General features: G+C 40.8%; 1 protein-coding gene across 5 annotated transcripts; it reads left to right on the forward strand.

Moving 5' to 3' along the window:
• The first annotated feature begins 9,320 nt into the window (after window positions 1-9,320).
• LRRC3B (leucine rich repeat containing 3B) lies at window positions 9,321-54,712 on the forward strand. 5 transcript variants are annotated; one of them, XM_085051138.1, is made up of 2 exons: window positions 9,321-9,754; window positions 53,451-54,712. In XM_085051138.1, the coding sequence occupies exon 2, from the start codon at window positions 53,616-53,618 to the stop codon at window positions 54,393-54,395; it is 780 nt and encodes a 259-aa protein (XP_084907264.1). In that variant the 5' UTR covers window positions 9,321-9,754; window positions 53,451-53,615; the 3' UTR covers window positions 54,396-54,712. The 5 variants fall into 5 exon arrangements, with proteins under 5 accessions (XP_084907264.1, XP_084907268.1, XP_084907265.1 ...); XM_085051142.1 differs by having other exon boundaries at window positions 9,329-9,463; XM_085051139.1 differs by lacking the exon at window positions 9,321-9,754 and adding an exon at window positions 10,076-10,293.
• The last annotated feature ends 17,377 nt before the right edge of the window (window positions 54,713-72,089 follow it).

Genomic DNA, 72,089 nt, shown 5'->3' on the forward strand with positions numbered 1-72,089 from the left:
GAGCTTTTGAAAATTGTCCTTCTTTGAGTAATTTTAATATGTTTCTAAAATATTTAAAGTGATATAGGCTCAGTGTCAGAATAATATGTATGGCTATTTTTAAATGTGTAGTGTAAAACCCCAGCTGCTCAGCTTGGTCTGTATTCATATTTTATTAATCAGTCAGTTTTAATGTCCTCACTTCTCTTCTCTCTCTCTCTCATTATCTTCCTCTAAGTCCCTGCCCAGCTACTTCCCAGAGACCATTTTAAAATTAATTCTAGTGATTTTAGGCACTTTTAATATGCCTATCATCATAAGACTGTTCTCTTAGTGAACCAAGTTGTTAGCTGACAGCAGTATTATTCAGGGACCTTGTCTTACTGTTTCCCCCAAGCTAACAAGTCATGCCAAATCCTTGGCCTAATCCTGTTTACTTATTTACAATTTAAATAAATTTAAATGAATATGACACAGGATAATTGACTCCCTTAAAATGTAATAGGAAAATAAAGAGGGTCTAAGCTCCAGCTGTTTTTCAGAGAAGAAAACTCAGACAAATGCTGTGACCAGACTCATTCCTGGCAACTAGAAAAATCCTGAACACATGGGTCATTTTCTCTGGCCTGTTGGGCATCTGGGGCAATTTCTCCCCTCTGATCAATGATCAGTATGGTTAACAGCTTCAGATAGTCCACTGAGCCTGAAAGAGTTCTTGGCAGACTACTGATTTTAAGTGGGATCTAATGTTTATTTGGGTTAAACCATCTGAATGGCAACCTTTCGTGCCTTTCAACACAATTAATGAGAAGGTTATGAGAAGTCTAGTCAGGATTTGTGCACTTCACTAGTTAAACAAGAGCAGAAACGTCTTATTGACATCCAGAAGAAATGAGGCAATTATGCTTCAAAGATTTCTGCGTACTTGAACTTCTTTTCTTTTGTTTTACCATTGTTCTTGTGGATCACTGTGTATCTATCAAGAGTCAGTAACTTCAGCTTTGGCACTTTGCCGAAGATCAGTGCCTTGCAACAAAAAATCTCTTGGGGGACTTCTTTGCACAAAGTCATGCTTGTCCCACTTCCTAAAATCCAGGAGGACAGTGTTCATGCATGTCATTTTCTCTGGACCTCTAGCTGTTTTAAGAGAGCTCTTTTTCTCCATCCCAGTTGCACCAGAAAAAATTAATTCAGTGGAGGGACTCACACTGGACTGCCTTCTATGAAATTCTCCAAAAACGAGACTGTTGAAAAGTGATAATAAGAATCACAAACTGTGTTAAATCTCTACCACCTTCTTTTCAGAGTTTGATTTATTAGGGTGGAGAAATGCACATCTTCTTAGGGTTTCAATCTTGGTTCACCCTGATGTTCAGCACCAAGGAACAGTAATAACAAGGGATGGCTGATATCTGAGAAGGAAATCTTCACACACGTGACATATATATGTTACAACAGATCATGTAATTTCCTCTGTAATAGCTGTTATTACACTATAATATATTTGTCTATATCAGAACATAACTGTTATTACACCATAACATAATTTTCTCATGAGACAATTTCAAGGAAGATAAAAGCACTTTTTTTCAACAAACTGGCTGCAGAAGAACAATAGTGATCTTACAGTAATAACTGCTTTTATGGAGCATTTTTCATCTTGTGATCAAGATTTACCTTGAAAGTAAATTGCATATACCTTCCCATTTTATCTAGGTGCCTAAGCATGAGATGCCTAAGCATTTAACCTATATATTTTGTTCTCCCAGTGTTTCTGTAGGTATTGTTACAAGTGTCATTCAACACAAGACTTAGGCTCACAGTTTACTTTAAAACCTTTAAAAGGCTCAGTTGAAGTCAATATCAGTATTCTTTGTACATTATATTGAGCAGATGTGTAAATAGCTGCAGGATCAGTAGCTTAGTTGGCAGCATCTTTGAAGCACCTCATACTTCTATCAATGTAAAAATACCACTAAATTGTATGGCAAAATATACATGTTCAGTAAATATGCACAATATCCCAGTGAACTTGGCTAACAGTTTTGTGCACAACAATAATAGATAGACATAACTAAAAAAATTCAACCTAAAACCAATCAAGCCAATTATACTGAAGACAGCAAATATACTCAAGACAGCAAATCCTGGGTACCATGTGAATTCCTCCAGAGCAATCAAGTTTTAAAAATTCTCATGATATTTTACATAGAATAAGAAATATCTTCAATATCCTCAGAACAGTGTCTCATATTCCACATTTCAGACAGTTGAAATGAATAGCTGTTATATTATTGTTAGTTGCTGCTGGACTACTTTTTAAAAATCTTTTTTTTTTTCCATTTAAGGATGATAATAAATCCACCAAAGTTTCTCATTTTCTGCCCAGACACCCTGCAATCTTCTTCTGGGATAGTGCTAGCTGTTTCTTATATGTCCCATCATAAACAGCAATTCTTTATGGAAACTTCTTTTCCCTCTTGCTATTAAAAATGACAGCAAACATTACGCAATAGAGGATTTGCTTGGAAAACATCATTTGCAGTCTGTACATACACTCAATGACACAAGCCCATTTCTTAAATAAAACTGTAGTTTAAGAGAAACCTATGATAAATCTAAACGGAGAAGAATATCTTGATGAGCTGAAGCTATAATGTGTCCTTTTCTCCTACCCTTCAGCAGCAAAAAACATCCACCTTCTGTGATGATAAGCATTATATGAAGCTATACCAACCACGATTTTGTAGGCTTCCAGGTGCAAGCATCCTGGGGGCCTATAATACCATTTTTGTTTATAAGTAATTTGCAGTGTCACACTATTCATCACACTTATTAGCGATAAATACAACACTTATTTCACAAGTATATTATTCAGAGGCAGTAAGTCATGGAGATGTGTTTCTACCTTGTTTCACCAGTCTGAGTTGGTTTTCTTTCATTCCTTTCCGTGACTCTTTGGGTAAGAGTTTAAAAACAAGTTTTTCCCTAATTATGTTAGTCTACACAGAGAAACAGCTAATTTATGTTTATTCAGTAATTATTTCCCGGGATGCAGCCACTCACACCTCCCAGCCACACCAAAACACCACGGTGTGTTTATAAATGTTTTGCCAGAGAAGGTGTTAAATATCCAAGCTCTCATGCAGGGATGCCGAGCACACCCACCTGTCATGAAGCTGGAACACCTCATAGCTTAGGGCTGGAAGTCTTCAGATACCTGCTTTCAGTAGGGCTTTTCCACAACCAAGCTGCCACTCTGTCCTGCAGTTGTGTCCTGTCAGCCTAGGAATGATGGGATTAGTGATGGCAGAAGCTCTGGGGCCAGGTCTCTTCTACTCCAGACAAGTACCTCTGAGAAATTCTTCTGATGCTTGCAAGGCAAAGACCTGCAAGCATTTGGCAATATTTTGTTCTGGTATATTTTTAAATTTTGGTGGGAATTGCTTGGTTTTTGAATTCTCAGTGAGTTTTTCTCTCTCTGACCAATGGCACTGGAGACTATTCGGTGCTTGAGGCTCATGGTGTAACCATGTGCATTCCCAAGAGCGCTGGAAGTTAGAGGCTGTTGTTATGTACAAATTTTAAATTTCCTTACAATTTAAGGCCAAGAGAGATAATCAGACTGTCTAACCTGTCCTGCATATAGGTGCCTATTAAATGTTGTACATGTACATCAATGCTGAGACAACTACTTTCATTAGCCCATAGTATTTTAGTCCTTGAGAAACTAAACTGTTATGTGTCTAAAACAGGACCTAAGCTTCCTATGATACTTGAGAACTGATTAGGCATGACATGGCCCAGACAGCCACAGAAAAAAATCCATGCAAAATATCCACCATCCTTGCCAATCTGAGCTATTAAAATCTCTGCTGCTCCTGGACTGGGCTTAATTCAAACCCAAGCATCAGATGTCTAAAATAATTTTCTGTATTGGTTTAATCTCTTCCTGGCTACAGCAAGATAAATAATACATGGTTCAAGGGAAGGCAAAAAGTTCTTCTGCAGAATATATGAGACCAAATATCTCTCAGAGGAGTGGAGAAGAGATTCTTCCTCTGCTGTAGGCAGCCAACTGGAGCTCTCAAGTATGGGATTTGATTATACTTATTACCTTAATGCCAGTCTGCAAATGTCTGAGTGGGCAGGGTGCAATTCAAGCCATCTTATTCCAGCCATAATGGAAGAAGTTGCACAGATGCATTGTTCTAATGGATGTAGGGCTACAGGGATCACCAGGGGATGTAGCCCCATGTGACCCTCCTTCCCCCACTGAGCCTGCTCTGTCCATTAGAAGTTCTCCCAGAAGCTGAAGAAAAGCTATATTTAAGAAAGACAGCATTTTTTAGGACCAGATCAAGCAATAGTGAGTGCACCACCTCCCTTCATAAGCTGTTACAGAATTTAATTACCTTTACTGCTAGGAAATTGCATCTGATTTCAAGGTTGATTACATCTAACCTCAAAATTCCAGTCACTGGATTTAGTCGTGCTTTTGTCAGCAAGAGTGAAAAAGCTCACCATTGTTATCTATTCCCTGTATACTCTCACTGTTTTCTTGAGTAAGTGGAATATGTCCAGCTCTTTAGGCCTCCCATCTCAATACTTGTACTTCGCATGCAAAATATTTGGATTTTCTCCAATATTTTCTCATCTTCTTTAAAGTGCAGGTACGAGAACTGTTCTTGATATCTTGGAAACATGCAAGGATTGTGCTGAATCCTTTCCTCACCAATGTACTGAGACCTCATGTAAGGGGTGATTAGGATAATCACTTTTTATCATTCCCTGAGTCTCTGCTCTCTGAGACAATGTCCATTCCTACAGGCTTTTGGACTGAAGGAAAATGAAATTTAGTGTGCAGCTTGCTGGACAGTGATCATTTAGCCAAATCAAATTACTGCAGAAGTAATACATCTTCTTTATTTACTGTGCTGAAATACATTGTGCCATATGCAAGCCTTTAAACCAAAGATTCTATCTCATGGCCCGAAGTGCTGAAAACAATAGAAAACCGTATCAGGTGAAGACTGATTCTGATTCTGTTGGGAGAGCTCCCCACATTGAATGAGATCTCCCCATTAAAAGCTACATTTTGAAATTTGTCAGTGACACATTTCTTAATCCTCGCAATAGGTGACCTGTTAATTCCATGTAATACAAGATTTGAAATCAAAATATCATGTGGTATTAAGTTAACTGCCTCGCAGAAATCCAAGTACCTCCTATCAATAACAGCTGCTTTTCTCATGCAGACCTGTAATCTCGTATATAAATCTTTGAAATAACCAAAAATTCCACAACAGTGTATCTGACAAGACTTCCACTAACCTGTTTTGACAAGGATTAAGTAGATTTATTCTTTTTTTAATATTGAAGTATCCCAGAAACATGTTATTTTGTGAGATGACAAAATTAGTTTCAACTAATAGATGGCACGCAGTAGAAAAATATACTTCCCTACTTACATTGCTCTCTAAATCAGAGCTAGGTGGAGTATGAGCTGAACTAGTTGAGTTTATTTACAACCACTGTTTCTCTCTCAGAATTAATGAATTACTGACAGTCTGAGGATCTTCTGTTATTTAAAACAGAAACTCTCTCCTAAAAGTCACTTCATTTCTTCTCTGTGCAGGAAAGGGACTAAGTAAAAGACCAGCAAGAGATTTCAAATGACAGAACCTGCCAAATACAGGAACACAGAAACTACTGGTGCTTCTTGAAGAGAGGGTTTAATGTCCTGTCCTCAAAGCCTTGTGAGAATAGCAGTGCTTAGAAATCAAGATGGTCTGCACATTGCCAGCACAGAGCTTAAGAAAGATTAAGAGACGCAAAGGATTTGTACTGGCCCTCTGTAAAGAGGACTTTTATTCATTACTAATCTTCTCAGGGCAAAACCTCATCTCCTATACATGCAGTAGCAATACCTATGGGCTGAGAGGAGCATGAAGACTGCCGGTACCATCAAGCCTAGAGAGAGAGCAGAAACAGGCATCCAATTTAGGAATGCAGCTACAGTGTGAACACTGTTGTTTATGCTACTTTTAGTATTCCCAGGTTGGAAATTTCATGCTTCTTGCTGTTCTTGTGGCCCAACACAGACTACTGCTCTGGGTCCTGCCTGTGTCCTCCCTTGGAGGATGGAGTGATCCCAGGGAGAATGCACTGCTGACATGCCTTTGCACTGTTCTCTACCAGAAAATCACACTCTGGACATGAACAGAATATTCCCTCTAAACTCGTAAGCACGTGCTACTAGAGTTAAGAACATTGTGAGATTTAGCTCTTTAATGTACCTACATCTAGAATATTAATTTCATACTACTGTTGGCTATGAAAAGAATTGATCCTGTAATGAAAGGAATATTAGTCAATGGATAAAGAGAAGGTCACTCAATTTATCTCAGCACACACAGGAAGGTACTCTTTGCTGATTTTTGTAAAAAGCTATTAATGTCTGGAAGATCAAGGGAATAGATGGTACCAGATGATTCTTTAATTTAGCCATTGAAATATTTTGTTAATATTTATAAATTTTTAAGGATCTAATCCTGTGAAGTCTTGTTTATATGAATAATCCTTACTCACAAACAGTCTTCCTGAATTATGTAGGGGTTTTTGCATTAGAAAAAAGTAATTTGTGTAAAGGTCAGCTCTACTGGGCCCTTAAATATTTACAAACACTTATCAAAATTATTTTATGAGGGAAACTGAAGAACCATCTGGTATCCCCAGTTTTTTTATGCCCCCTCATTTTCCTGACTATGTGTAGAAGTCAGCAAATATTAGCATTTTCTTTCTTATGTGAGGACACCCAAATTACCTTTTCCTTACCCTTAAAACTTTTACTCCTTCCTAGCAGAGGACTAATCCTTTCACTTCTACTCATGTAAAATGGACAGGAGATGCCAGTAAGCCAGTCAGCAAATCTGCTAGTGGGTTTGTTCAAGGACCAAAGTTTCTTTCACCTAGAATAATAATAATATAGTCTTTCTACTGCACACAACCACCATGAGTATCAGCAGTATTTCAGTTCTTAAAAATCTGTGACATTTGTAACAGCAAGTAGCTGTGCATCCCTTTACAGTAATTTTCCCCAGAAAAAGTACTTTATTCTCCTTTCTAGAGCTATACTAAACCCCTGCTCTTCAACTGAAGTTGTAGATGCTTAGCTGCTCTCAGCAGTGAGTCTTTGAATACAAATCTGCAAACCAGCTACACACGTGCAGCTAGTCAAAAAACTTTTTATAAGGTTCAATTTCCACGAAAAAAACCAAGTATTTCTATCTTTTTGTGAACTTCCATTTTCCTTGTCAATTACACTTAAATCATTAGGATAAATAACATCATGGCTAATGCAGTAAATTAAGTTATGCATGATTTACTAAGATCAGTCTTATATTGTTGTGACAGTTAACTATGCAAATAGCTCATTCCACAAAGTACCACTAGAGGTTCAATTTCAAAGAGAAATCATTGTGTTTTCATCTATTTTTTTAGTGTTGAGCCAAATAAAAAGCAAATCTCTCAATTCATTTTTTTTTAATTGAGAAGAATTTAACAACATCAAGTCACTTCAAGGAGGTTTGCAATGCTTGTCATGTGGTGTATTGCAGGGGTGAGCAACCAAGTTCATCCAGTCTGAGTGCTATACCCAGTTGTCATATACCTTTATACTGAATAGTAAAAATATGAACAGAAGCTGTATTTGTATTGTAAAGGACCACTGCACATTAGATTTTGGGTCTGGGTTATCAACGATTAATATTTTTCTACTTCCTTTAAATGAATTGGAGTAGGTTTCAGCTAAAGGAATAAAACTCATAAAGCCTGAAAATTGTTTCCCATTGCAAATAATACAGGGCTGGCAGTGCAGTCTTGGCTTCTTCAGTCAGTTTCATCCGCTTTGTGACACGATCAAACACACTGCAAAAAGAAATGCATGCTCATGTACTATGTTTTTACTTTTTAACTGATTATGTCTTTAAAGCTGGGTTGAGTCAGTCAGTGTGAGAAATGTGTAAGGAACTCATGAAAATTATTTTTATCAAGTTTCTTTTTATATTTGTTATTTTCTCTTATAAGAATGTAAAATGATAGACATACATATAAGTGTTCATGAGCCAATTTGCAAATATTCTTAGGAGGCAAAAGAGCAGGTTTTGATGTAGTACAATGGCCTGGTCCTGTATTATCTTGATAACATGATTCAGGTAGCTTACTTAGGGAGGTAAATATTTACTTGGGTAGAAACTCACAGGACTGAGGTTTCATGATGAAAAATGACATTTGGCAATGTATTAATTGCATGCTTTTCCTTTGTCCCCTCTTCCCTCAAAGGACCACCTGTCTCTGGCCATAGCACTGGTCCTGCTGACCTAGAAGTTTCTTTTTCACAATGGCCTCTTATGTAGATAAAAAGGTTTTGTATAGTTAGAGACAAAAAAAAAAAAAACCAAAAAACCAAAAAAAACCCCACCAACAAAAAAAAAAAACAACAAAACCAAAACCCAACCAACCAACCAAAACCAAAAAAAACCCGCCCACAGGAAATCAACGCCAATTCATTTTCTGTTCCATGCCGCATCTTAGGCAGCTTTTCACCTTAGAACAAACCAGCTAAGATGGATCTTTCTAAAACCTGTCTACCCAGGTGCTCTCAGCTGGAGACAGGCAACAAAATTCTTTGTTGCATGAAGTGAATAGAAAGTTTACTTTGCAGAGCCAGAGTAAAAAAGGGCACAACAGAGAATGAAGGTTTGAGTGAGAGAGGAAACCAACTGGTGATGTTTCTTAAAAGTCTGGGTTATGACAGTCAATGCAACTGCTGCAACACAGCACATTTCAGAGAAGCACCTCTTCGAGAATAAAGTCACCCTCGCAAGAACCGTGATAAACCCGAAGCAGGATCTGAGTAACTGGATCATCACAAAAGGTTGGTGAGGTTGAGCACAGCGCAGGTTCAGCCATCGTAGCTAGTATTAAACATTGGCAATGACAGCTGTTCACTACGATGGGCAAAACAATTAACCTCATTCGTATTTTGCTGGGGAACCTGGTGGGCACTGGGGGAAGCAGAAGCACCCTCCGAAGGCACCCACGGTGCTCTCGACAGGCAGGGCTCCCTCTCCGTCGGCCCCGGCGCGGGCAGCCCCGACCCTGCCCCTAAAGCCGAAGGGTGAGAACCACAGCCAGCCCCGGGCGGGAGACGGGCAGCACCTCCCCGCTGCGCGGTGGGAGCGAGAGGGAGGTCTCCTCCTTCTCTCCCTCCCCGCCCCGCTCTCTCCTCCCTCCCAGCCCGCCTGCCTCCGTGCCTGCAGCCGCAGCGCAGGGCAGAAGGAGCGGCGGCGCGGCAGGCACAGCCTCCCGGCGGGCGCCCGGCGGAGGCAGCAGGGCGGGCGGGCGTTGGCTGCGCTCGGGCCCCGCCGCCCCGGCCGCAGGCTCCGCCCGTCGCTCCCATGGCGCGGCGGCTCCGCGCCAGGTGAGCAGCGCTGCCTGTTGCGCCGAGCGGAGCGGAGCGGAGCAGCCGGGGCCACACGCCGAGAAGTTTTGCGGGAAGGCGCCGCGATCTGAGTTGCGGCTCCCCGCAGGTGCTGGGCGGGGGGCGGCAGCGCCGGGAGGAAACTCGACGGGAGGGAGCGGGGGGAAGGCGATCAGCGCTGCTGCCTCCGAGGGGCTACCGCCGTGCCGTGCCACCTCGCCCGGCACCGACCGGCGAGGGCCAGCGGAGATACTCCCTCCCCCAGCCCGTGCTGGCGAACCTCCGGTGTCCGTGAGTGCTGGGGGTGACGGGGTCGGGCTTCTGCCGAGGCAGCGGGAGATGGGGAGGGAATCCAGAGGCGGAGGCTGCGGGAAGGGGGCTGACAGCCCCTCGCTTGGAAGCAGGCGAGGGATTTGAGAGCCGCGGCCCCCGATCCCGTACCGGAGCGACATCCGAAAAGTGGGGGTAGGAAATAAAGCGCCCCTGCCATCCGTGTGTGTTCCCGGGGTGCCCGGCCGCTGTCCCTCCCCGGCCGTGTGCTGCCGGAGGTCGGTCGCGCTGCCCAGCGTGCGGGCGGCGGCCGGAGCGCCGAGCGGGGCTGCCGGGGAAAGGGGGCGGCGCAGGCGGGGACGCGTGGGAAGACAGCGTGTGTGTTGCCGTAGGATTTTTCCACTTTGAGACCTACCAGGACCAGTTGCTACGGTTCGGGCGGCCGTGGCTGCGATGCGGGTGGAGGGAGGAAGAGGGCATCTCCCTCCGAACGCGAGCAACAAATGGCAGCGGCGGGCGGCAGGCGGGCTGCAGGGCAGCGGCGGTGTTGCTGCGCCCAGGTGAGCGGCGCCGCCCCCGCTGCCCGCGGAGGCACCGGGCGGGACCGGAGCGGGTGGTGCTGGAGCTGCCCCGGAGCGGTAGCGGGGTGCGGGATGCCCCCGGCCCGGGGCAGGAATGGGGGATCGGGGATCCCGCGGCCGCGGGGGGCTCCGTGCGACCCAGCACCCCGGGCGGGACACGGCCGCGACCTCGGAGCCCGCACGGAAACGCCGTGATCTCTTGCAGAAAGCGGATACTGTGTGTCTGTGGGAGCCGCGGGCTCTTCTCTCGCCTTTCTGGCAAGCTACATGTCTAGAATTTCCCTCGCCAAAAATTTGGAAAATGCCTCTGATGTGCCGGCGAGAATTCTTTCCTTCTTGGCTTCTGCCTTTAAAAATTAGGAGATTTTAGAGTATCGGTTAGAAAACGTGAAAGTGATTCAGGCTGCAGGTTATCGCCCAGCCTTTCTGATTGTCCCTAGACAGCAGAAACGGTGTGATTATAGGAAGAAAACAGCCAAATAACTTGAAAAGCATAAATAGATCAACTACTTAATGAGTTAGAATGAAAACCAGGCAAACAACATTTAGTGCTCTCTTCAGAGAAGTAATCTTAGAGGTATTTACACAGATATGAAAATGACATACTAAACTAATGCTTTTGAGATTATTGCAATTACTTAAAATATAGTAGCCATGAGAAAATGTTATGGATTTGGCAAGGAAATGAAAATGACCATTTTTCCAGCTGAAAACTCTGACTGGGATATCCTTTTCTGAATATCAAAAAAGACCTGTCGAAAATTTCTTCTTGTAACCTGTCTAATAATTTGTATGTTTAAACTGAAAGATGTGCGTCACGCCCTACTGAACTCGGTAGCTTGAAGGCTTTGACATAGAGCACCACAGTGTTCAAATGGCTTACCTATTGATATTATTCTTAGTAATTTGATTGAAAAGGATAGGTGTCTAGTTTGGTTTAGAGGGAAAGAAAATAATCTGTAGAATGAACTAAATTTGCAAAACCTTTACTATGTTCAGAGTCTAATTTTCTAGTTTAGTTTCTAAATAGTAAAATTGCCCAGAATTAATCATAACTGTGATTGCAGCAGCCCTTGCTTGTGCAAGTTGCCTGGTTTTCTGTGTGATTACTTCTGCAGGTAATACTCTGGTGACTCAAGATAGCAGGTTCAGGCCCATGGTCAGAGAGTTTCAGTATGCAAGACTGCCTAAGGTTGTGCCCATTGGTGCTAATGAGATGGACTTCGGTAAGAGAAGAATGTGAGGTTAAGTCCAGATCTCTTGCATTTATTCAGCTATTGCTGGCTGGGTCACTGAACCCTGGTCTTGTCTTCCCCTGAGGTCTGCTGTAAAATTTGCACTGACTTGAGTCCAGCCAAAATAAGCTTCTCCTGTGTGATTGTAGTCTTCAATTGCCTTAGGGTGAGTTGAAGCTGCTGAGTGTCTTGGAGCTCAGGGCCTGAGTGAATGAGGCTTGCACCTGCAACTATCAAGAATCAATGTGTTTTGCCTCAAATGTGGGATTAAGTGAAAAAGAAGTATCATTTAATAGGCATATAAGTCTGTGCTCTGGATCCAGTCCTGAGCTAATAAAGTCCATGAAAGCTTTGCCATATATAAATGGAATAGCAAGACTTAAGGGTACAGGTGTGATTTGTCTTTTCCATGTGCTTCATGGGTCCATATTTCAAATCTTTTGGGAGATAGGAAATTATTCCTGCTCGCACTGAATCAGCATTGGAGTAACTAGAGTAAGAGAGCAAGTGCATGATATGTCAGCTAAAGAAATATCCTCCTGGCAGGAGAACTGGAATTTATAAAATTCAACTGTATTCAGAAGTGCTAACTCAAGAGTCTAAAGCCAGAGAAAATGTATTGCTTCATTTCAAAAGCACCTTTAGATGTTCAGTTAAATAATAAGGTACTTCTGAGTCTTGCTTTTAGGGATATTTCCTGTCACTTCACTAGGAATATTTATGAGAGGGATACATGGCTCACTCACAGGAAGATTTTAAACTTTTTAATGAAGTGGATGATTTTAACAAGAAGGAATATGGGAAGAAATACTTGTTATTGTCACTTCAGTTAATCAGAAGATGAACTAAGGAAGGTACTTCCTCTCAGAGTAGAATACGGCATTTGTGATGACTTACAGGATTTGCATGTAACTACTGTCCTTGTTGTCATCTGCATGCAGTGCTCATTAGAGAATGCAAATTAAATTAGTGTTCTGTGGCTAGCAAAATAATAGCCCTAATTTTGCTTCATTCAGTAAAGTTCATTCAGAAACGCAGAGAAAACTCTTGTGAAGCAGTTTAGAAACTTAAAATAATGTTAAACAGGACCTTATTTCAAAATTACGGTGTTTTGAACCAGGAATAAGTTCTTTGAATTCACAGAACACATAGCATTTACTTTGGCCTGTTTGGCCAAGCATTTTAAAATTAGTATTTTATTTACTGAAAGTAACCTCCAGAAAGTGCAATTTTGGTAGAGCACTTCAGTACTGGTATGAATCAAATGTCAGTATGTCTACAGAAAGTATAGGCAAAAAGGATGTAGGGATTTCTCAGCACCTTCAATAAGTATTTTTAAAGGGATAACAACCTGTGAATACATGCATGAGCAGGGTATATCTTCTGCTCTTAAATCCAGTGTGCTGTGGGTGAAGTAGCACCAAATTTAGAGTAGTTATGGGGAGTTTAATCTCTGGTTTTAGTTTCACTCCAGCTCTATTCATAAGTAGTTTCTGTGCTTCCGTCATTCTGGCGCAGTTTGTTTGTCTGGATGTATAGCGGGCTTGTGGGTGCATCCCAGAGGGAAAAAGAGTGTGATGTGGTATTGGTTTTACTCACTGCTTCCTCAGAGCTCATGGTTCAGATAAACAATTGCTGTAGAGCCCACTGTGGAGGAGGATCTCATTATTTCACAGTGCCTCAAGATGCATGATCCTGCTTCATGGAGACTTCTGTGGGTATCTGGTGTTCATGTCTGTACTCGCCATTGATGCCAATGGACTGATCAGACGTATCCCAAAAGACTGGTCAGTGCCTCTATCCAGCATAGTTTAAACTTGGAAATGTAAACGCAATGCTTACTGAGCAACAAAGTACCTTTTATTCATCTCTCCCTGGATATTTAAATGCTCCGCTGAGGACCTTCAGCAAGCAGACCTTTTTTAAAAACTGACTTAGTTCTGACTGGTTTCCACAATGGACATGGAGAAATCCTTTCACCATAAGGATTATCCCTGCTCCTTAGCTCTCTTTTCCATCACCAAGGAAAAGGCAATGGTTGCTGAATTAAAATGGCGTTGCTTTCTCTGGAGGGTATGAACTTCTGTAGGGATGAAAAAAAGAGAGGTAGACACATGGGAACAGATGAAGAAGTCCAGATGCCCTTGAAATTGGGGAGAAGTAGATGACAACAGGGAGAAAGCAGTGGCTGATCTGAGTAGTTTGACTCTCGAAGTTGAGGTGATCAGGGCAGTACCATAGCCCTCTGGCTCTGCTCCGTGCAGTGCCATGGATTTGTCATGGGCTTGCCATAGACCTTCAGAAGAGATGTATTGGTTGATTTCAGTGGGACTAGAAACCTTGTTGTAGAATCAAATTTAGCTTTTTGTATCTCAGCTCCATTGACAGAAAGGAGATGAAAAATGCCTCTTGAGGAAATGGGACTGGTAAAAGGCCTTTTCAGAGATACATTGAGCTGGGTAATCAGACATTTTACTTAAACAGAGATGAAAATTAGCACTACAGATCTTGATGTACTTGATTAAGGCTTACCTCTGCTTTGCAGGGTCAATTCAACTAGCTAGTGTGTGTGTTTTAAATGAATTTGGCATTTCCTTAATAGCAGTTTCATAAAGCTGCTAACTTATCCTTTGAGAAGAAGAAAAAAATTAATCTCTGCTTGCCAAATAGTACTATAAAGCTATGCTAATAAGAAAAAATGAAAGGTGACAGAAGTGAGTGACAACACATAAATGGGATGCTAGTCTGGCTTGGAAGCAGGAAAGCAAATGGAGACTATTTAATTATTTAAGGAACAATAAATGAAAGTCCAGTTCTCAAGTGACAGTAAAAGGAGAGACAAACAGAATTTTAAAAAGTTAGGAAAGGGACACAATGCATAAAGAGAGTAGAAGGTGGACAGGAAGGGACCAGAGGGTCAGGGAATGGACTTAAAATTTCTGTGGAATTTCCAGTTGGAAAATATTACCTGTATATTGTGGTGCTGACAGAACAGCCAGTATTTTACTCAGATTGTGGAGGTTTGACACACAGAGCTCTCCTGGGGGGTCACTTCGTGTTCCCACTTCATCCTCTGGATGCGCAACCTCATTTAATAGGGCATGTGCTTTTAAAGGTAGCATGTCTTAGGTGTTGGGCTGTCTTAAGAGGTTTACTGTGTGGATGTTGTTGGTTTTAATGAATGTTGTTGGTTTTAATGGTGCTATCGTTTATTTCTGTCAAAGTTGCTTCCTTCACCACATCATAGCATTGATTTTAAAGGGAGTATTTTTTTTGCAGTTACCAAAACTGGGTTACACACTTTTGCAGCTGTATTCACTAAAGGTACTTTGTATGTCTAGACATAAGTATTCAGCATTTCATTTGAAATGTTTAATATGCTTGCACTAGGAGTTAGTGGGATATATGAAAAGCATGTGGGGGCCATTCCCCTCATGTGGATTACAAATATGTATTGTTCTGCATGAAGCAGAATTTGCTTCATGCAAAGTATTCTTGTAATACTTACAAAGTATACATTTTTATGTGCATGTGAATAATTTGTAGCAGAAGGTGTTCCTTTGGACAATTCAAATGAGTCTATGGTGTTTGCCATTGTAAAGGTACTATAATTAGAAGAAGGAAAAGCAGTGGGTGAAAAGTGTTGAGTTCCTGCTAGTACTCCCTCACCTTTAAGAGCAGAGACAAATACTTCTTTCCCTTTAAAGAGTAACTGCAGCAAAATTTTGTATGAAATTGCTTGCTAGGTCATATATGGTTAAGCAAGCAATGGTGATTATATATCTTAGGGATGAAACTTCATCTTATCACCATTAAAACCAAAATAAATTTAAGTAATGGGTTTTTTTAATTCTTGACTTTTTAACCCATCTGTATTCTGTGTTTGGTAATGTAAAGAGGTACAATCTCTTCAGACTTCCATTTCAATTATTTTTATTCTTCACACAGCAATATTTGTATATTGTTTTCGATACACTCCTTAAAAAAAAAGGCAAAAAAAGCAACAAAAACCCCAGAAAAGCTTTTCTTACACTTCTAAAAACACTTCTGTAATTCCTTTTTTCACTCTGAAGATTTATTTGGAAATGCTGATACTCTGTTTTACTTAGCTCCATCTAGGCAAAAAATGGTATTTGCCAGGAACAAAAATCATAGAATCATCAGTATGTGCAAATATAGGAGTTGCAGAAGAGGTAAAGTCCCCAGTGGAGGAGACTGTTCACAAGGCTGGAAATGGGTAAATCCAGGGGTCATCTATATAGTAAATCTTGCTAGAGCTGGGCTTGATTTTGTTGGGTTTTTTTCCTAGATGTACTTTAAATGGTCTTTAAAATTTATCTTGATTCTTATGTTTTATTAAGTGTAATTATTATTATTAGTGTCAAAACAGTGACCCTCAGTTCTTTTCTCCTGAAATGGAATTAACAGGGTAATTCTGCCATTGCAACCTTCAAATAGCGTGATAGTGTTTCTAAACGTCCTTTTTGCCCTTGTTTTCAGCTTTGTTGACACCAAGTCATTGAGATGAGAATTGGTGACTTTTGAACAGTCTATTTTTACAAAGATTGTAGTAGAGTATTAGTGTTAATGAATATGTGTCAGTCCCAGTCTACACAAGCACTAAAAGGGAAGGCATGTATCGTAGGAGATCTGCTTCTAAGTACTCATTTTCGGGTGTTGTTGTTCCCTGGGTGTGCCTGGTCCTGTTCTGTAGGTGGGAGGACCAATCATCCCTCTGCTGCTGCAAGGACATCTCCTCTTTTTTAAAGCTGAGAGATTCCAAACTGGAACCTTTTTCAAAGGAATGGTTGACACCATGTTATAAAATGAGATACGAGTGGGAAATTTTTGTTTTCTAGGATCTTCTAACTTAGAGTGAGAAAACTCCTCAAAGTTCAGATCACAGTATTTCTCAGTCCTTTAACTGTCACTTCGCACACACTGCGTATAACCAAAGCACACAATTCAAATAGAATAAGAACATCTCAGCTTTGACTGAAAAGCAGCACATGGATGACAGCATGCAGTCCAGGTAATCCTTTCTTTCCCTGTGAGATGTATTGAGGTTGCATAGCTGACATGTCCTGTCCCTATACACCAGATTTGCGATCCCATTCTTGGTTATAAGCAAGACTGTTGTTATTGAAAGGTTAATAATTCATGTTCAGAAAATGTATTGGTAATTTTCTATTTCCAGAATCTTCAGAGGTTTTGCCCTTTGACAGAAAACATTGTATATATATTCTTCTCATCATTTTAATCAATTCCTTCATATGCTTATATGTCTCTGTTGCATTGTGGGTATTAGGAATAAATTCTTGACTGATAGGCTTATCAAGCATTTGAACAGGTGTTTGAGTCACCATCCTTGTGGGTTTTTAGAAGATGCATAGATAAGGCACTTAGGGACATGGTTTAGTGGTGGACTTGGCAGTGCTGAGTTAACAGTTGGACTCAAAGATCTTTTCCAACATAAATGATTCTGTGATTCTATAAATACTTATTTTGCTAGAGTGGGACTTGACAGGATTTAGATGTGCAAGAAACTTAAATCTTTGGCTCAGGAAACAATCCTGATGGATACAAATGGTATTTCAATAACAGTCGATCCAAAAATGTTTCTTGCAAAGCGACAGGACTGTTCTTCTTGCCAGTCATGGCAGGTGCTCCATCTGTACAAATACCACCTAATTTGAACGATTCAAGCTTAACTTTTTTTTTCCCACTATCTGCCACATTGTCAACAAATTTTCCTCTCTTCTTTAAACAAGTGTGAGGCAGTGGTGTGGAACAAAATGGACAGAGGCAAACCAATTACTTAATTATAGTAGATTTTTTGACACATTGAAAAACAACAGTCAACTGTGCAGTGTCAGTAGCATTGCAACTTCCCTTGGTTGTGAGCAAAAAAGAAAAAAATCTGCTGGAATCTGTTAAAAATTGAAATGCATGCTGTTGTGTTGTCTAATGCCATCTCAGCCCTTCCCATTGTCATGCTGTGTGAACAACTATGAACCTATCAGCTGTGTGCTGTTCTTTCAGCCTGGTTTGTGCAGCAATAAGTGATGTACCCTCTTGTATTCAGGCTTTGTTGTCTGAGAACAGCCCCTTCTCACAAGCTTACCATAGGGATATTTGCTATTACACCTTTGTCACTGATTTCAGCTCACAAATGTGTATTTATTTTTTCCATGTAAAAGGCTGTCATGCTGGGGATCATTCTTGAAATGAAATCTGACCACAGGTCAGATCCAATAAAATATATTTTACATTACTTTCAGGATTAGTTTATATAAAAGTACCATTCCAATTTGGATTTTCCATGTGACAGTATGACCACAAACATACTTCTACAGACCCTGTCCTTTCTCCAAAGAACTTCCCTGAGAGAAACAATCTCTGTGCAGTGTCAACTCCATGCACTGTCATCTTAAATGCATGACTTGGCAAACAATGCTTTGATGATAAGTAAATGGATTTTAAAATCTTGTGGACATTGAGTTAACTGGGAAATCATTAGAAAAGCATAAGGTGAGTGAGGACCCTGCAGGTTGCACAGGTCCTTTATTTTCCGGCTGCTGTGGAGTTGCAGAGAAGGTGTTCTGTGGGCTCCCAAAAGGAGTCTTGTTGTCTGGAGTTAGTGTGTCTTGGTTCTTGTTTCATAGAAGCAATTTTTAATCTGTCAGCTAAGACTGCTAGTTTTAAATTCTGATTCTTGAAGCTGTGGATTGCAGCTTTGAATACTGAGTAAATGTCTGGGCATCTGCAAAGGGAGACTAAAATATTATCAGGCTTGGAGAGCAGTTCTTTGTTAATGTAAAGCATTGGTGAGCTAGGGGCTGATTCTGTAACCTCATGTGTTTGTCCATTCACTTGGCTGCTCCAAGTTGCCTCCTCTATTTCCTATGCATCCACAGTTTCCCCAAATAATTTTTTTAAATTGTATTGTTGCCTTTCTTCTAAAAATATTTAAGGCAAGGGGTTAGACTTTTTAATTTATAAATACTGGTATTGTAGTAGAATTGACATTTTTGTAAATGTAAATGTGATGTGTGCATGAGGAGCTAATGTGGCTCTGAAAGCATTTGGTCTCAGACTTTCTGACATTGTTTCTGCATTTTGGACCAGTCAGTTGCAGGTAAAGGGCACTGACAGGGTAACATTTTAGTGACTTTAAATACCACAGCTGATAGAGAAAGATTGAATTCTTAAGGATCAGCTATCAGGGAAGTGCACTTCAGTGTTGCCATCTAGGGAAAAAAAAAAAAAAAAAGCATGTTTGTTTTTAATTACAGATACTGAGCTTGTTGTGGTCAGTTGATGCAGAGGTGGGCTGACTGCAGAGGTGGGAGGTTTGTGGTAGTGAAAATTGGAGCTTGGTGAGAGGTGGACTTCTTGCTCTCACTGATACTACTTGGGTTCACTGTCTTCACTCATACACATGACTGTTCTTGGAGTTACCTAGCAGCATTTTGGATGGAAGAGTTGCTCCTGGAAACAGTTTCAATCTGAGAAATTAGCTATAATCTTTGACCCTTTTCTGGTATAACTTAGACTAGATGGTTTTATTTGACAACTTAATAGTTGTACTGAAGCTGCCTCTAAAAATATTTTGCACTTGATCTTTATTCGTCTTGAATATATTACTTTTTCAAATGAATTTTTATAGTTCTTACAAAATAAAGGATGAACCTTGTAAAAGGAAATTAAAAGTGGGTGATCTGTGTCTTCACTTCCAAAACAAATGCAGTATAAATAATTACATTCTTTTCAACATTTTCATACCAGAATGGGGAAAAAAAAGAAAGTGCATCTGTGTAAACCTTCTGAAACCTGTTTCCTGTGCCTCAGCTTGTACTTCAGGTTAGAGAAAAGCACTGTATTCCTCAGATGCGATAAGGAGAATATTGCTATTCACTGATTGTGGCAACAAGCAAAGAAAACACTGGGCTGAATGTCAGGTGCCCCACAGGGTGACAGCAGCAGTGGGGCTGGGGTCTCAGTGCCAGTCTTGCAGAAGGATGTGAGTGTTCACAGGCTCCTGTGAACCTCCTCACCACAAGGACAGGGGGTACGTATGGCCACCTCTGACCACAGCTTTGGGGTGCATCTCTTTTCCTTAGGGGCTCTGTGGGACATTGCAAAGTTCACCGTGCATCCTTATGCTGTGCTGTAATTCCCCATAATGGCGAAAGCCTTTAATTTTTCATTAGGGATTTGACCCTTGGTTCATTTGAAGGGTGAACTTGATTTCCTTGCCCCTACAGAAAAAAACCCAAACAAACAAACTAAGCAAAAGCACCAGCCACTGTCAGTACTAATTCATCAGATGTGACGGGGTTGGTGTTCTTCAGCTTGGGTTGCGTGTCAGGATTTAGGGAAGATGGAATGAGAGGGAAGTGCTGTCTCTAAAGAGCTGGCAAGGATAAAATACCTGTGTAAGAAGGCTCATCTGAAGAGATGAAGGGCAGAAAGATCAGAACCTGCAGAAACATTTCCTTTTGGGTTTGTACTTCTGGCGAGAGGTAAAAGATAAAACACACCATTAATACTACAGCATGTCTTTGCTAAGCCTACAACTGCTTTCTTGGCAATCCCAGTGGAGGCATTTTGCTGGGCCCTGGGAAAATGAGCATTTTGAACATGCACAGGTTGTGAGGATTCGTCAAGGCTGAGGCATGATCACTGGTGCAAAGGGCAAGTCACAGAGCTCCTAATGCATCCAGGGAGGCATCTCAGACTGGAGCTCAGTCTCTGGGCTCACAGCTGTCAGCAATGGTGGGCATCCCTTAAAAGTCTCTTCAAGAGCTGGGCTTTTCTACAAAAGCAGTTTCTTTATAGGATGGGTGGCTGGTCCAGGGTGAAAAAGGAAAGACAGCAAATTTTTAGTAGCTGCTACCATCAAATTTAGTTACACTTACTGCACTCTAAAATACCAGTTTGACTGTTGACATAAATATTGTCAGTGCAAGTTGAGGGAGTTTTAAATTGCTGTTGTTTTCAAAAGGCCTTCAAGGTTGCCATTGAGGACTGCAGGAGGACTTTTCCAAAACCTTACTGGGCAAAAGTGATGAATTCTTTTTCCTTAGTGAGTGGCATGGTATAGGAGAGGATGGGCAGATAAGATTTCAGTGTTTTCAGCATTGGTTGAAGGGAGTCCCCATGTGACATTTTGCAGTATGGGTTTGTGTTTTCTAACTTGCCAGGCATTTCTCCTTTGTTTTGTTTCCCCAGTACTTTTAAAACCTTGTTGTGATTTTCGTCTGAACCAAAGTAATGCTTAAAGAGCAAAGTCCATTAGAGATGTTGGTACGACAAAGAAAGAAATTCTTAGGAAAGGTTTAGGAGATCTGAAATGGGAAGTGAATAGGTTTTTTCCTTTCTCGGGGAAAATGGTAATTCTAAATAAGAAGGTAAAGTGTTCTCAGGTGACAGAAGAGTCTTCAAAAGGCTTAAACAAGAACATCTCTGCATTTCCCAATCAAGGGGGGAAATATGTTACAATAAAACATAGAACTGTAAGAAGTTAATAAAAAGTAAATGTGTAATTTTACTTCAAAGTATTTTGATGCTAATCAGAATCTTTATAGTCCCTAAACTTTCTAGTTTGGTTTTTTTTTTTTCCTGCTGTCTTCCCTTTTCATTGCTGCTGCTCTCAGAAAAAGCTGCTTTCCCCTCTCTTTGAGATGTCAGCTACACAGGACTCTTCCCATGCACCAACTTGACACACTTTATGTAGGCTAAGGGTTGAATGAAGCAGGGAAGCAAAAGTCTTTCAGTGCAGGTGCCTGGAGCTGGCCTTCCTCTGCCCTTGCTGGAGCTGATGGATGGGTTTGCTGGGGAAGAAGCTGGGTTTTTAGGAGGAGGAGAAGAAACCACGGGAATGTGCCTAGATTCTGACCTGAGACTGGGGTTGTACACAGGTTGTGTTTAGATTGATATTTGGTTTGGAAAAATCAGTACTGTGGATTTATATCTATTTTTTTGCTTGAGAATCACTCATATTTAAAGACTTCAGGTAAAATCTGAGCTTGGTGGAGTTGCTTTGATTTATGTGGGTGTTAGGCATAGTAGATTTATGTCCATAATGTGCATGCTGTCTCAGCTTTTTACAGACTTATGCAAAATCATAATGAAAACACCTTGAGAATGGATATTATTTGTACTGATTTGAACACAGCATATTTCTAGATGGGAAGTGAGTTATTGTTCCTAACTTGCAATATAAAAATACTTGAAATTACTGTTTCTGGGACTTTAGTATTATCTATTGAATTCCTATCTACCCTTGTCATCTGACAGGCTACTAAAACAAGATTCTGCTCGAAATGATAGAAGTGACAGTCATACAATGCATTTCATTCCTGCTGAGCCCTGCTATATAGTTAGTCTAGGGAGATTTGGATCTTGCTTCAGTCATTCAAGGGCAGTCCTTTGGAAGCAATTTGCAGAATATGTAATTGTGCCCATAAATCCCTTGCTCCCCTCTGCAAATAGGGTAGAATTTCTGTAGCAACCCTACTGGGTTGAGGAAGCAGCATTTTTCTCTGGTTTTCTGGCTGGTTCCCTCCTTTTTCAAACCCCAGCAGTTCTGGTGAATTCCCTCTGCCACTGGCCATGCTTTCCTTCCTCTGCAGTGTTGTTGCATAGAATTGCTTCTGTGTTCTGTCAGTGTTTGACCCCTTTCAGCTGGTGGTGAATCGAAGAAATCATGTGTATGGACACCCAAACTCTGCCCTTAGCTCCACTTGTGAAAACCTGTGGCGTTATACGGTTGGCTTGGAAAGGCTTAAGAAATCCCATGAGATCCACTCCGCTGAAAGTCGCTCTGCACATGTTAGACAGGGCTGTTGGTTTTGTTCTAGTACATTTTACTTTAAAGCTCTACCTGAGCTGCAGTTGATGATACTGTTTCTTAACATTGAAAAAGGGACAGATTTGGAGTATGAGATGTGTGGTGCTGTCAGTGGACTTTGTCACTGAAACTGTCGTAGCTGGGTGCCACGGCAGCGTCTGTGCTGTGAGAAGGATGTGCTCAGTGGGCTTCTGCTTCCTGGCAGCGTTTGAGCCACTGGTCACCATGCACCCATCCTCCTCAGCGGCCCTGGTTCTTTCCCAAAGGAGACCAGGCTATGTGCTAGCAGTGATGCCTAGCACCCTGGGGCATTTTGGTGATGCTGGTCTTGCGGCACAGTGAGTCGCAGGCAGCAGAGGATGTTTCTTCTGGGCCAAGAAAACTGTGTTTAGGTCTGACATGTTCCTAGCATCATCCAGTGTGGAGGAAGCAGAGGGCTGAGGAGCCCCTTTGGTCTTCAGGCTCTGGAGAAGCTCTGGGGACTGGCCTGTGGTGGTGTAGCTGGGTGTCCTGTGACTGTGGAACAGAGTGTGCATGGAGATGTGTTGGTGTATGGATGGACCCATATCTGCTTCATGTTTAGTGCAGAACCACAGGAAAGAATAACGTTCAGCCTGTAGGCAGATGCTGTACTGACACAGTATCTTTGACTCATGCTGATCTTTGCCAGTGTGGAGGATACTTCATGCAGCTGGTCCACAAATAACGAAAGAGCTTGAATAGTTGTATAATTCTTTTTAAAAGTGTTGCAGTGATAGACCTGAGCAGATTAAAGTTGCAGTCAAAAAAGCCCTGCAGTCATTTTAGAATTAAAGTCATTTACTTTAATTCTTGGTTTCTGTGTCTTGTGATCCTATGGAGACAAGAAGACAAATTATGAGATGTGAGGAAGGTAAGCAGAAGATACGATGAGAGGTATTACACACACCTCCAGGAGTGTTGTTAGGTATTTTTATCTACTTCTGATTTTTGGAAAATTTTCAAAAAGAAGAATTCTATGTATTTTTTTTCCTGACTGAATGGAAATATTGCCATTGGTTAATATAGAAAGCAAGTCAGAAATACCAGAATTACATGTAAATTATTTATGTGTCCAGTTTGTTGTTGTGAAGGGAGAAACAGGGATCTTAAATGCTGTTAACTACTGGGGTTTTTATTTCAGTGACTATGGTTGTAGCTGCAGGCCATGTAGCCTCCAGAGGTGATCTAGTGCCATGCAGTTCAGGGGCCCTTCTGGAAGGGAGGAGGGAATGTGCAAAATTCTCATTGCTGAGTAGTCAGGTTGCATCTAGATGTTTTGTCATGTTAGCAGAGAAAAGTGATGTTTTTCCATCAAGTCATGAAGATTAAAAGCTTTATTTATATTTCTTCTGGTATGTCCAGAGCAGAAAAAAGAATAGAATAAAAAGTTACAATTCTGTAGTACAGCATCTTCACATTTTTATTCTGTGCTTCCTATATTCAAGGGATTTCCTAGCAAGAATAGAAACATCTGCAATAGCAGCTCCTATTTATGTTAATCTTTTCCAATCAGCATGCAGCCTGAAATAATTACAATAAATGCACTGTCTGCTCCAAACACTCACAACTTCCATTTATTTCAGGCTTCTTTGCTTCACAAGTCTGAGAACATAATCCTTCATTCTGCTCTGCTTCATCTCCTTTGCATGAATGTATCCAACAATATCTTTTGTGAGCTTCATTAACAATGGTCATGCCATAATAAATTACATAAATTGAGAAGTTTTTAATTAAATAAGTTAACAAAACAGCCCCACAAAGCATAATAAATTTAATTTGATAACATTTTCCTGTAATAATTTGCACACGAGGTGTGTAATGAAGTTGGCCAGAGTAAAATCTGTAATCTGAAGGTTTTTAGACTTCATAGCTGCAGAAATACTTTCCTTTCTTTTTAAAAAAGGTATTTTTAAAAGATCATGTGCTAAACATACCTTGTCATGCAAAAGATTATGCAGACTTGGCAGAAAAACAGTAGTTACTGACAAAGACATGACTAAGATTATGTTTGAACAGAAGAAGACACATCTTCCAGTCTATTTGTCCCAGAACCTAGTCAGGGTCATTTTCTCCAACTTGGCAGTGGTGCTTTGGCCTTGCTTGTTTTCGGGTTTGTTTTGGTACTGGGCAGAAGTGACAGGAATTTTTGGTCAAATTGGCCAATGTATGTGGTATAAAGAGCACATTCAGAGCTGAGTCTCCTTGCTGGTGCTGTGTGCATTTAGCTGGGCTGCTTGCCCAGGTATGTGGGAAGGAAAAGTAAGATCACCCTTGGCTCGTGTGTGGAATGCTGTGGAGTGACTTCTCAGGTGCCTCTGCAGCTAACAGCATCTGTCTTTCCTTTCTCTTTCCTGGACTTGCATCCAGAAATATTAAGACTGTTGTCCCCTGCCTCCTACTCTCTTACACAACCCAGCCAGTCTGATTTCACTTGGGCAATTCTCCCATTGAAGGAATTTGGTTAAAAAATAAGAACTTTGCTTTTCCTTTATATACAGGATATGCAGCTTCATGACAGGAAATGATGCTCTGATTTTTGATGGTGAGACCACAGAGGGATTAAACAAAAAACAGTGGTAGAGGACACAGAAAGGAAATCTTTAAAATTATGAATATTGGTTTGTGTTTTTCCCAAACTCTCTTCAGTCACAGAGAGCAGTGCAAAGAGAGTATGCTGGTACATCACGTTCACTGCTTTGGTTTGGTGATGCATAAAGTCAGAGTAATGTTTTGTAATTATCTTTCACAAGTGCAAATGAGTGTGCATTGAAGGCTATGAAGAATAGTTACTTGCATTTATTATCTCTGTGAACCATCCTTTCATTTTGATATTTTAATTTAGGGCTGATTTAGAGAGATGACTTTGATGTCAGCATCGTCAGTTTACAGCTTGGGGTGAATCTCTGGTTTTTGGAGCCCACTCACATCATTTACCATCAAACTCTGTAACCAGGGAGTGGGACTTCTGGACATCCTGTGAAAAAACATAGCACTATGTCATTTGATTTGTGTGTGCATATAATTATTCTGCTATCTGCTAGAGATATGTCATGTTTAACCAGGTGAGGTCTGTTGTGAAGATGGAACAGCAGCTTACCTGAGCTGGAGCATAACTCCTATAACTCACCAGAAAAGTCACAAAGTTGTGAGCAGGTGGATCTCTTACAGTTTTCTGACTCACAGGCTACAGTTAATTGTCCACGAGAAGATATTATAAAGCATTTCAGTGTGTCTATATATCCTATCTCTGTTCCTGCCTTTTTACAATCGAGAGTGATGCAGCTGTAATTCTAGAGAAGGTAGGAAGGCATAAAGTTTATGTAGCAGAAGCACATCTATTTTACAGAAAATGTCCCACTTAAATTTTAGGGTTCTACCTGAACAGTTGCCAGACAGCACTCCTAGGCTTGTAGAGTATTGCACAGAAATCATGACTGTACACCTTTGCAGAATTCAAGATGATTTGTAGTATGCATGGTAGTCTGGGGGTGAGGATGGATATGCAGGTCTGGAGAGCAAACCAAGGTGAAAGGAAAGAGTTAATAGGAACAAAAGGTAGTGGGGGGAATTAGTGAGGGAATTATAGGAAGTAAAATACAAAGTGTTGGCTGAGAAAACAGCTCACTGGCAGTCACTCGCTAGGGTGAGAACATTGTATGGTCAAGAAGAGATTCAAGCAGGCCTTCCACAGAGGTTTATGAATCTTCATGTCAAGGACCTTGGGATGAGCAGGAATACACTTTGCCTCCTAAAGTGTTACAAGTTGTATAGCTGAGGCAGAGGAATTTTCTAATAGTATCTGGAAAAGAAGATATTAGAAATTAGGGTCTTGATGACAGGAGTTTGTCAAATTAATGCCTGATGTATTTTCGGAATTATACAATGTGTCATAAGCTAATTTTGTTCCAGGGGAAAAGTGACATCTTCTCCCTTGTGAGTGAGGTTTCCAAAGGGCTGTAAGGCAAGGGGAATGGAAAGCAAAAAGTGAAGTTGTCAGGTGGAGAAGAAAAGCATTGCCTGTGCTATTTAAACAGTATAAATTGGTGTTGCTGTATCCTGCTTCTCAATCCCTTCTGATAGCTCTGTGTGTTTCAGCTGCTAGACATGTTATCCACTTTCAGTCTGTTTCAGGACAGTAGATTTTACCTTGACCTGTGAAGCCAGTCATATCCTTTTGCATAGCAGTGACTTCCCAGGAAGCAGAAACATAAATCTGTACTGTTGCCATTAAATACATACTGTGCCTCAAAGCAGATCTGTTTTTTAACTCACAAGAATGTGTGCAAGAATATTTTGCTGGGCTGCTGAAAATATTTGAGCTGCAGTTTTACGTGGCGTATTCTTGTTTCTTCTGCTTTCAGGATCTGGATAGTTTAGAAAGGAAATGTAGAGTAAATATCTGCAATCCGATATGGTCTTCCCAGAAAAATACTGTTTCTGGCATTCATGTTGGGAAAGAGGAGCCATCCTTTCCAAGACATTCGGTATAGGTATGAAAATGCTCAAAGAGCTGACAGTAATTATTATTCATTGGTGCTGCTTTGCTTCTAGTGCAGTGAACATATTTTTGAAGTAGAATTAAATCCAAGTCTCTCCAGGGGCTGTTGGTATTTCGCTAATGCTAAATTAAAGCATGCCATGTGCTGCGCACTAGAGGTGGTCAGTGGTGGCTTGACAGAACTTAATTGTGTGTGTGGCAGGGGTGCTCTGAGTCACTGCGTGGTAGGTGTGATGCAGCCACAGTCTGGTGGGAAGACAGTCTTTCACAGCCCCTTGTGTTTTCATGAGCAGGAAGGAGACATTCCCAAGCTGCTTTCCATCCTGCCCACAGGTGAGGTGGTCCAGCTCCTGGAGTGGTTATGCTGCATAGCCAATTTTCGTTCCTTCTGCTCGTCACTTATCCCTTTGCTTTTTCAGCTCCCAAGCTGTAAATACTTAAAATGAGAAATAAGCTAATTAGAAGTCATGGAACAGAGATGGAAGCTGAGCTACCTTAAAAAATCAGTGCGTGAAGAAGCAGGTCCAGATTGGAGAAGAAGGGATGTAGTCTGTATAATCTTCAAAATTATCTTCCTATTAAGCTGTTGAATCGTGGGTTTGGCAGTATCGATATAAAAATTTAGTAGTATTCCGTCTTTGGGCCATGCTGGCATATGCTGGGAGGTCTTAAATGGCACTGCCCTGTTTTGAGCATTCATCCTCTTAACACATTTTTGGTATTATTTTTCTTGATGAGGTCCTCCTCATCTTTCTCAGCCAGAAACTTGGAGCGTTTTCACCCTGCCCAGAAGATGCAGGCAGTGCACACAGTATGTTGCAGCATGGCTGGGCTAAAGTGTTAGCAGGAAGAGAACAACCACAATTAAACCTGTGAATGTTGCACCTGAGCCAGCAGAGTCACTGTGTGGAGAAGTTTCCTGAAGAGCTGAGCTGAAGGCCCTATTGCCAGGCTCTCCTGCTTCCCTCTGTCTTTTCCTTCCCTCACTGAGGGCTAAACTAGCTTGGGCAATCATGTACTGGATGTGGATCAGGGCTCCCAGGGGATGGTAGATACACTCTCTGTAGCATGCAGTGACTAAAGGGGAACTTAATGGCATGCAGTGCTCAGTGAGGTGCAGGTGAAGGATTGGGGCAAAATCCCCCTGATGCGCACTGCACCCATAATGATCCTCAGTGCTGCCTTGGAGCAAGGAAGGAGAAGGAGCTGTGGTTGCAACTGAGTGTGGGTGCTGTAGCTGGTTAAGTGGAGACAGAGCAGAAGAGTTCAGGAGGAAAGCAAAACATCTGAAGATTCGTAGGGCTAGCATGATATTTGGGAATTGCTTTGTGGAATGGTGGCATTTTGTTAATTTATTTAGTAATCTGTGATGACAGTAAGCTGAATATTGAACAGCTTAAATCTAAGCAACTGTCATTTCATGCTTTGGTGAAGAGGGAGTGGGTGAGTGAGATAGTAGGGATAAATTGTCAATAGGAGTGAAACCAATATGTGCCACTTTCTCTGAACCTGCCCACCTCTTTTTTTGTATAATATTGAGCAGCTGGGGCTGTGTGCTATCTCAGCTTATCATCACTAATCAGGCTATAAGTCTCTGGGGACATGCTTTGCTCTCAGTTGCTGTGGTGGAAATTTAAACTTCTTACCTAGATTACTTGCATTTAGACCAGCAAAACCACACAAACAGATTTTGAGCCATTTTGTCAAGTGTGGTTCATGGGACATACTCTCATTTTTTGAGAGCATTGTCTTTTTTTTAGTCAAAGAAGGAACCACTTGTACACAAAATGAGAGACCATTTGCAGTATTGCTTTTTTTTCTTCTTCAAGGAAAACTGTACTGCTTTTAGGAGAGTTAATAGAGTTCGCTGGAAATTAATTAAAATTATTTGCTTTGTTTAAAAATGATGTTTTCCTAGTCCATAGTCTTTATGCCTGCCTGTAAGAGCATAGGACACAAGACTTGACCAACTTAGTTACAGAAGTGTATGCTGCGGTAATTGAAGTTCTTCAGCTGTTTCAAACATTTTTCAGGGAGATTTTTCTCCCCTTCCTTGAATTCCATGGAGTTTTTCTCTTAAGTATCCCACTGGAGACCCTATATATGCTTTTTAATGCTGGATTGGGTAGGTCTGTTTATGAGTTGCCGTTCTAGGCTGCTCTCTCCAGAGATGTAATTTAGAACCTGGTGTTTCATGCATTGCTATGCTTACCTTAGTCCGAACCTACCATTCTGTCTTGTTGTTTAACTTTCAGACTGATGACTCATTCCTTTGCTTCATGGGATTGCTGCATGTGATCTTACCCCACTCTGAGATAAGCTTTGGGAGTGAGCTAACAAGAAATGTTTACAGCATTCAGCATAAATCACAGTTCCACAGAGAAACTTTACTGAAAAAAAAAAATGGAAAAGGTTTCGATAACTTGGAGGTGAATCTGTACCTAAGGGACTTAGTCTGTTTTCCCAGGTAACAAGTGATAGGACCTGAGAAGATGGCCTTGTGGCACCAGGGGAGGTTTAGACTGGATATTAAGAAAAGGTTCTTCACTGAAATGGTGTTCAGGCATTGGATCAGGCTGCCAGGGGAGTGGTGGCATCACCATGCCTGGAAGCGTTCAAAAGGCATGTGAATGTGGACATGCTTTAGTGATGTGATGGATGTGGATGTGGCCAGTTGGATTCGATGATCTTAGAGGTCTTTTGCAACTTCAATGATTCCATGATTTTAAAGCAATGTTTTAATAATTTATCTGTTTCATTATGATTCCCTTGAGTCTCAGTATATGCAAGAAGATGCTCTCTGCCCCTTTCCAGCCTTCTTGAGAAGGTGTGCAGAAGCAGGTTGGTGCTTCCATTCAGGAGCAGGGTGTAGCAAAACCACCTGTGGGAATCCATGTAAAAGAAGAAATCTTAGTGGGATGTCCATTGTATTTGCAGGAGTTTTCTGCAGAAGAGCAGTTCCCCGCATGCCATGTCCCCGCATGACTTAGCAGCATCCTGTAGGTGTGAATGCCTGTCTCTGCAGAGCAGGATATGCAAAAGATGAAGAGATAGATGGGTGGTGGAGGTAGACATGGTGACTAACTCTTTATTCCTGGAAGTGCATGCTCCGCGTGGAGGACGACATTAAGTGTGTCCCAGATAGGCTTCTCACACTGTGTCACTGCTGGGGATTAAGCCATTTCCCCCATGGATTCTGTACTTGGCAGAAAGCTCTGCAGGAAGTGGTAGTGTTCCTCCAGATTGAAACATATCAGCACTTGCATAATAGGTTTATTCTTTATTATCCACCTTTCTTTCTCTGTTCTGTGGCACGGGCTTCAGATCCTGCACATGATGATTTTGCTCCTTCTTCCATGTGGTCCTACAACACGGTGAAGGAAGGACGTTCAGACTTGAATTTTTTTCATCTCCCAGAATCTGTCAGTTTTACACTGCCGCTTCACTTTGTTTGCTTCCTGGTATATCTTCTGGTATTTTTATTTAATTTTTAAAAAATCACACATTGAGTTTAGATTGCTACCTTGAAACTGGTTGTTCTTGTTATCTACTAAAAGATAATTAGTGAACTGCAACTGAAAGAATTATTAGGGTGTAATTTAGCCTTTTTGGGGAGGCGGGGGAATTTGCTTACTGCTTTGCTAGGTCTGTGAAGACCACATGGTTTCATTTCTCTAGGTGATTCTGGCTTGTTCATGCTGATTTTGAATGATGAGGGGGAATTTGCAATAAAGACTTGTCATGAAATTTGGGGAGTGAGTACCTTTACACTCAAGGTAAATAAATGATCACTTTCCGTATTTAGGTACAGGTTTTAGCCAGCCTTCTTGGTGACAGTACCCTTTAGAACTAACCTGGTTTATTGTATGCGCAGAGTGCCAGCAGTGAAATGATACCAGGCAATGTTTTTGTGGTTACTTGTTGGTAAGGGACGTCATGGTAGCTAAAGGCAGCATAGAGTTTATGCTGGACATGTTCAACCTGTCTTCCAAATGCTGTATTCATACCCCTTTGCTGCCTGGGAACTGTTTCCACCTAGTAAATGCTTCTTGTGGCCATTTGGAGGGTCTGCATGACCACAGTCCACAACATTTTTCTTCAGCCTGGCTGTCAAACCATGTTTGCACAAGTTAAAAGCTAGGTGGTAAAGGTCAAAACTGGGATTTCTCTACAGTCTGTGTATTAGTTTCCTTCAGAGCACAGGAAAAACACGAAAGAGGAGCATGGACTAATTCTGTTTAACAGCTTGTGCAAAATATATGTAGGAGTGTAAAGAAGAAACTGTCACTACTGAACTGTCAGAAGAAGTAAATGTAAAAAAATGTTTAGAATTTAGGGAGGAAGGAGAAGATCATGTGAACAGATACAATGTGAAGCATCAACTTCTTGTTCAAAAAGGGGAGCTATTCAAAGGCAATTTGGGAAATTTTTGTAGTTTTCAGTGGGCATACTCTGTTGTGTCTTGCTACCAATTAACAAGTCTATAAGTTCTTGGTGCGTGTCACAGTTTTACCACGTACCACTTCCACTTCTGACTAAGGCTAGTGAAATTTGTTTTTACTGAGGATGAGTATCCTCATAGGACATGCATAAAGAGGTTGGCTGATTGTATTCTTCACCTTTTGAGAGAGCTAAAATTTTCATTACAAACAACTTGTAAAAAAGAAAAGAGCATTTCGTTGATAGTGTTACATGAACACAGATTTCTTGTGTGATTTTATATGAAGCAAACAGAAAAAAGCACAGCAGTTTACCCCACGTATTTGGCTTCTATCAGTATAGAAAAATATTTGCTTAAATGAATGTGACTTCCATTTGGTGTTGTAAGGGAAAATATGTTTATACTTCATTTCTTCTCTTTGCCATACTCTTCAACCTTGCTTACTTTATGTAGCCATGCTTGAAGATACCATATTAAGTAGTGTTTTTATGAGTTATCTGGACATTTGAATTTCCTATTCATGGCTCTTTTCCAGAGCTGTAAGTAGTGGTTGCCAGTGCAACTGTGGGCAAGGAGGTGGGCTCCCGTTTTTAGGCTTGGTGCCTGAGGGAGCTTCTCTTCAATGTAAAAAAAGAAGTAGGAATTAAGCTTCTTACCTTGAAGTGTAAAACCAAATTGTTCAGGGCATTTAAAAGGAATTTGTCTGCTACCAGTACTATCAGTACATGAATTTCGAAGGTATTTCTGTTACTGTGAACTTGAAAATTCAGATGGTGATTTGTTCGTTTTTTTTTTTTCCAAGGTGTGAACTGCATGATCCCCGTGATGTAGTTCCTTTGCTTACCTGTGGAGGTTATCTTCACAGATGACTCCCTATGTGGCTTTGGAAGAAATCTGGTGAGCAGAGGTGTCCCCTCCTCACCTGCAGATTATCTGGACCTGTAGAAGTATTAAGCAGAGGTGGTGAGCCTTGCTTCTCCTGTGTCTTGTGGTGCTTGAACTTTCCTTCAGAACTTGGGCTTCTGGGAGGCCCTGGGATTTCTGGGTTAAGCAAATAGCCTGATAGAATGCCAGGAGATGAAAACAGCTATGCTGGTTCTGCTGGAAGATTGTAAGAGAAAGCCATACAGAATCCCTGAGTGAATGCAATGACAGATACCAAGCAGATTCAGGGGCTCTTCATTTGGCAGGCTGGGGACCAGCATAATAAAAGCTTTTTTTCCTTTTCAGACTATAAAACCCGATAGGAGGCTTCAGGGAAAACCTTGGTGGCTTGCTCCTGCAGAGTTGGGGTTTTTTTCCCTTGGCAAATGTCATATCCCTATAGAGGGATGTGAATTGGCCTCAGATGTTCTAAGAGAGTATTGTAAATGCAGGATGGAAAAATGTATTTCCATTTGACTGACATCTAAAATTAAAAACAAAAGGTGGAATTTTAGAAAGCTTGTTCAGTAGGTTTGTTTTGTTTTGAAGCTTTTTAGCTACACTTTGAGGACTGTCTTCTGTAATTTGTGTACAGAAAACAGAATGAAAGTTTGCCCTTGTTTCCTTGCCAGCTTGAGGGTCATTTTGGTCTCCAAAAGAAGTTTTAAAAAAAAGAGGCTCAAATTTTTTTTCTCTCTCTCTCTGTTCATTTGGTCTCTTTAAGGGCAGTGTTTTTAAAGCAGCTTGTATGAGAGTAGACACCCAAGTTAGTGTTTGATGCATTGAATTCAGTTAATCACTTAATTGGTCCATTAGGTTCTTAGGAATTTTTTTACCTAAATATATTGACTGTGTGTGACTTGTTGTCATTTAAAAATCTTCTCCTTTCAGGAGTTTCCAGATAAGTTTATGCATATTTCTTGGGGTATTCTCATGTTACCAATTTAGTAATTCAATTTGTTGGCTTCAGTTACAAAAAGGAATAAATATTTGCAGTTTTGGTCCTTGCTTTTGGATGTTGGTATGAATTATGAAAGAAGAATACTATTTGGATTTAGTGTCACAGAGCAACGCAGTAATTGTGTCGCTTCAATTTTAGTTTGTTAATATAACCATTTCTCAGGAAGTACTGTTCTTGTGGAAGGGAACACAATTTCAATTAATGCTTTACACCATGTTCCTTTCTATTAGTATTTTTAAAACAGAACATCTGTAATTGGATCTGTTTACTTACTGTAGTCATAGTGGAAACTGTACTCAGTGGTAAGATATTTCATAAAATCTAAGTGATAGAAAACATCTACAGCCAAATTCTGGTTTGGGGTATGTGTTTATAATTAACTCCCTGTTGCCAGTGAAGGACCCCATGAAATGCATCTCTTCTTTATGGACAACGCAGATCGTACAGTCATGTGTAACATAAAGAGGAAGTAAAAATGTGCTTCAGTAAGATTTAAGCATTATGCTGCTAAGCCTAGAATTACCTCTGTCTTAAGTTGCTCTGCTTTCCAGTATTTTCTTTTTGAACTGTAGTTCTTTCAGCTGTTCTGTTTAGCTTGATTGGAAGTAATCATGGAATGGCTGAGGCTGGAAAGCATCTCTGGAGATTGCTTAGTCTACTCCCATGCTCAAGCAGGTTGCTGAGATCTCTGTCCGGCAGGATTGGATGGAGATGCCACAACCTCTCTTGGTAGCCTGTTCAAGGTGTGACCACCCTCCCAGTAGGGGGAGGGGAAAAAAAGAAAATTCTTACTTTCAGATGGAATTCACTGTATTTTGATTTGTGTCCATTGCCTTCTGTCCTTTTGCTGGGCACAGCTGGGAAGAGTGTCTTATTGTCTCCCATCAGTTGTTTATACATACTGATGAGACCTGCCATGAGCCTTCTCCAGGCTGAACAGTCCCTGCAATCTCAGCCTCTCCTACATCAGATCTTTCATTTTTTTTATCACCTTTGTGGCCTCTGCTGACTTGTTTCAGTCTATGTTTTGTGTATACCAGGAAGCCCAGGTCTAACCCAGCTCTGTGCAGGTGTCTGACCAGGGCTGAGCAGACGGGGAGGATCACCCTTGCTGGTGATGCTCTTTCTGATGCAGCCCATGATGCTGCTACCCACCCTTTCCCTGAGGGCACACACTTTGTGCCTCTCAGGACCCTGATGTTGCTCTCTCCCTGCTTTCCAGCTGGTCAGGCCCCAGCAAGTAGTGGTGCATGGATTTAGCCATACACAGGTGCAGAACTTGGAATTCCCCTTTGAACTTCATGATGTTCCTGTCAGCATGTTCTCCAGCCAGTGCAGGTCCTTCTGCATGGCAGCACATCCACCTGGTGTGTCAGCTGCTCCCACCAGGTTTGTATTATCAGCCAACTCGCTGGAGATTCTCTCCCACCGTTCAGGTTGATTGTGAAAATGTTAAACATTGGTCCCAGTACTGACCCCGGAGTACTCCACTAGTCATGGGTCTGTAGCTGGACTTTGTGCTGCTGTGCACCGCCTTCTGAGCCAAGCAGTTCAGCCAGTGTTCTCTCCACTTCACCATTTACTTATTTAGTCTGTACTTCATCAGTATGTCAATGAGGATTTTATGGGAGACAGCATCAAAAGCTCTGCTGAAGTCAAGATAAATAACATCCACTTCTCTCTCATCTCAGCAGGATGAGGCAGGCATCTCATTGCAGAAAACTATCAGGTTGGGCAGATGTGATTTCTGCCTTCATAAATCTGTGCTGACTACTCCCAATCATTTAATTTTACTCCATATGCTAAGGAAATTATTCCCAGATTTATTTGCTCATCACTTCCCCAGGGCTGGAGGTTAAACTGACCTGCCTGTAGTTTATGGGATCCTCTTGCTTGAAAACAGGACTGGCTTTTGTGCAGTCTCTGATCACTATGGTATCTTAGAAAGATCATAGGGAAGAGTTTAGAGTAGCCTCCTGTTAACTTCAGCCAGCTCCCTCAGCACTCATGAATGCATCCCCTCTGGATCCATGGGCTTGTGTATGTTCCATGTGGTTAAATGTCCCTTAATTGGATCGTCCTCTGCTGACGACAAGTCTTTGTGGCTCCAGATTTTCTCACTGGTTGCAGGGGCCTGGGATTTCTGAGCATAGAATATTGAAGGAATAAGTTGCTTTTAAATTGATGGCCTTTTTCCTGATGGTAGTCTGTCTTTCCAGATATCAGAGACACATTTAATGTGCTTTAGACACAAACCAGTTCTGTGCAGAGTATATGTATTTAAAAAATTTAGAGTCTCTTAATAGACATGCATTTAAATTAAGCTATTAGTGTCTTTCCACGATGACACTAAAAAGAAGAATTCTGCACAGAGCAGTATGAATTTACCAAAAAGGTGTGAGTTTTTTCTTTGTGCTTCTTTCTTGTGTTGGCTTGGCTGAGTGCTGACTGTGCAGAGATGTGTAACAGGAGTGACTACAGACAGTGCAGCGATTTCTGAGAAGGTTTTCATGTGTCAGAACAACAAGGTGAATTAGTCTGCAGTCACATTCACGTTGACATCGAGAGCTGTCGTCCGTGCCTGAGCAAGGTTGTTTTAAGCTTGCAGGGGTGTAACAGTCCCAATCTACAAGTGTTTGTGTGCAGTTGTCAAATGTGGAAAAAGAAGGAGGAAAAAAAGTGACGCTTTTATTTCCAGCTCAGCAGGAGCCTGACAGCTCCTGAGCTCAGCAGGACCAGAAACTGCTGCTTCTTGGGTGGAGCCATCACTGGGGGAGAAAGGATTCTAGCTCCTGGCTTCTTCTGAGCTCCAAGACCAGCAGCAGCTTGGGCTGATAGGAGTGCAAAGCACAGACCATCCCCTTCCTGCTGAGCATGGGCCACTGACAGGGAGCATAGGTTGGTCATCTCTGCCCCTCCAAAGAGATGCTGGACATCTGCACTGAATGGAGTGAGAGCTGAGGAGCCACCCATCTTCAGCAGTGTTCATCTGCCTTTCCAGCACAGCTCCACCAGATTGAAGTTCAGAGTAACTTTTTAAAAGCCTTTCCAAATCTTAGATTCCTCAAACAGGCAGTGACTCTCAGAGGGTTGTTCAGCTCTCAGGGCTCAGCCTAGCGTCATGTGGGGGTCTGCCAGAGTTGCTCCTCATCCTGCACACAAGCAAGAATTGTTCTGCGTGGTAACTGTGGCACTGCCTCAAAACTAGTAGGAGGCTGCAAGTGTTGCATTAATTATTCCCAAGAGTAGCTGTACCAACTTTTGGGCTGCTTTCTGCTGGCACTGTTACACAAAAAATATTGTTTTCCTCTGCATATCTGCTGTTGTCATCACAACTTGTGAAGTCAGAATTGCAGTGTGTGTGTGTGTGTGTGGCTGTTCATGGCAGACTGTTCATAATACAGCACACATCAGGTGTCTCATCATAAAAACATGGTGCATGATCTCGCCACAGCCATCTGAGCTTCTGCTTCAGATCATTGCTAAGATTCTGAGTGTGAGCCCAGCCAAGCAGCATTCAGTGGGGCCACCTGGTTCACCTGTTCATAGGGAGCTGCAACCTTTAGTGCACCAAAGAAGCACCTTCACTTTGTTTTGAATAGAGCTGACCGAAAGCTCTAAGATGAGGTACTGCTGAAGACAAAGTACCATCTTTATGGAAAGATAGAAAAATGCCAACATTTTTTAAATTTTGTGTTTTGATTGAAATTTTTCATATTTTATAATGTTTTATACATGTTTTAAAATTTTTCAAGTTTTTAAAAATTCATATTTAATAAAAGTTACATTCATAGAATCCAAAAAGAAAACATGTATGTTCAAATAACACTAAAATACCCATTAAAATTTTATTAGCAGTATTGATACAAATGCTATGAGAAATGAGGCAGAAATAAGAAACTACTTAACTGAAAGAATGCCACTCTATAGGGAAAAATATTAAATTTTTTTTTTCCTCTTCATCAAACTTTGAGCCATGTCCTGTTTTAATGAGTAAAGGTAGGATGTAGCATTTTGCCTGGAAAATACTTTGTTAACTTTAAATAAAATACTTCTAAGTATTTTATAACAACGTGTTCTAAATAGAGTCTTTTTTTCCTCTCATTTTACTACTAAAATTGATTCTAAGAGAAGCCTAGTTATTTATTTTGTTATTAATAAATGATTGCCTTACTGAGGCAGATGTTAAAGTCATAGATGGAGAACCAATCATTCATTCTTAATGGAGCTTTTTGTACTGCCATGAAACTAACTTTGTAATATAAAATGATGATGTGGTAGGTTAATATTGTACATGAACTTGTAAGACACCTCCTGGGTTGATGGTTGTCTTGCCCACTTCTCCCTGTTCACAGAGGTCTATGCCAAAGTACATTTCAATGGGCAACTCTGAAGAATTCTAAAGTGGTTATTTGCAAAATGACAGCATTTTGGTGGAAAGAGAAAGGAGAGGTTGTACATCCTAATGAAAAGTAAAGCAGATCCATCATAGTAGATTTTTAGGGCTGTTGAGGCTTATGTCCCAAGGAACCACAGGCTTGCCATAGTGCAGCCATGCTGTGGCTGGCAGCACACACTGATGCCATGGCTGTGTGTCCCTTTCGTGTTCTGGGGACACTTTTGAGTGCAGAGCACCATGAGAGCCCTGGTGGAGCAGTAGGTGTGGCTGTTGCCATTGTAAACACCCTACTGCTGCTCATCTGTCATGGATCAGCTTGAAAATGGGTTGCCAGCACTAGGTTGATTGAGGTTTAACACTGGGATGCTCCTCAGGCTTCCAAAGGTTTTAACTGTAGGATTGCAAGGATGGGCTCTCCTTGCAGCTGGCAAAGATGGAAAATTCGTCATTTTCAGAAAGCATCGTTTTGGGGTGCATGTGAACGAGTGGTGCTGAAAGTGTGTAAAGCACCACTTCATTCCAGAAGCTTAGTGTATTTTGTTGTGTTTGAGCCAGTCTGTTATCCTCACTGTCCAGTGAGGAAGGGCAGGATGGAACTGGAGGATACCTTTGCCTGAGTGAAAGCAGGAAGGGAAGCAGTCAGGAGTGCAGGAGTGCTCAGATCTGAACCAGCTCATGAGGATGGCTGTGTGTTGCCACAGCACTGTGGCACTGCATCTGTGGCAACTAAGGAAAGGAGAATGAGTAAGAGCGTGTTTCCCATGATGGGAAGCATGAGGAAAAAGATGTAAAAATGCTGCTCTCAAGTAATACAGTTTGATTTACTCTTTGTTTTGCTGTTCTTCATAGTGTGTAACCTGGAACTTGATAACAGTGTTGTTTAGGCCACTTGGACTTCTTTGGGTGTTTTGGACTCTTGACTTGTATTCAGGTGTGGGAATGGGATGCATAAGGGGTAAAGGAAAAAGGAGAGCAGTTAATAGGGTGCTTTTCATTATTGACTCTCTTGCTGTGAAGCTTGGAGATGTGTAAAGACTATGGTTTGCTCACCATACCACTGCATTTCTCTCTGCTGTGTTAGTCAATAGAATGTTAATGCTGCCGATGGAGGACTGTTTCATGGTTTGTCATGTAGCTCCCAAAAAGATGGTATAATTTGTAGAATTTGTAAAGGCTTGGTAGTTTCACCGGGCTTCACATTGTAAGGAGTTCACCCATCAGCTTGTGAGCCAATGTGATTTCTCATGTGAAACTCACATCTGGCTTCCTCCCTTCATGGTGAGTGCACAGGCCTGAGAGTAACTTCTGGTTCTTTTTCTTCTTTGCTCTTCCTGCACTTCCATGGGGTCATCTGTCAGCCTCTTCTAGTCTCTGGTGTTTGTCCTCAAATTAGTAGTCCCCCCAGTGAGACAAAGACTTTCTTTGTAGCTGGGCCATCTGTATAAAGAGTCCCTAAATGCTAATGTTTGCTTCTGACAGAGGAAAAAAGTGAGTTGCTTTGCATTCATATGCTTTTATTTGGGGCAAACAAAAAAGGCAAACCAAAGAAACAAAAAAGAGGCAAGTGACAAATGAAGCGAACAGATAAAAATCTCTTAATTTCAAAAGCATATCCATTATTTACTTACATTGCCATTCTATTTCATTACTTCTCCATTACTTTTTTTTTTTTTTTTTTAAGAAATTGTTTCAGGAGAGGAATTAGAAGTCCTGGTTTACCTACCAGTGCCCAGACCATTTTGGGAAAGTGACACAAGTGATGTTTAATGGCAGATAAAGCCACCATCATAGTTATGCTCAGCGCACCTTACCGAGAGTAGCTGTTGCTTGAGGAGAAGCAGAGAAGAAGGAGGGTGTATGTGTGTCATGTGCCAGGCACAGATTCCCTTTGTTTTGGTTTGACTTTTATACATCTTACTAGAAATGCGTGGGTTGCTGACTGGGCAGGGATCGCAGGTGACACACTGGGGCTTGGCACACCAAGGAATACCTGAGGCCACTTGGACTCCTGTACTGAGTGAAAAACTTCAGCTTTATGGCTCTCCTGGAGTCTGACTGAAATAAGACTGGAAGTAAACAACTTATGTGCTAATAGCAGGGTGCCTTAGCGTGCAGGTAGTTTGGAACAGAAGTGAGTACCTTTAAGCGTTGTTTCATGGTGTTGCGCATTTCAGACTGAAAAATGGCCACAAGCTTTATTCCTTTAATATTAACACTTTTTCATTACTCTCTCCCTCCCCCCTCCTGCAAAGTGCTGCACTCATCCATTAGAGTGACTCTTTTTTCCCCTTCACCTGGCGTTTTTCACAGCGTGAGAGACGTGGGTGGCAGGAGGGACAGTCGAGGACACAATGGCACCTCGTCTGTTGCCGAGCGAAGCCAGAGCCCAGGCTGCCGCCGGATAACCTGTTGAGGTAACGTGCAGAGCCCTCAACGATGACAGCATCCCTCCTGCCATTGCTGCTGCTTTCCAGTGACCTACAAGGGGACTGCACCTCTTCCGAGACCTTTTCCCGTTAGGTTTTTCCATCCTCCCTCCTGCTCCTGGATGGCAGAGGCTTTGCAGTGCGGATGTTGTTATCCATCCTTTCCCAACCCTTGCGATCAGCTATTTCCACTGCATTTGCCACCGAGGGCTGTGTGCCAGGATGTTTTAAAATTGGGAAACAAGCAGCAGTGATTCACAGGACTGAATTTGCCCTGCTTTCTCCTGCAATGTGGAAAAATGGTGCTAAAAAGTTGTTTTTTTTAAAAAATCCTATTCTTATATTCTCTTTCGTATTCCAAGTATGTCAACTTTATCTCAGTGCCAGTACCAACTGTAACCAGAGTTAAATTAGCCTTCCTGTTAGCTCTGCTTGGGTTTCACTTTTCAACAAGCCTTAGTAAAATAAATCATGTCCCACATGTCTTTAAATTTCATTATCGTGACCTAACTTAATTTGCTATAAATTATTTCTACCTGAGCTTCTTCAGCTGTGAACTTGCAGCCTCCAGTGTCTTGCTTATTGGATCATTGCCCAGCTAATCAAGATTTTTTTTTTTCCTTCACAACTCCTGCTTTTTGTATCAGCTAGGTCTGCCAAAGTCAACTTGGCTGTATAACCTCAGAGGGGACATACAAAGAGCTGATGTATTCTTGTCTTTAAAATAGGGGTTTTATTGAACCAAGTTTCGGTCTCTTCCTGTTGTGCTCTAGTGCTGCTGATAAAGACCTCTTTTCCCTTAGAATAAATGTGACCTCAAGAGTTCCTTCTTTCCCTTAGAATAAATGTGACCTCAAGAGTTCCTTCTCCTCTTGGAGGTAGCCATTGCAACACTTTGTTTTGGCTCTTCCTTCCTTTTCTTTTCTCCTCAGGAAAAGTGACTGACTGACTGACTGACTGACTGGAAAATCTCTGCACACTCAGTATCGAGCAGCTGTGCCTTGTTTTTGGTTTTTTGCACAGCTAGACTCCATATCTGATAAAGACTGGTGTTTATTTCCACTGAGAAATGCAGATTGTGGGTTGTTTTCTTTTTTAGAGCTGTTCCTTTTATTTAGCAATTGCTGATAAACATTATTTATTTCAGTCTTGAAGGCTTGCTCACATCTCACCAAGCTGATGAGGTGCAAACAGGCTAAAGATTTTTGCAGAGTAAGGGTCAGAGAACCCTTAAAGGATTCCAGCCTGCAACCTGAAGTTGTAATAACAACTTGCTATGGTTGTATGTCCTCAGAAGAGAAACTTATGCAGCAAGTTTTTTATGACTTTGGGAAAGTACTACATGGTTAAAAAAAATTAAATAAATAAATTACCTGACTTCCTAAAAAGCCTTGGGGTAGCTCCAGAGCACTTATTTCAAAATGAAAACATGCTGATTGTTGCTTAGATGTAATACATGTAATTTGCAAAGTTCTTTAATGGCAGCTGAGGGACTGATGTAACTCACCAGCAGATTAAAAAACAGCCAGTTTGTCTAACTTTCATTTGGAGAAAGTGGTAACATGCAGCTGTTTATGATGAACAGTGGAATATTATCTTTCAATGTAGCCTTTCTTTTGAAAACAGACACTCTTGCTTGGTGTCTAGATTCTGGTTTCTAGATTCTAGATGTCTGCTAGAGTAGTTTTATGCTGGATGTTGATACACGATGGTGCCAAGAGCAGTGGGCACAAAAGGCACTGCCCTGGGTACACCGAAGTCTTCTCAGTTCAGACATATTTCAGTCTGACCTAAATTTTTGGGCTCAGTAGGAGATTTACTGGTAAAATGACACGTCATGTGGTAGGCAGGGGGTCAAATTAGATGATCTAATGGTTCCACCTGGCCCTAAATTCTTAATTAGGGAAGTGCTGCCAGCACAAGATGGCATTGAAGCTTTACACTGCTAGGTTTCACTTGTATGGAAGATCCTCACCTGAAGCAGAGCTACAGAAGTTGTGCTTGGGCTAAGTTTTTCCTTAGCTTCTAATGGCAGTAGCAGCCAGCAGGGCTGAAAGCAGGTCCTGATGGGAACCTTGTAATCTTGCTTTCATGGGAGTGCAAAAGCCCTGTGTCTGACTATTCCAGAGTACCACACGTTGAGCTTTTAGAGTTATAATGATATCTAAATATAGAAAGAAAATCTATAATTGGCACAGTAAAAAAAGAGATAAGTTTCTCTGGCAAGCTGGTGAAAAAGAAATTACAGTTATTTGAAGCTGCTCATGGATTAAAATATTAAAAGCAGGGATGTGGTTTTAGCGATACAGTAGACATTTATGATACCTTTGCTTGACACTTTGGTGCAGAAATGGGAAGTACATTGTGTGTATGTGTGGTGTTGTAGATGTGCTCTTGGCTCTCTCAGCTGTGCAAGAGGCAGTGTGCAGGTGTAATAACCATTGGCACAGCAAAACCAGCATCGCTGATCAGCCAGTTTCTTTGGCAAGCCCAAATGGTTTGTGGTTAACTCAGTGTGTCACTTGATTATGGAAGGTCACTTGAATGTCTTTTAAAGTTCCTTAATTGCTTATTGAGCTCATAATTATTCCATTCTTGCTGTCTCTTTCACTATTTTCTGAATTGTGTTCATAAGTCACAATTTTAGTTTCAATAGTAGAAGCTTGTGGTTTTGTGGTGTTGAGCATTCACTTTTAAGTGTAGGGCTTTTAATTGGAAGTTTCAAACTTGATTGGTTTCTTTTATATACTGGTACACATTTTATTTTTCTTGCCTTTTTCTAAATGAGTTACTCTACTTCTGCATGCTTCTTTAAGGTCCTGTTATTATACAGCTAACATATTTCAAAGCACAAGGAGCTGAATTAATAACTGCTGAGGCACTCTATTTTAATTGCTGTCCCGTTTTGCTAATTTATCTTGTGTTCTTTTCCTCCCCTTTAAGATTTTTTCAGAGTAATTGCTCTGAAAGTATGTTATTTTTCTTTCTAGTCTGATTTTGTATGGTATAACAATTTGGGTTGCTTCATTTTAGTAGTAGCTTCTACTGGTTTCTTTCCTTGCAGATTCCTTGTGCCATAGATTATTGCTCTGTGTTTCTGTCACTGGGCAGTTGTGCTTGGAGAGGAGCAGCCTTGCTTTCCTGGCGTTTAACACTGCAGGGTAATCCAGACCCAGTTAAGGGCAAGAGTTTGTGAAACTGGGTGCTGAACTCTCACTGCAACACTTCCTCTGCTCACATCTGTATTTCCTGTTGAGCCACCTAACCCAAGAAATGGTTTCATCGCTGCTGACCCATCGCAGTTCCTGGGAACCTGCTCTGTGACAGAGGGCCAGCTGGAAAAGGCAACTTCCAGCCATGCTCTCCTTCATTCTCCTTCTCACTGTCTTGCTTTGGAGTCTGCAGCACCTCTGCTGCAGGACTCCCTGGTGCCCCAGTGTCTGCTCCCAGCAGCTGTCCTGCTGCTGCTTTGGGCAACTGATGGCAGCTTTGCAGAGCCACCAGTGTGTTCCTCGCTAAATGGCCCCTTCAGGTTTGCACACTTACTTCTGCCTTGCTGACTTTGTTATCAGCACAGCCTCCCCAGCCTAATTACAACTTCTCTCAGCCTGCTAAGTTGCAGGAGCATCTGGATGAACCTCCAATGAGCCTAAAGATTACAGTACACAGAGCCAAATAAGCTCCCGTAAAAGTGGAAGAAAGGTCTCTAGGTGGTCTGAATCTTCTCTTTGCAAGGTGGTTCCCTAAAGGCCTCCGTTTCTGGTAACACAGTTTTCTTACCAGGGGTTGGACTTACACTTTGCAAAAAAAGAATGAGATTTTCAACTGGGCAAGGACACCATCTGCAGTCACCAGATGCAGTTATCAAGTTTAAATTGCAAGACTTGCCACTGATTATGCTGGTAGTCATTGAGGTAATCAGTGTAATTATGTTGAGATCAAGACAACATTTTCTCTGATCTGATAGATTCTGCTGAATTAAGGAGCGTCCATCATTAGCTGCTGGAAAGAGTATGGCTCCAACTGGGCACTTGTCTGTTTCACTTTGATCATGTTATTTATAATATGGGGGAAAAATAAATTGGCAAATATTGTGAAATTGGCATTTTATGATGAAAACATTTTCCACTGGATTGTATCAGAATCCTTGAAAACCTACTTCATTGCTTAGTCATGAAAGGCTCCTAGGTATTCTCTTCATAACCAGACTTTAGAACAGACTTTAGTCTGGGTCTCTTCACCCAAGGAAGAGAAAGTATTTCCATTTCAAGTTATTTTAAGCTTTCAGAGTATATTTTTTTTTCTATTATAGATCATATGGAAGATTGACTCAGCTGCAGCTGGAAAGGATTTTCTTGCCAAACAGAATGGTTGTTGATGTTTTCTCAGAAAATGTGACTGTAACTTGGTAGAATATAATCCCAAACTTAAAAAAGTTTTTTACTCTAATGCACACTAATAATCTAGGAACAAATGATGCCGCTTTGGAGAACTTTTCACAAGTAGTCATTTGTGTGTGTTGGAGCATTTTCCTTTAGCAACTGTGGTGTGGTTCTTCATGTACTTATATAGTGTTAAAAAAATCTTTTTGCCAGATGTGTTTGCTGAGCGGTACCTGGCATGTCTTGAGCCTTTGTTCATTTCTTCCACAGGTTGTCAAGACAATTTCTTCCAAATATAGTGATAAATTATGTTCTAGATTATGACGTATTTTATATCTTTTTCTTTTCATTTTTAACTTATGTTGCCACTGCATACGCAGTGTATGTAACATTTTCTTTGCTTTTTCAAATAGCATAGATGTGCATACAAAATTCTGTTGATATTTCCCATCAGGGTATATTGCCCAGGGAAGGGACAGGAGCCTTCTGTAATCTGCATCAGATGAAGAGGATTCAGGAGATAATAAGAAAAGTAGGCAGCACTGAATACCTTCTAAAAAGCAGGTGATTCAATTTTTATTAAGCTCAAAAGAACCTGGTCTGAGAGCATCCCCAACAGCTGTTCCTTTAATTTCCAGCAAGTTACCAAATTTTGTTCCAAGAAATGTGTTGCCACAGAAGACTTCCAAGAGCAAAGCATAATGAGAAAGTTAGGAGATGATTGGTAATATTTTTCTGTCATCAATCTGTTATTATATCTGCTAAGCCTCACACAATTATTTATCAGCTGAGAGTTATGAAATAATTCCTGACTTGACAGGAAAAGGGAAAAAAGTCAAATACATTTTTTAACATGAACCCAACCCATCAGTCTTAAAGTGCTGATTCATTTGCCCACACAGTATAATTAAGATGTTAATCTGTAATAAGGAGTGATACATTCAGTGATCTCACAATCAGAAAGTAATTATAGCTTAAAATGTTCATTTGGCTCTCCTCAACCATTTTATTACTCTGTGACAGTTAAGGGAGGGCATTCACAGCTCAGGATCTATAAACCTTTACCTACACACTTTGCTTCTACAACTGGAAGTGGTTTGCCATGAGCAGTTATATATAGATGCCTTTGCTGGAAGTTTTTTTGGGAACAAAATGTCGATTTGCATTCTGAGTCCTGTCCTAGGGGAGGATATTATAGTTTGAGTACATTTGGTGTTTCATTAGATAATGAATCCATTATGTAGTTTAAGTTCAGGCTCACACTGATTAATCACGACATTTCAATTATTCATAGAATCAGTGATCTTTTGCACCCCTTTTTTCCCCACCTCATTTGCTGTTGGCTTCTATTAATTTCTCTTTTTACTGCCTTAGGATTTTTCATCTTTCCATATTCTGAAATCCTGAAAATTTCCACTGCTGGAGACTTTCATATGGGAATTTAAATCACCTGGCACCTTGCAAGCAGCTCGTGGCACCTGTCTGGTTTGGTGCTTCATAGCATCTTAACTTTCTACATTCAAGGTGACTGAGCTGTGAAGCAGCCAGGCCTCCACGTTTGGGAAGTGACAGGGAGAGATGCCTGAAAGTCACAGGTTGTCCTGGGAGTCCAAGCCAGATTCTTGTTTCATCTGCTAAATGGAACTTTCTCATCTTGTCCTGGAGCCATGGAGAAGGTTGAGTTGCCTGACTCAGAGTCCCTCTGTGCAGCTAGTGAGTTGCTCCTGGCTGGGGTGTGCTGACAGTACACAAGTGGCATTGTTTTAAGGATTTTATTGTTTGTTTGTTTGAAGGAATTCACTTTGATACCCATGAAATTCATTGTTCTGTAGCACACAGACAGCACAGAGGTCAGAAGTGGCTGCTGCATTCCCCTTTGGGTCCTGCTGCTCCAGCCCAGCTCCAGCTCACGAGTATCATCACTCTGCAGCTCAGTACCCACTCAGTCAGTCACATTGCCATGGTGTAGTTTTATCAGATTTCCATAGGGAAATGAGAAAGGTCCTCAACTTCTTATTTTTACGTCAGTCCTCTTGTGTTTTTAAAGATTGGTGGGCTGATTCAGCCTGCAGATGTTGGTGGAGACAGGCAGGATTTCATGGAGGTTTTTCACCAATGTGCACAGTCTTTGCTGGCCTCCAGAGGCTCAGCTGCTCTCAAACATGGCACACAGGTGCACAGGACAGCCCAGAGGGTAGATTACTGGGAGCTCTCTATTTACCAGTAGTGTAAGATTCATTAAGATTAGGATGTATATAAATAGTTCTTTCCCTGGATATCTCCTCTGTTTTAACATTGTCATTAGCAATAGTTTGGGAGTAGTGGTGGCAACTCTTTCGTTGGGTTCAGGTAAAATTGTCCTGTCCTCAGTGCCCCAGCAAACTGAACTTTTCAGGCTGGATAATGGCCAGTTAATTTTAGCCTATAATCTCCACCCTATGGCTGTCTTGTCAATACTAATTGCAAGGTAATATTTTTAGAGATAAAGTAGTATATAGCTTTTTATAACAATGAGGAAAGAAAGAGGAGTACAAAGTTATAAAATACAGCTCTATGTATGTGGATAGCAAGGTAGGGGGGTGTGTGTGTTTTGTAACAAGCAGACTGGCATTATACTGGAAGCAGAACTCATGGGAAACAATGTATTAGAAAGGGGAGTATTCCCTGTTTCCATGGTTAATTTGCTAACCCTGGTGTAACCCAAAAATATTCAATATGGCAAAGTTAAGACCTGTTTTAATAGAAAATATAAAACTAGATTTATCAATGAGCATCTTTCCTATAAACCAACATAGTCCGTGTCTTAAAGGAGGGAAAAAACTTATAATAATATCAGGTCTTTCAAAACTATAAAACATTATTTTCAGTAATTTTCTGGAAGTCCATTAAAATAATGATCTTTTTACAGTGTTCCATTTAATGGAACTTTAGTTATAAAATTTTAATATTTATTCAAAGTGCAAGTTTGCTTTAAAGATGTCTAAAAAAAGAGCCCTGTAGGAGTCTTATTTCCTAGACTTTTCTAATTCTGTATCAAAATTCCGATGCTGGCATGCAAGAAAGTTGTTAGTCTGAAGGGTAGGACTTTACTTAGACCAGGCTTGAAAAGTTGAGTTATTTTTTAAGAGATCTCTTGAGGGCTTACTGGGAGATGAGAGCTTCTTTTGAAGGCAGCAGAGCTGCCCACAGAAATAGGAGCAGTCTATAGGTTCATATATTAGTTGTATGGGCTGTACGGGAGGAGGATGGGAGGCACCCTGACCCGGGCAGTGCATCTCTGGTGTGGAGGGCCATCAGCTGTTTCAGGGATGCCTTCAGTATCAACTGAGGAAACAGTAATGTTGTTGTGAACTCTATGATCACAAGGAGTGTGGAGCTCTGTGGTGCCATTTGGGGTCCATTTTCAAATGAGGACTTCTCTGTGCCTAAAGTTAGTAGCAAGGTCACTTCAGTTTTACAGCTGTACATCCTCAGAAGCATGGAAAGCCTAGGCAGGTGAATTGTACATCAGTCCCTCTGATCCACATTCTTGGGAAGCTGGGTTGTACGTAATTTTTTCCAATTTTTCTGGTGATTGAAAAGTGACAGACCAGACAGATTGAGTGCAGTCATGATGCAGGCAACAGCTCAGCCCCTGAGGTTGATCACTGTCTTCTTTCTTCTCTCTGTTCCCATCTTGTCTTCTTGTTTGAGCACATAAGCTACAGTAACAGGAAATTCCTTTCTAATCAAGGAGACTTCAGTAACCTTAAGTACAAATTGCATGTGTAGTCACCAAGCATCAGTAGTTAGCTGTGGCCCCTTTGACATTGCTGCAGTAATAGACGCAATCTTTCTCGTCAATGCATCCAGCTTTGAAGAGGAGACATTATTCTAGCACCTTACATTATTGATAGGGAAAACGAGGTTGCTATCACTGCATTTCCTTCACAGTGAGACGTGTGTGCTGTGCAGTCCTTTTTGCACATGCAAGAGGATTGTTTAGTTGCTCAAGTGCCAGTGAAAGCATAATTTAGCTTATGAGATTGCACAAGTGATCATGCATGAGAAGGAAGTATCACTTGACATAAGACATCAGCAGTGAAGAACCTTAGTAGCCAGACTTTCTGACCCTGGAAGCCACATAAAACTCTGCAGCTGGCTGCCAGCTATGCTCTTACTTTCATGACCATGCTTTAGCTGCAGCTTGATGCCATAGCACCTTCAGTGTTTTTTCCTCAGCATCCACTGCATCCCAAAGAAAGAGCAGAACAACATCTTCAAAGTATCTGCAATATGTATCCAGTTGTTTCTGCTATGAGGTTGTGTTCTGCACTGTGCCTGTGCTAGTCAGCTTATGGAATGAAGAAGCTTTTAGGATGAGATCTTTCTCTGTTTCCCCATTTTTTCTTGTTTGTCAATTACAGCAACAAAAATTAAAGCCTCTTGTTCCTGAAGAGTCCTTACAGCCCGTGATCTCATGAAGGCCAGTGAGGCACTGAGAGCTGCTGCTTATTCTTCCCATCAGTGTTTGACAAGCAGGTAAAACAAGTGAGGATGCTGTGTGTGAATCTGGGAGTTCTTATGTTGGGATGGATCTGTGTGACCCCGTTCTGCAGACTTAATTTGTGGCCCTCATTCTGTGATTTACAACACGAATCATCTCATAAAGACATTTATCATAAAAAAATTGGATCATGGTTTTGTCTTTATCATGTGAGATCTTGCTTGATGCATAGCTGTCAGGAGAAGGGTGATGGTTTTGGTTTTTCCTCAACAGAAATCTTTGGGAATTCACCTGACACTGTCTGAGAATTCAAGTGAAATTCCAAGTAGAAGTGTTGTCATTTTGGAGCAACTTGAACAAAGCTATTTGTCACAGGTCATGTTTGTAGTGCTAGAAGGTTGTCTTTGAAGTACCTATTACAATATAGATACACAATGCATGGAGAGGACATCTGATGAAAAAACAGGGAGTAAATCCCTTTCTCACATCTGAAAGATACAAATTTCCAGGAAGAATATCATCAACACGTGTTTCCACAGATTTCACCTGAGGGCGGAGGGGGTTGTGTGTGTGAGTGTGCTCAAAATACTATAGGCAGAATACCTCCTAAGGTTGGTTGTACTCTGTGTTTTGAATCTGCTGAGAGCAGTGGCTGACCCTCAAGTGCAAGAATTTGGTAGCTGTTCCATTCTCTCATTTTTCACAGTAGAAACCCCTTCCCCTAGTCAGACATCTTTAACTACACATATATGATTGATTATTTTTTTGTGCACCTTTTGTTGTCTTAGTATTGTCTTAAACAACAAAACGTCTCAGTCTATGTAATTTTTTGGCTTTTGTGTGTGATGGTTATAGGATTTCCTATCATCCTAGATCTTCATCTGAAGACAAAACAGCATAAATTAGTACGGCAGGCAGTCTTGTCCTGGACTTTCTATGTCACTTGGCTGAGTCTGTGGGCCCTTTTTCCATGTCGGTAGTTGGAGGCTCTAATGCTTCCTTTCACCACTAGTTTCTTGTGGGCAGAAGTTATTTATCAAATGGATAATTTAGTAGTGTTGCATTCAGGAGCTAAGGTATGGTCTCTGCACCTTGCTTGCAGTAAAGATGAACATTTGCAAGTATATGACACCTGAAGCTCAGTAGAAATCTCACTATGTTTTGAAAGCAATGTGCTTTCCCTGAGGATTTCAGGATTTGTACATTTTTCTGCGTTGTTGGATGTTAGCACTGAGTGAGTGGTCTTGGGGGAGCTGGAGACAAGGAAGCCTTGGAAACCTTTTTAAATTGCAAGACTGTAAAGAACTCTTCTGTGCAATCTTCTGCCTGTAGTATTATTCCCCTGCAATATTTGACTTGGCGTTAGGTATTCTATGTTTGTACTTGTATTTTAGAAATGTACACAAAAAGCTTTTTTATACACGCTGCTACCAGTGCTCCAGGTATTGCTGTCGTTTCCCTGTGCCTTCGTTCACTTTTTTTTTCCTTTATTTGCAGATTTATAATTAATTCATATTATTTATTTTAATTCTGTGTCTTTCATCTTTTTGTCTGTAGTCATTAGTGTTTCTGTGTGGTATATCTCTCTTTTGTTTGTTCCAGCTTTGACACCTTCTTTATTTATTGTGTTCCAAGCAGAGGAAATTAGATAGAGCTCAAGAAGCCACAGATCTTCCTATTGGCATTAGAAATGTGTGGATCCTAGTTTTCTTCACTTTCTTGCAGTCTAGAAGTAAAGGAAGTTCTTGCTCTAAGTTTATTGTGGAAACCTGCACCTCAGATGTCCCTTGGATTGGATATTCTGAAGCAAACAAAGTTCTGTTTACCCTGACTGATGCTCAGTCCCATTGGCTTTCTTCTGCTTAATTTACTGAGAATTTGTTGAGCTTTGTTCTTATTCAGACAAGTTTTGTTGACTGGGTTGTTAATTACAGGTTTAAACTTGTATTTGCTTGATCTAACAACTTAAAACATTGGGAGTTTTTTTCCTCTCTATATTCATTTACTTAGGGCTTTAGAAGAGGTATTGCTTCATTAAATGCTATCCTGCTTAGTCTGTAATGACTCTACTTCTTCTACTCTAAACACATTAATACATTAAATACTTACATTTGTCTTCAGTGGGATGAGGATGTTCCACATTGGCTCTGGTGCTTGGGGCCTCCTTGATGCATGATCTTTGCTGGCTTAGCTGTACTGTGGGGGACTCAGCAGAGTCCACGTTGTAATTCCAGGTTGACAGGGTTTTTTAGCCTGTAATAAATTTTATATTTATTTGTCACACTGATGAGAACAGTATGATTTTATGCTTCTATAAAATTAAGCACCTGAGACTACTTCAGGTCTTTGCTCTTTCCCCCATCTCTTCCTGCAGGATTCCATCACCATGCAAGCAGTGGGTGATGAGATGATGCTCATTCTGTGGTGATGAGGTGGACCACTCATCTGCTCTTTTGGTGCAGTAGTACAGTAGTGAGACGTGTGAAGGGAAAAGAAAATAGGTGGCTGTTTTTCCAGGGGACAGGCTGTCCTGCCACAGCACCCAGGGCTGCTGGAGGGAGCAGCAGATTGCCAGCTCCGAGTGCCAGGCCGAGCAGCTGCCAGCTCCAGCTTGGCCTCTGAATGGGCTGCATTTTAGCAAGTGCTTAGCGCTTTTGGGCAGGCTGGGGAAAAAGAAACCAACTTGTGGAGCTTATCTCCTTCGGTAGCAGGTTTCTGTCTGGTCTGCACAGCAGGCACTGCAGTGACCAAAGAGCCAAAGGGAGAAATGGGAAGGAGGCACTCAGTGCAACAGGATTCTTTCAAGTAAACCCTGTTTTTTCCATGGGGGTCATGAAGGACTTAATTGACTTGGGAGGTGCTACCTCACCTCTCTCTCCTCCAAGGGAGCTTTTTGTGCTCTGTTTAGTTTTCTTCTAAATAATGTCTCCAGGGTTAACTTCACAATTTCTCATTGCTAATAATTTAATTTCCTTTTAATTTTAGAGTAGAAGCTTCATGGAATCCAAGTATAAGCTTTCTGTTTAGGTTCTTGGGCAATCACTGGTTTTAACAATCGGTAAGTTGAAGATTAGTGGTGATACACTGCTCTGTGTGGTTGTTGCAGTGAGAGTATGCTGAGCTTTTGCCATTCCCGAGCCATGGAGCAATCATACATTGTGTACATGCTATTAAGATTGCTTTGGGTTGTTTCGTTTTTCTTTTTGTGTGGGGTTACTGACATACTGAGCCTCAGCAAAAAGGGTTAAATAGAACTTGAGCTATGAGTTTGAAATTATGCTTGACACATCTGATCCATATTACTGCAATGTGTCAGCAATTGCAGTTGGTATGTCAGTTTTGCAAGCAAAAAAGTGATTACAATGCGATTTCTTCTTTTTCATGTAAAATCACATACATCCTCTGTGCAGGGATTTTCTTGTTCAGTGGACTACAGTGTGGATTTGGAAAAAAACATAATTCATTTATATGTAAATACAACCAGAAGGCTACAAATATCCAAGCCGCTACAAAGACAGAGAGCATGTACATGAAAACAAATGGACCTGCTGTTGTTAGAAATTCATGGTTTACCATGAAAGGGGTGGGGGGAAGAAAGTTGTCTTTGAAACCATATAGGTCAGCCATTCAGACTTTGTATTTGTATTCCAGTTAAAGGAGAAAATGGAATAGCTTCTCGATGTTTGCTATTTTAAAGCCAGCTTGAGGGGGGAGAAGCAGAAACATTTTTCATATGTCCTATTAGCAAATTACATGCCGTGAATAAGATACTTTAAAGTTTGGCTCGTATATAGGTTTTTGTGAGTTTTGTTTGTTTTGGAGGGTGGGGTATGTGAGTTTTTGGCAGTTGTTCAATTTCTTTTTCTCTTTGTTACATGAAAAGAAAATGTTCAAAAAAACTGGAAGTAGAAATTGTGTCTGTGGGTTTCACAAAATGTTGGGAGGTACAAGAAATCCATCATTCTAAAGCAAAAGAGAAGGAGGGGGAGACAAAAAAGGAGATGGTGGATGATTGTGGTGTCTTGCATCAGCATTTAGTTTACCTGATTTTTGTTCCTTGATATAGTAAAAATATTTCCTTGCTGAAGTACTTTGATTTGGACTTAAAATAGCATAAAGTATTTTGAGATAAGTTCACATTAACTACCACAAATTCCTCACTTAACCTTGTTGCTGGAGATGCAAGTCTTAGCTCCTATTAATGCATCTTCTACTTCAGCATGGAAAATGCAATTTAGTTTTATAGCTGTTTTAGAGGAGTCTGTGATGAAAGCAAACCAGTGCCTTCTCTAATATGTATTAAAGACCAAGCCTGTGCAAGTTGTAGTAAGTGTAGTCTATCCTCTTAAAAATGTCCTGGGGATTTATGTACTAAACTCAGATTAATGCTAATAGGAGTTACCTAAGATAATAGATAATTTATTTAGATAATTTCTCTTTTTATTTCTATTTTTTTTAATGAAAACAGAGTTTATGGTATTAAGAACTTTTTTCCTTTTTCTCTCTAGGAATGCTTCTAAGAAGCGTATTGATCATGAGGAAGCCCACGTGTTAGTAACCAGTTTTTGCTAATCACACTGAGGAAAATGAAGCCACATTTCAGCTTCGCCGAGCCTTTTCCCACCCTGTTGGCTGAATGAGAGATGGTCGTGTGATTATGCTGACAGCCCAGCATGCATTTGGTAGACCTGTGGTTAACTCGTTCCCTCTCCATGTGTCTGCTCTTACAAAGTTTTGTCCTCATGATACTGTGCTTTCATTCTGCCAGTATGTGCCCAAAAGGCTGCCTCTGTTCCCACTCCGGAGGTCTGAACGTCAGCTGTAGCAATGCAAACCTCAAGGAAATACCCAGAGATCTTCCTCCAGAAACAGTCTTACTTTATTTGGACTCCAATCAGATAACATCTATCCCCAACGAAATTTTTAAGGACTTGCACCAACTGAGAGTCCTCAATTTATCAAAAAACGGGATTGAGTTTATAGATGAACACGCCTTTAAAGGGGTGGCAGAAACCTTGCAGACTCTGGATTTGTCCGACAACCGGATTAAAAGCGTGCACAAAAACGCTTTCAACAACCTAAAGGCCAGGGCCAGGATTGCCAACAACCCCTGGCACTGTGACTGCACGCTGCAGCAGGTGCTGAGGAGCATGGCCTCCAACCACGAGACGGCCAACAATGTCATCTGCAAGACCTCTGTGCTGGACGAGCATGCGGGGAGACCCTTCCTCAACGCTGCCAACGACGCCGACCTCTGCAACCTCCCGAAAAAGACTACTGACTACGCCATGCTGGTCACCATGTTTGGCTGGTTCACCATGGTGATCTCCTACGTGGTTTATTACGTCCGACAGAACCAGGAGGATGCAAGGAGGCACCTTGAGTACTTGAAATCCCTGCCAAGCAGGCAAAAGAAACCAGACGAAGCCGATGACATTAGCACTGTGGTATAGTATTCTGAATACAATGACTGCCTTTGTGATGGAAACTAGAGTTGGCTGACGCTAAAACCAGAGGTTTACTTCAAACGTTCATTGTAAACATTAAGACTTTTGGGGCTTTTTTTCCTGTTTAACTGAATTACGCCACTGTTGAGCTTTCTAACAGAAAGTTTTGTCCGGGTGGTATACTTCAATTATTTCTCTGGTGGTATCCTAAAGCAAGTGAATTAATATGTAAACATTAGTTTAGACCCATTCCACTATTTAATAACGAAATTTATTTTTTTAATTTAAAAACCAAATAAAAGCTTAAATTTGAACCATGTAAAGCAGAGTAATTTATTGATCAGAAACCTGTCCTGTGCCAGAGCATGCTTGGCTTGTTCAGTGCTCATGAGGTAGAAGAGAGGAGCAATGATGAAGCGGGCTGTGAGAGGTCCAGGAGCAAAGGGTCCCCGAAGGGCACTTGTCACCCATGGGTGCAAGGTGAGCAGCTGGTTAATGGTAGCCCGTTTTGTGGGCTGCTTGCCACGATGGGAAAGGGGCACAGTGTGGGCAGAGCAGAGTGCCCTGTCTGTGAGTGTAAGGGACTGATGCTTGGTTAACCCCTCGGAGGGCATTTCGGCAGAGGTGGGGAGGAGGCAACCTGTAGGAGCTGCACTTCAGGACGGCGAAGAGAGGTAAGCTGGGGGCATGTGGTGGGTTTTCATCTTACACCCACTTACTGCCTTGCGTGAGCTTCAGGCATGTGACCTTACTGGGGAGTACAGCAAGAAGGCAACAGCAAGCTTAGTATGCTGTTTAAACTAGAGTACCACCAGTAATAATTAAAAAAAAAAAACTGATGGGTTTAAGCTGTATATTAGTTCATAATTAAATGTGACGTCTATTTTTGAGGGAGCAGCCTTTTAAAAAAATTGAAGGAAATAAATTAATATATAGGCTAGGCATATTCTTTTGTGTGTTAGGATTATATGTGTTTTTGTATGATTTTGTAGCTAAACGTTTGGGAAAATAGATCATCCACATGCAGTTAAACTCAGCCTTGCATATGAAATGGATATTTTAAATCTTTGCTGTCTTTAAAAACACAGTGTTTTTTCATAAAGTTTTCAAAGGGAAGAAATTCACCAGAATGTATTCCTCTTGTCCTTTATTACCATAATAAAATGATGCTTGTCTCTGGGTCCCTATAGGTCCAGTCTAACTGACATTGGAATATGTATTACAGAAGGGTGGATTAAAAAATGTATAAAATTCTGTTTCACAAGAGCAATTGTTAAAGGTCAGCCTTAAAAAATTTAAAAAACTCTCCAGAGTAATCTTTGCCATTAGTTTATCCATTATTTCTGTTACAGTTCTGTTACTCCTCTATATTTTAGAGGGCACAAGCTTGTTTATCTTATTTCTTTCAGAACATTGTTAAAATAATAGCTAAAATTTGTTTCAAAACAGATGAGAGAACAGGAAAAAAAAAGAAGATGGTTTTTAAAAAATGTACATAGGGTTAAGTTTTTATGTCATCTTTGTCGGGAGAGTCCTTGTGACCAACTTAGTTGTTTGCATATCACCATAAGCAGTTTTTGGCAAATTATGAGAATGTTCATGTTTGTGGGGGACACAGTCTGTCCATAAAATATCCTCTGTCTAATATTTTTGTCCCAGGCACCAACTCCCTTAATTAAAAATTTTATTTTCTAAGGAGAGGCAGCTGTTGATTGCACATCCTCCTTAGTTATCCTCTTCTACTTTCCTGTTTGCAAGCTCTGGCTATCTACCCCAGTCCCCCAAGCTTTGCATGGCCTCCTGCAGGACCCAAAAGAGTAGGGTTAAATACACATGGGAATCTGAAGAAAGCAGATAAAATGTTACACTGTACTGGCAGTATAACAAACTCTACTGAACAGGATGTGTAGTGCCTCTGTGTAGGCTGAGCAAAATTACTTCCTGATGTAATTCTCCTAATTTCTCTAAAATTGCCTTTGGAGTAAAATTGGTCTCATTTCTATCACTGTGTCCTCCAAGCAGTATTTAGGATCCCAGCTAAAATGCTACTTTTGGAAAAAGCAGGGGGAACTAGCTAAAAGATAGCTCTGAGCTAGAGGTACTAACAATCAAGAATTTGGTGGTGTTTTTTCACAGCTGAGTGCAGGAGTTTCTCCGCAAAATTTGGACAAAACTATTTAAACAACATTTAAGAAAATCTGGACAGTCTTTTAAAACACTTTAAAAACACTTTGCAAATGATTAAAATTTGATTTCAAGCAACATTTTCAAAAAGAACCCCTCTTCCCAAAACTGACTTAAGAAAAATACTAACATTTTATCTTTAGATTTTCTGGTTTTCCACTTTATTACTTGATCCATGAGACAGGATTTAGAGCTGGTATAGTTTTATCCCAGCTGAACTTCTGGCTTTATATCTTTAAATTCTGACCAAAACAAATTTAAACCAAGTTAAACATTACTCTGTAGAAATGCTTTGGAGGATTGCTTCCGAGAAGATAAGAAGATGCTTGTTTTTATTGTGTTTACTACACACCTTTCTTTCCAAAACTACTGTCTCTAGAAAAGCCTACATGCTGCCCTTTGAAATCAATGGCACAAACCTTTAAACTTTGGTAAGTTACACTCTTCAAGGAGTTATTTAATTTACAAAAACAATTTTGCTGAGAAGTGAGTGAATTGGTATATTTTATCTGTGATACCTAAGCATGTAAATACAGATGAGAGAAAATGGATGTTTCCTTACTTGCAGGAGGTAGCATATGATAGAAAATAAGAAGGGACATACGTAAGACAGTGATTCTTGTTCTTTTTTTTTTTTTCAATTAAGATGCTCCATGAAAAGTAAAGCTGCGGCTTAATAGCTTAAATGTGATTAATTTCTCTATGCTGATTTTCTTACAGAAAAGCATCCCTAGTTTTTATTTCTAAATGGTAAAGGATAATTATCTTAAGATCAGTTTTTCTTAAAACAAATGGTGATTATTCTCTGCTAATTTTCTAGCGTTATTATGCTCTGTGGGTAAGATCTGTGGTAGTGCATTTGTTCTGTGTCTATTAAGGCTCGGGTGTTGTGTTTTTATTTTGTTCTCAGTTTGGTACACTATTAGATGCAGATTTCTTCACTGTTAATGTACATTATATTCTTAAGTCTTTGGCAGCAAGATTTTGCACTGCAATTGCCATAAATTTCAGGGGTGGTGTATGAACAGAAAATCTGGTCATCCAGGTTCTTTCCCAGGGAGGAAAGAAGAGAATAGAATTTTTATTCACCAAGTAGATGCCGTGCAGAAAATCTACCACTTTTTTTTCATCTTGAAAGCCAATAGTAAGCATTAGGAGGCAAAAAAAGTAAAAGGAGCAGCTGGAGGCTTAAACACTTGAAGGTGTCAAGGAATCTGGTATCACGTTTAGATATGCATTGGGGTCTCGGTGTGAATCTAAATCAATTTTTAAAAGGGTGTCTCTCTACTTCTACACCTGGAAAAAGAGCTAAACAAGAGTATATTAGATTGGTTTAAAAAGTAATCTTTAAACTTTAGGTGGGAAATCTAAAGAAGTAAAATATGTGAGGATATAAATTCTGGTGAGGTTGCATGTAAAGCCATAGTATGGGCAAAACAAATGGGAACATTTTTTTCCTAAGCAAGTGAGAAACGAGATTCCCACTTTAGCAAGAGCCAAGAGTTAATTGAGTATTAAGGGAATACTGTGGGTAGATAGGGTAAATGTTCTGAAAGAAACTAGGCTAGCATTTGAGAAGGGGAAAAAGTCATCTTGTCAATTAGTTACTGATTAAAAGATAAGAAACAAAAGTAAGAAAAATAGTCTGTTTTCTTGGAGGAGAATGGTTGCTGAAATTTCTGAGGAGTCCCACCGAAATCAGAATGGGAGCAGTGCTGTGCAGGATATTCCTGGGTGATGTGGAGAACGGAGTTGATAATGAGTTGGTAACATTTGTGGGTTATTAACAGTTATGGAGGGCAGTCCAGCCTACAGCTAACTGTGAAGAAATACAGAAGGTTCTCACATTTGTAAGTTGGCAGATGATGATATAAAGAAGGTTGGATTTGGTGGGAATAATTACAAAGTGCTGCAGATGGCACATCTGAACACGAGGATATTCTCTAAATTGGCTGTAATCAAATGGAAGAAACATCTTGGAGGCACAGTGGGAAGCTCTTCAATGACAAACACCAGAAATTATTAGGAGGAAAATAATTAAACAGCGTGGTGGAATGGCATGATAAACCACCGAATAAAATCTGCAATGAACACACATCTGGTGAAGCATTGCATTCAGTTCAGGTTCTCCTTGTCTTCTAGAAAAATGAACTTATCTCTGAACTACTGAATATGTAGAGAAAGATAGTAAGATAATCAAGGACAGGAAGTTGTTTCCATAGAAGAAGACATCTAACATCCCCGGTAACGGAGGTGAGATGCCCTAAGAACTCATTACAGTACTGGAGTAGTAAACAAAAGGGAAAATCAGAAGATCTTATCTCTGTTTCTTGCAACAGAAATAGCAGTCTGGTTAGACAATATCAGGCAATGGGTGCTATGGTTTTTTTTAATATTTTTGTAGAGAGCATGCATTTAAATGATAAACTACAGGTTACTGTAGAGACAAAAACATATTCAAAGGTAGGACTCCACAAATTCTTGGAAGTCAAGGTTGTTAGCAGTTAACAATGCTAACATTATATAGACACAATTCTCAACAAGGAAAGTCCCTGCTCATCCCAGGAAGCAGGGATGGTTTCCCTAGGAAATGCACATGGGTCTGTGCTTATCTTACCCTCTGAGGTGCTGCTGTGGGTGTTTGTTGGGGAAGGGAAGGTGGGCTTGACTTGCATGGCACCAATGGTCTCTTATGTCCGGCGGGATGCAAATCAAGCTGCCTCCCTGAGAGGCAGGAGAGAGTATTTGTAGTGCAGACAAGGAGATTTCACGAGCATGGAGTGGGAATGAAGTCCAGGAAAAGCAGAATCCCACTTAAATGTTGGTGTCTTCTCAAATTGCAGCACTAACTGCTGGGCAAGGTTTGAGCACTCTGTGCTGAGTTGTGCCAAGACTAACTAAAGGAGTGACAGCTTTCCACTGGGATCTGTGGAAAAATTAATTCAAAGACCTTGCCTGACATATCAAGGCAAATTGATACTACTCTTACAGCTCACCTGGTGGTCCATTTAGAAAGGATAGGAATTTCCCTGCAGGTTCTTCATCAAAACAAGGCTAAGGACTTGTTTTTCACAAATCCCTTAATCATTGTTTCTTCAAGTGAAAACTCATGATGACTTCTTGAAAGTAGAAGTACTTCCACAGTGCCACTTATGACAGGGAAATGCCCTGGAAGCCTTGGTTTTGTGTTGCCTGAGTCAATCTGAGGAGTGAAACACACTGACCACCATCACACACAGCATGCCTGTGCTGTATCCATGCTGTACCATAGCAGCATGGGAAGGAGGGTTTTTTTGCATGCCAGTACATACATGAGTATGTATGTGTGCAGGTCATCCATGCATCTCTCAAATTCACTCATTTCCTTCAAATTCACTCATAGTGAAAACCACCTCTGTGGTTAGTCATGTGCATGACTGTGTCAGGTAGCTGTACCTACTCATGCATGCAGATAAAACAGCATCTCCTTTGGATGCTTTCATTTGCCCTATTTAATCATGAAAAAGCCTGCTCTGTTTCTTCAAAGCCATGATTCATGCTGCATCTAAGCCAAGCACACCTCCATCCTCAGCCTTTCACAATGCTCCCTGATCCCAGTACCAGCTACTCAGAATGTGGAAGAAAATGTGGTGACACTGGCACAGCTCATCCTCTTTCCAAGATCCTTAGTCACATCCATTGGCTACCATATGAAGCTATTTCAGACCTTTGTGAACAACCTTTTGTTTTCCTGCTGGCTCAGAAAGCAATACAACTTCCTAGGAAGCAAGATATTTACGTGGATGATGTAATGCCTTCTAGCTCATAAGGAACAGCCCCGTTTGTGAAAACCAGAGTGCAAGTGCAGCTCTTGTTCCTGGATCACTTCTCTTCTGCACTTGTAAATGAGTAGGTTCTTGGCATTACAAGTGTGTTTAGCTGTGTTTTTCTCCTAGGAGATAGTTGTGGCCCTTAGAGGAGATTTCTTGAGATGGCTGTGAGTCTGAATATAGCTGCCAATTCCAAAAGAAACTCCAGAATGAAAAATGAGATGGTTTTAAGCTTTCCCTACTGCGTGGAAACTTGAGAAGCAGTTAAGTATTTGGGACATCAAGCAACTGTATTATTCTTAATGCTGTTGTGAGGTTTTAAAAGCACATTGTGAGCATCCTGCTGCTTTGGTGGGGCAGTCTGCAAGCAGTTTTCATAACAAAGCAGCAATCTCCATAGCCTGTTAGTGGCAGATTAAACTGGACATTGACAAAAAAAACAAAAAAACCAAACCAACACAACAACAAACCCCAAACATGCAAAAAACCCAACCAAACAAAAGGTCCATTTATTTTCTGTTTAGTTATCTTCGTCCTTCACAATTAGTAGTCACTGCCTCATAATCAAATAGTTTGTGATCTCTTGAATTCTCCGTAGCTCCATCTTAATCTGGAAAAATAAGTCTGTGTAAATACATTTGCCCTAACACTGGTAGTGTATGACCTGACGCTACTTATATTTAAATGGAGGTTGAAGCTTAACCTTGTCTGCACTGAGGGCTGTTTGTATGCCTGTCTGCACATCTGTAAAAAAATCTTTAGCTACATATTAGAAAAATATACATTTTCCTTTCATAGATGTGGTTATAAAATCATGTTCTTTCAGATGTGCTCTGGAAGTTTGCAATGTATAAAAACGAGGAAAAACTTGGAAAGGAAGGACAGACTCCAGAACTTTCAGGTTGTCCTCAGACATCAAAGCTGGACAAAAGGGACAGAAAAAAAGCCTATCAAAACCTATTCTTTTTTTCTTCCTTTGAGGATTAGCTTTGTGCTCAATGCTTCATTTCATGGTTTACCAATTTTTTATTTCTGTACCTAAGCCAGATTAACATTCACTTTCAGCAAAGTCTCATATAAATGGAGTTCTTAGCCACAGAGAATACTGAGACATATCACGTTGTCTGAAAAAAGCCTGTGACTGCAACAAATAAGCTCTCTAGACAATATCTCCATACCCTGTTAATTAAATTTAGTGGCAAAGGAAAAGAGTTGTTGTTGAATTAAGGTAATACTAAAGAGATTTCAGGTTCTCAAGTAGGTGCTGGCTTTTATAGTCTTGATGTGACTGTGTATGGGGCAACCAACATATCTTTTTTGCTGTTCTATTTCAGAAGCTCTGGTTGCTGTTACAGAACACAAAACCCATTGTCCCTTTCTTCGTGTAGTCCCTAAGGACAAGAGCTTTGGGAAACGCTGTATCTGAGAAATGCCACCCTGAGAGCAGTTTGTTCAGAGTCTCACTTCAGCACTGTTAGCTGTGTTGGTTTTGGCCACATGTAAAAAGAGCGAAACTGATGTTGGGATGACATCTGTGAACCCCCTCCCTCTTGGAGTGACTTGCTTACCACTAGTAGCAGATGCACCACAGGGCAGGATCCCAGACAGCTCATCCTTTAAAACCACAGGGAGCTTGCTTTCCTACAGAATGCTACAAGTTAGTTTTGGGACAACAAACTCTACAGTACTATGAACTGAAAAACACCAGCACAGCCTGTTTGATTTTCATGATGAGGGTGTCTAACCACATTGCAGCTGTACTCAAACTAGCATTTTTTGCCCTGTATTTAGTCTTTTGTTGTTTAGTACTACATTTGTCATTGAATAAACTTCATGGCTCTTCAGCTTGAATCTTCAAGCTAGCTTGTTTTCCCTTTTATAAAATTATTTCCTATTGCTATTAATGGTAGACCTCACTGGGAAATGTTTGCATGGGTCAGCGGAGATTTGTTCTTTTCTCACGGTTTTTGCAACATTCATGAAGTGGTTAATGTAATAGAGATTTTTACAAAGTAAATGAGATGTGATATGTATGCACAAGCTTTTTTAAAAAATTGGCTATTCAATTAATGAATGAAGTGAAATTTACTGATTTTATTCTGAAGTTCTGAAGTAGAAAAAGACAATGTGTTTAGGAGAGCTGGGTAAGGTATAAAGGTATTCCTTCAAACTACAAGTTCTGAAGTACATGGAAACATCTATTTCTTTTCCAAATCTTTGGCAACTCTGAAACTATAGTTGCATGATAGTAGATACAAATTACCATGCGTAAAATAATTTATTTTTAGGTAGTTAAAATCAGTCTCTCTCTTGGGTTCTCACATTGTCATGTACCAAAATTCCTGGCTGAACTTGAATTTGTACTTTCTTTGTTAGAAAACATTCTTTCCGAGTCCAGAATTGTACTTTGGACTGTATGTGAAACAGAAGTTTTGATATTGCCTTTAGTGGGATCAGCATTTCTGCAATAAATGTGTTGCTGATTCAGGGTGAACTGAGCGACCATACTGGAGATTGCTTTTGTACCAAAAGGGTTAATTGGGGTTTAACATCTAAATAATGACATCACTCAGCTCTGCAGTGATGCACCCTCAGACTTCTAGAGTGGCAATGAGGGCCTAGCCTTTTCTTATCCTGGTGGCAGATAGCCATGACAGTTGCCTTGAATTTTTATTGTTTATAAGACAAAAGATGCGTAGTGTCTTTCTCTATCTGACTGTACATAGACCTCTGGAATCTCTTAAGTACCTCTGTATGAGGACAGGATTTTTCAGTGAAAAGGTATTTAACAGGGTTGACTGCGTGTTATTTGCTTCCAGTAATGTGTCATAGTTCAGGCAGCATCACCCACAAAGTTACTTTATAGCAAAATCGCTGGAGTCAGCAGGCTTCTGGAAAATACCCACCCCTATTGTTTAAATGCTTGTGCTCCAGTATTTTTCCACAATTATTTTTGTTTCTGCAGCATTGTGTTCTCTGTGAACACTGCTGTGGAGGTGATTGTTTTGGGAGGAACGAGCTCTGAATTTCCAAGTTGTCCTGAGGGTATGGAAAAGGTCTTTCATGGAAACTACCTCAATTAAAATATGACAGTACATAATTGTGGACCTGAGGAGACCTGACACACATTTCACGCCTGGCCCCTGACTGCCTGAGTAAATAGATGCCATACTTAGCACAGAGAACAAATGGTTTGGGCTGAGAAGGGTGAGTCATCCAAAGCCGAGTTGCTTTTCCTGAAAGTACTCAGAAATGCAATGATTAAATAGGCTTTACATTTGGAAAATCCTGCAGGCAAGTCTTTAATCAGTCTTGAAATGCCTTTCCTTGTGCTGCCAGTGGATTTGTTTTGACACAGCGTGGTGATGACTCTAGGTACGACAGCCAGTTTTAGCTGGTAGAGGCGGATGGGTGACGACTGCTCACGTTACGTGAGCGCAGTGTTGGGTGTCTGACGAGTGTGCTCCTTCTGCTGCAGGTGCTGGATTGAGCTCGACGGAGAGCCAGCTTTTCCACACAAACAGAACATGCCTGCGCTGCGTGGGCCGGCTGAGTTTGGGGAGAGTGAGCAGATGGCACCCCTCACTGCAGGCCTGATGATACTGTTCCTGATGAACCTGGTTTGAAACACCAGTTCTCATCCCTCGTGGAAAACCACAGTGGTTCATGACACACGGACGGTAGCTGTTCCAGCTTCCTGTTCCCATACTTGTGTGTGTGCACTTGTGTGGGTGCAGCAACTTTTGACTCTGCTAGGTCTTGCGGGTGGGAGAGCAGGAATTTATGTGCTGGACCTTGTGAGGTGCTGTGTATACTGATGATTTGCTTGGGTGGCAACAATATCCCAGGGAAGCTATCTGCACACCTGTTGGAGAGTGGGTGGGAGAGGGTCAGAGGGTGCTTGCCATGATCATGTGCTATTGCAGTATTCATCTAAGTGCTTCTTGTTTATTTTGGTTTCTGTTTTCTTGCTGGTCTAATACTGGAACCTTTTTCTGTAAAGCTGAAAGAGTAATTAAATAATTATTTATCAGTAATGCCATAATGTTTCTGCCATAATGAAGAAACGCTTAATTACTGCATGTTACATGTCACATCAGAGCCTGTGATGTTGCTTTTCTCTCGGAGACTCCCCAGGGAAGGAGCCAGCCTAGTTCTTCATACACTCCTGCCTCACTGCAGGGCACATGGCTCTGAGCAAAACACACCTTGTTCACCTGGCAGCTGCACTCAGGGGGGTCCTCTCTGTCTGTCAGAGGCATACTATCGACTTGTCTCTCAAGCATTGTGCATCTCCACATGTGAATTTCATCTCCTGATGGAGAAAAGATGTCATTTAGAGGAGATGGGTGAAGGGTGATGAGAATCTGCGACTTGTGCTCCCAGCGAGGAAAGAGTGGCTGGGGTGGATGAAGGAGGACCTGGCTTGAGGCAAAGGGTTACAGGAGTGCCTGGAAAAGCCAAGAAAACCCAGAAATTTGGCAATCTGTGTATGGGAGAAGCCCTGGAGTCTGCAGAGAGGGGAGAAAGAGGAGGGAGAGGCTGAGGTAAGACACCTACCTGGAGAGGATGCTCTGCATTCATTCAGGCAGCTGCTGGGGAGGGAGAGGGAGATGGAGAGGGAATTACCCTGTTCAGTTGCCCCAACCCTTGCTGACACCATGACTTGTTTTCCATCTCCCATAGCACCATTGATCCAGCTCTCTGCTCCTCTGTCTGGGGGCAAAGAAGAGCTTGGAGAGAGAGGTGTTAGGATGTTTATGCTTCTGATGGTCAGTTCCCCAGTCCCACCTGGGCTGGCCAGAGTGCTTCACCCTGGCCACCTACAGCTCCTGAAACCTCAGTGGCATGATGACCTGGGTTGCTGGAAGGCATTCCACTGCTGGCACTGCTCCTGCTTGAGGCTGTTTCCCACTGAGAGGGGGAGAAAAGGTGCCAGCCTCAGTGGTGGCTGCTGGGTTCATCTGCCTCTGCCATATTGCTACCTCACAGCTTGGCTCTTCAAGCTGATACTTGGCTCTTCCCTGACCAGCCCTCATCAAGGGATGAAGAGGAAAGATATTGTCCTTTCTAGGAAGTGTATTGTAAATAATATCCATGCTCTGGTGTTTAAACCAGCTGCATGTGCCTTTTGAAACACAGGGAAGATGTAGTGTATATAATCAAGTCATCCCTTGCGTGCTTCTGTCTGCTTTATATGTGTTTTTAAAAATGTTAAATCTGGGACACCACCTATCCTGCTCTAATGTTTTCCTGGATGAACTCCAAAAGTGTAGAGGGTCAGATCCTTACCTGCAGTCCTTTAATGTAACTCCATTAAAATCAAAGGAGCTGTTCTCATTTATCACAGTGAAGGTCCTCTTGCAGAAAGTATTTTTAACTGCCAGCATCCTCACTGAGCATGAGGGAAAGAAATCCATGGTAATTTGGGGGGAATATTTAGCCAGTCTACTTTAAAGGTTCTCCTATTTCAGTTGTGCCTAGGGATTCCTATCAGAGAAAAAGATACTGATAAAGGGGATGGTTTGGCACAAGTTTAATTCAACATTGACTTAAGCTGTCAGGGCTAAGTAGATCAAGAAGAATAGCACTCAAATTATGACAGCTTCAAGGCTTTGTAGATAAGAAAGAGAATCTAATTTTAATTATGATCTTCACTGAATTTTGAAAAGATCATATTCTTTCATCAGTGCATAAAGGACAAGAAGCATCTACACAAACTCTTCCACCTTAAAGGTAGAAGCAAACCTGTCTTTTGTTTTAGCCCAAAGCCTGTGAAGGCCAATATAACTTTTGTTCTTTTTCCTGGAATTATGTGGCACAATATTATTTTTGAAAAGTTATTTCTATACTGAAAATGTTGTTGCTATACTGCAAGGACAGTAAAGCAGAATTTGCTAAAAGCAAAAATTTTCTTCAGTTGACACAAGACATGCCTCCCTCCCAGTTTAGAGGGACCTCCCTTACCCAACAAGATTTAAAAAATTTAAGTGACTTTTAAAATATCAGTTTCAGGCTTTGTCTTAAGTTAAAAACTTTTGAACCATAGATTTATTTAATTTAGTGGTTATAGTGCTAGTATTATGTCCCTCACTTCTATGAGGAATTTATGGAGAAATAGTTTGCAAGCAGGTATCCTCCATTTAAAAATAACCTTGTTTGGCAGGCTTGTATAACTTGTTTTAGATACAGTTGCTGTCTCTACCTAAGATGCTTATCATTGTCAAGGCAATGAGAATTTCTCAGGTCTAGTAACACTCTTAATTCCATTAAATATACTCAAGTACCATGAATGTAAACCCTTTTTGTCTGTTGCCAGCCTCTTCTAGGACCTCATCATTCTTTGAAGGGAGTGGTATGGATGGAAAACCTGTCTGCTGGTGTGCTTGATATGAACAAAGGCTGAGAAACTCCAGTGAAATAGAGGACTATTGTTCAGCTTTTAGACAAATATACCTGGGTGAAGGTCACCTGTGAAGGAAAGAATTTATGGAGGATGCTTGGAAAGGTTTTCAGAAAACAGATAGTTCACTTTTATTGTTTCCCTCTTTCTTGTTTTTCACTGTTGAAACGGAAGTCCTACCAGGGCTGCAAAATGTTACAGTGATTGGAGAAATAGCAAAGTAGTGAATTACCACAGCCAATTGAGAGGAAGGGAAGGATAGGGAAAGGAAAGGGGTTTTTTTAAGTCAGATTCCCCTAGATGCTGCTAACATGTAATTTTGTTTCAGTAGTATTTTTTTAAACTTCAGACAAAAGAGATTGTAAAGCCTTTAATATCAACTTTGGTTCTTCACAAAGAAGCAAGAACTCAAACCTCCTTGATGCATCCTTTATCAAGCCATGGAAAGTGTGAAAGACTAAACTCTTTATCTTTCAAATAGATCTAAAGTAAAAGTAAAAGAAAATCAAGAAGGCTTTAGCTTTATTATCTTCATCTGTCCTTGACCCAGCAGCTGTGATTTAGCCACCAAACTGATGGGAAAGACAAGCTCCATATAAAACATATATGTTCTCTCATGTCAGCTACAATGGAAGGAATATATGGTATAGAGGTTTTAGTTTCTATTAGTTTCCCAAAGTTTCAAACTGATCTTTGCAGCTCCAAGTATACAGATACTTAGAACCAAATTTGCAAAACCTCAAGCAAAATTCTGATTGAGTTTATAAATCTGGCCTTAATGAGGAGACATAAAGCTGGATTATTCAGATTGTTTTGGAAGTCAAGGTGATTAAAAATTTCTCTTAAAGAAGAGGGCTCTTTAGCATCTTCTTAATGAAGACCCTAAATTTGGAAATGCTTGCATATGAAGATGGTAAAATTCAGAAATCAAAGCATCTTTCTTTAACGAAAACAAGTGTTCATTTCAAAAGTGCAGGGCAGCCTGGGAGAATGAAGTCAAACCCAGGACCCCTTCTTTTTGTGCTGAGCTATGGTGCTCACAGGTGCTGAGTGAGGATCTGTGGGGATACTGCTGCCAGTGGGGTGGGAATGAATGGGAGCTGCTCTTTCTAGCTCCCGGGGCAAGGTGTGGGCTTAGCAACTTCGGTGGGTTGTCAACCTGGTCATCAGCAAGAATTTGTGCTGTTCCTGTCTCCATGCATTGAACATTCCCTGCCATGCACTGGACTGGTATGGTGCTCACCCATATCATCACTCATATGATCCCCAGGTGTGGGGATGTTTGTGACGGGTGTTTCTTCCCTTTCCACTTTGCCTTTTTTCTTCCTGTCGGTCACTGAAGGCAAGATTCAGTCCTCTGTGTCAATGCAGAACAATGACAAACCCAGCAGGGCCCAAGGGGAGCGTTCTGCAGATCCAAATCTAAGCTCTGCAGAACCGTTTGTCTTCCCCACTCGTGATTCCCATACTGGGAGGAAGTGTGTTTAGAAAAGGAGTTTCATGTTTTGAGAGTTCTGTTTGCTACGTGCAGTGTGTTAACTATATCTCTTGTGCAAAGGGCTACAGGGGCTCTGGCATTGTGAGAACAAAACCTAGAGAGCTCCTCTAAAACACATGCAGCTTGCTAATGACCACTTTTAAAGACATGACATTGCTTTTATATCATGTTTTCTAAGACTATCTCCAGTAGAAAACTGCATTTACTTCAGCATCTCAAATGAGGATGAAGGGCTCAGAGTATCCAGATTCTTGTCTACTCATTAAAACTAAAGGTCTTGGTGTTAGATATCATATCCTAATGGAGTATGAATTAATCATCTGTCTGGGAAACTCTAGCTTTAGAAATATGTGACATACTGAAGTGCTTCCACTTTTGCTCATCAAATTCAGCATGAAGATCAATTTGTGCATCTGCAACCTCTTCAAAAGTAGCTGACAACAGAATGGCTTGTTTGCTCAGAGACAAACTTCTGTGCCTTGTTACATGGTAAGTGAGTATCTCCTCTCTTGTTTTTGCAGTTAGCCTAGAAAAAGGGGTTGGGAAAACAACATAAAACCTTGAGATGGACTAAGATAAAAAAAAATATACTCTGTGACAGAATTTTAGGATTGAAATAAACTTTTTTGTGTCATCCCCTTATGCAGCCAGCTGGCTAAACTATTTTCCCTCACCTGAGACCTGTCAGCGTTGGGAACATCTGCTATGTTCCACTGCTGGTGATAGGTATGACATTCAGCTAAGCCAAATTTTATATAGAGGGGAATGCAATATGTTTTTCCTGATCATCTCTACTACCATTAAAGAACACTAAAGTTCACACAAGGATTTCCAGTTGGCTGGTTTTGAATTAAATTATCAAAGACCTTACATGTCTCTTAAGTCCTCGAGCACATTTGCACTTGCTCTCCCTTGCTTAATGTACTTGTTATAAAAGTGAAAAGGTACTGTCTTTTCTTAGACTTGTGAATATAGCTGAGAAAAGGGCGGTGGGGGGGGAACCCAACAGACAAGATCTTTCAAGCTGCAGAAACTGAAAAAAATCTTGCTTGGTTTTTTTTCTCCCAATTATGTCAGTTGGCTACAAAAACATGTCAACTTCTCCCACGTATCTTGCCAGAGGCCTTATGACAGCTAAAACAATGCTGTTGCAGTTTAAATGAATGCAGTGTTTTCAACTTTTGTGAACAAATAGTATTCATCCTCCCACTAATATTGATATCCACAGGAGGAGATATCAATATATCAGAGATATCAGAGGAGACCACTTGTTTACCAATCAATTGCTTATTTTACAAGACTGTCTCACAATAGCCCCAATGCCACTGTCCACTTTTCAATATAATCTTGTTCTTGGCACCATCATGTCAGCTTTGCAGGGACAGCCAATGACACATTAGTTGGAGTATAAGGTAATGGATTCACAGAACAGACCAGCAACAGATCAGCATTTCAAGCAAAATGGAACTAATGAATAAAGAATCTTTAGGACATTTTTGTTCAAAAGAAACCAAGGGGTAAATATTAAGAGAACTAGAAGAGTTATCCTACCAAACTGTGTTTTGTGATGTTGAAGTATAGAATTGAAGTTGGTGCAAATTCTCTTCTTAGCTCTAAGAAGAGATTTCTAAGCATTTGAGAAGAGTGGGTTCAAACTGATGTGAAAAAGTTAACTTTTTTTTTTTTGAGAAGTTGATGTTTTGCAAACACCTCCAAGTAGTGTTTAAATTTTCCTGCTTTTTTTGGGGGGTGGTTTGTTTTTGTTATTCCACTGTTTTAAAAGAAGTGTGTCTTACTTTACTACTCCATAGAAAAATTATCTTTTAACCTTGAGGCATATATATTAGTTTTATTTCATTTTAGCCCATTCAGCTGCAAAGCAAGTAGAGTGAATCAAAGTTGTTGGTTTAGCTATTTTATAATTTGTTGGCTTCCATTTAAAGCCAACAACCCTAACACTTCCATAACACTTTCTGGCTGTGCTAGTTCTCAAAGAAACAACACACACACTCATGTAGCTTTCATTGATCTTTGGGAAGGCTGGAACTCTGTTCTGCTAATAAACATTTTAAAAGCTATCAAAAGTTTCAGTTAAACAGTGTGATTTTTGTGCTATTGAATTGTTCCTTGACCTTATTGAAACAGATAACAGAGCCCTTTCTGCCACTTGTCATTCCTCTGCTGTGTTGAGGTGCACCATTCTGAAATGGTTCATAGGAGGCCACTCAGCTATGGATGTGTGAAATGGATGCAGTGAGCCAGCAGTGCATCTGGGGAGCTGGCTCTGCTACAGGGCTTTGCATGTAGCCACTGTGGGAGAAAACTCCATCTGGATTCAGTTATCCTGGAGCTGCATGGAGCCTCAGCAGTCAAACAGTCCTGCTTCTAGAGGAGTCACAGTCTCTGTGGGTTTAAATCAGAGTAGTTTAAATCAGTGTTACGCTGATTTACAACAACAAGGGTATCTCTCCTCACGAGCCTGGCAAGGGTAACACTTGGCTCCCTGGAGCACAGCAGCGCTGGGAGGAGGCGTCTGGTCTCAGCTCTCCAGTAATGAAGTTGCTCCTTCAGTGGATAGGAACAGTTAAGCTCACTTGCACAAAACATATGTTGCTTGCATAAGATACTTTTTGGGTGAAAACTCTGCTTTTAATTATAGACCGTTGCATAAAATGCCAGTGATCAAAGCACAGATTTAGCAGTATTCTTGGCCTGAAGGATACCAGCCAGAAATCATGTTTCTCCTCCTATTTACTCCTCTTGGAGCAGAATTTTTCCAACTTTAGGAAAGTTTTCTATTCAAGTGAAAGAAAAAATCAACCAAAGAGGAAAGTAGCATTTCCTCATCTATTCTGTGTCTCAGGTTTTCTCAACAGTGAAATTTGTCAGGAGCTGAGCAGGGCTGTTTTGAAACAGGGAAGATTGGTGGTCTAATATCTCATTTTGAAGCAAGAAGTCTAAAAGTCAGGTTTATTTTGTCTGAGGCAATCTCAGCCTTTGGTTTTGTCCACAGGCTGATGGGGAGTGCCCATCCTTTAAAAGCAGCAGTTGCCTCTGATAAGTAAAATTCCTTCAGTAATTCTCCAGAGTCTGAGATAATTATATATGAGGCAAAACTGGCAAGGTTTGAAATGTGATCAGATATATACCCAGCTGAGCAGGATCCACTTAAGTATTTGTTCTGACTTAGCCATTGTCATTCCAAAAATACTGCCAGGGAGGAAAATATAAACATGATCCCTTCTTTTTTAGGGTTGTTACCATCTGTATCATAGTTACCAAATGTTTCTTACTTAACTTGCATTCAAAACTAACCAAGTCTATGCATCGCCTGCCTTTACTGTAATCATAATATAGTAATCACAGCTCTGTTCACAGAATGTGGTCTACTTCGATAAGCATTTTGCTTTAGCTTTGAGTAATGTTTTTTGACAAGTGATATTTTTGCAACTTCTTCTATAAATATATAGGTTATTATTATTCTGCTGTAGTGATTCACTTCTGCACTTGTTTCTGTGGAAGTACATTGAATTACACCAGCTGAGATTATGGCCTCTACTGTGCTTTTCAGAATGTTTTCCTTTAGTCTCCTCTATTTTTAGGTCAATTACTGAGTCCAAATCACATTACATGACTGAAGATAGCACCTGTCCTTTTATTTATATCCTCATATTTTCTGAGTTCCTGTTGCTGCTTTTTTTGACCTCCCTTCTCCATGTAACTGCTTCTCATTATACTATTTCCTGACTTAGCTTAGATTACACAATATCTGTGTATATTCAATAATCCTTTTGAAAGAACTAATT

Source organism: Lichenostomus cassidix, chromosome 2 (assembly GCF_008360975.1).
Source record: "Lichenostomus cassidix isolate B80296 chromosome 2, HeHo_3.0, whole genome shotgun sequence".
NCBI classification, from domain to species: Eukaryota; Metazoa; Chordata; class Aves; order Passeriformes; family Meliphagidae; genus Lichenostomus; species Lichenostomus cassidix.

Excerpts from the sequence above, each read along its gene's own strand:
- LRRC3B (XM_085051138.1), top strand. The coding sequence starts at position 53,616 with ATGCATTTGGTAGACCTGTGGTTAACTCGTTCCCTCTCCATGTGTCTG.